Source organism: Alligator mississippiensis, chromosome 1, assembly GCF_030867095.1.
Source record: "Alligator mississippiensis isolate rAllMis1 chromosome 1, rAllMis1, whole genome shotgun sequence".
NCBI classification, from domain to species: Eukaryota; Metazoa; Chordata; order Crocodylia; family Alligatoridae; genus Alligator; species Alligator mississippiensis.
The window spans coordinates 361224924-361297012 of NC_081824.1; the positions used below are offsets into that span (position 1 = coordinate 361224924).

Genomic DNA, 72089 nt, shown 5'->3' on the forward strand with positions numbered 1-72089 from the left:
CTGTACAGGCATGCTAGGGGCCAATGGCAACAATTGGGGCTAGTTTCAATAAGATGCTTGAAAGACCCTTTCAAAAATAAATAATATACCTGCCTCAAACCCCATCTAAAATCTCATTCTCCCCATCACAAGTTTTAGGAACCTAAATGCAAAATATTTTTCCAGTTGGTTATTTCTCACTTGTAAGGACACAAAACATTCCCCAGCATATAAAAAAAGAATAGTTTTCCTAACAAAATTGTTGAAGCCAGATAGAGGAGCATAACAAACCCCTCAGCCTAAATCCTTCCAATGCTATGCATCTCCAGATTCTGGTTAACACACAATCTGCAAGCATGTAATGCCCACAAATCCAAATAGGCCTAATGGTAGTTCAACAGTTACCAGAATCACCTCTATTTCAATCAAGTCCCATCTATAGCTGCACATTGATTATTAATTACAGAAAAAAACTACAGTTGGCTTTTCAAAATCTCCTGTCCTTCTATCCATTGCTCTAATATGAAATTTACCATTATGTTAATTTTCACAAGCTTCATAAGGGATACGGAACGGGGAAAGGCAATGGGATACAGACAAAATAAAAGCATCTTGGTCCAACCACCTAGTAACCACTTACTCTGCCTTGTCAAGCTTTTATACAAAGCTACAAAAAAATACAGAATTTCAAAGTGGAAGATCTCGAAAGAATTCAGTAAATCCGCATTTTATTTGGATTCCTCACCTAGTTTCTCTATCAGGTCACTTTCCCCACGCTATATCTTTCACAATTTTTCCTTCCTTTCATTAATCTATTTCCATGTATATTACCAAAAATAGAACAGAAACCCTAATAGAAAATAACAATATAGAGAAATGCTGTAAGCCATGAAAGTTTACATAAGTTAAACCTATTAGATATACCTTCATTTCCAACTGAGGTGTTAACACTTTGAAGTCCGCAGGATGGGTACTGAAAATATGATGGCCTTGGATAATATGTTGGTTGTTTAGTTAGTCTTAATCTGATCAGGAACATATTTTATTTGTGATTTTGTTAACAAAAATCAGGTACCACATGGTCTTTTGAGAGACAAGACTTTGGCCTATGATTAGGACTTCTTTGCAAGTGTAGACCCAGAATTCAGAGACAGTTACAATTTCCTTACTGATTACCCCTTTTGTAAACCAAGTCAAGTCAAGATACCGTGATCCCCCTTAGCAGGTAAAGCATTACTACCACTCAAGTCAGATAAAGAAGCGAGAGACAGGTCTATAACCCAGCCTTTTGATTACAACCCAAAGCATTAAGCAAAACACTTGTCTCTATGCCTACCTAGCTACTTAGCAACAGCACAATACAGATTCTCACCTATACCAGGGGAAGATAGTAAGGTGGAGGAAGTTGGCATGCAAGCTGGTAGCGGTTTGTCTTGACTTTGTAAAGGTCTTCAGGAAGATTCCCCATTTACACGCAATATTTATTTATGGGCTATTTAAATAAATATCCTGATTGGTGTTACTCCAATTTCTTTGTTTTACTGAAACTTTGGGAACTGGACTTAACCAGCTTTCCTGTGGACTTGGAAGATGCCAATTAGCTAGGGTCTGTGTCCTTGAGCAAGTCCAGTTCTGGGAGGGATGACTTCTTATCGCTTTTCCTCACCATCTAGGAATGCTACTTGCCATGTTTTGTTTCTTTTGCTCTGCTGAATAGACCAATTATAATGTACAACTGGTTAACAAAACCAAACATCAGTTGCTACTTCTAACAATTTCTAGCTGCTGTAACACACTTTTCCAAAAAGCAGTTATTCATTGTAGGCCTAGTCTAATATTAAAGGCTTGATAAACAGATTCTCATTCTACGTTCCCAGGCTATTGCTTGTGATTTAAATGTAAGCCTACAGATTGTTGGTTAGATACCAGCTCAAGTCCATGTCATTCATAACTCAGGCTTTTGCTAGGTCCGTAGTCTGCACTAGTCAGCATGGTCTGTCTTGTCAGTCACTGACCAGGTCTACAGCCTACAATTGAACAAATCACAAATAAAATACAATATATTTTATGTTATTGTGTCTTAATAGTTGAATCCCTTAACAGTAAGGAACAGAACCAAACAAAGCAGCTATAAAAGACAGGGGGCACATCTACCCTAGACATATATTGGGGAACTACCTAATTAGCTCTTCAGTAAACATCTCAGTAGCTACACCCCCCTCCTATTAGGCCACAGTAAACTAAGTGAGACTCTGCCACAGATTAGTACTTGTAAATATAAGTACTATCCTGCGGCAGAGTTTTTTTAAAGCATAGCGATGCATATACAGACACTGATGAAGCTAGCTGAGGCATGAGGGTGCTTCAGAGCTAGCCCCACACTGGAACACTCTTGTGCCCCAGCCAGCCCCTTCACAGCACGCTGAGCTGGGTTGGAGAAGCCCCAGGCTGACAGGCTCACCCCGCTGAACCCCCTGCCAACCAAGGCTGCTCTGACCCAGCTCAACATGCTGTGGTCTTGGGCGTATATTCAAACAGGGCACCTGGGAGCAATAAACTCTGATGCAATATGGGCTGGAGTTTATTGCTTTAAATTAATTGCTTTACAGAGTGCCCAGGTTGTATTAAGGAGCTAAAGGGCTAATACAGAACACTTTCATTATACCAGTCAGTGTCAGCAAATATAGAGGGACTCTTTTCAAGACCCAATTAATTATGCATTATTCGGTCATCATGAGTTGCTCAAAATGAAGCATCTTCCAGGAAAAATATATCTGTGATAATTAAATTATCATCAAGCTAAAGATCAGTGCATTTAAGAGAGAGTTAAATTAGTTCGAGTTAAATGAGTGTATTTAAGAGGGCAGGCAAGGTTCTTTAAGCACAGCAAGTCTCTGCTTTAAGCAGGTGTGATATATTTTGTTAGACTGAGTAGTTAGAAAAAAGTTCTTAGCAAGCTGTCAGGCGCAATCACCCTTCTTCAGGCATAAATTTAAGAGCCTGTATTTAATGTAAGAAATGTATTTAAATCAGCCTGATGAAGGGTTTTTAAACCCGAAAGCTTGCTTAAATTTTTTTTTCCAACTATTTAAGTTGGTTTAATAAAATATATCAGATTCACCCAAAGAACCTTGTCTGCCTATGTATTTAAGAGAGAATTTGGGCACTATGCTTACTTTCAGATTTTTGTAGGCATACTTTGCTATTTTTAAAATGCTTATTTCTGTCATCCGTACTGCCTGAAAGACTCAAAGGCTCAGGGAATAGAAAAGCAGGGAAGCTGGCTATGTACAACATGACAAAAAAAGCGTGTGTGTGTGATCCTGACATTACTCATAGGAGTTAATGAGTCAAACCTTTTTTAAAGCCTTCTTAAGCCGCCAGTCAAGTTTTTAGCTGCAATACACAGCAACTCTCTGCTTCTGGCTCCAGCACTTCGCCCGTGGCCACCCCCCAAACGCTTGTTGGGCTGGGGCGGAGCTGATTGCAATGATTTCTTGTCCCCGGACTACATTTCCCAGCATGACCGCTCGGCCTGGGAAGTGAGACTTCATTATTCATTCGGAAGAAGTTTTGTTGGACCAATGAGCCAATCCCCTTCCTTTTCAAACCCGGCTGAAGCTTCACATAGGGTTAACAAGAAGATGCTCCTCCAGCTTCAGGGGTAAAGGCAAACAAGGCGAGACAGCCCCAGAGACAAAGAAATCGGGAGGCGGCAGCAGTGAACTAAGGGAAGTGGCTGCTTCCTTGTGACCCGGTGAAGGGGAAAGTGGAAACATTCAGGCCAGCTGAGGAGCAAACAAGGCAGCGCTCAGCCCAGCCAGATGTGGATCTGAGCAGATGTTACTGCAGCCGTAACTGAAGCACCCTTTGGTTGTTCTCTTACAGCTTTCCTCCTCCTCAGCTGCATCCGTTTTCTTTCTTCTCGTTTGGGTTTTTCCTTCCGAAGAAATCTTGTCAATGTTCAGCATTTGGCTGCTTCGTGGCTTACTTCTTGGAGCAATTCCGGTGCGGAGTGTGTGGGGTGGAGGAAGCCAGCTGAGCCCGGAGAGCAGCTTGATCTGGGGACCCGGGCTGAGAGCAGATGTTGTCCTCCCCGCTCGCTATTTTTATATTCAGGCTGTGGACACTGCGGGGCGGAGGTAAGCATTGCAGCTTCTGCTCAGAGATTCTTTGTTGTGGGTATGGGCAGAGATCTGATCGCGGAAAAGGGCACAGTCTTTACTGCCCAGAGCTGAACACAGATATGGTGCCAATTGCTACAACATCTTAAAGTCTCCTAAGCAATTCAAATTCAAATGACTGTGCCTGGGTATTCCCCAGGCACCATTCTCACAAACAGTTAAGCAGATGTTGCTGTTTTACTCCCAAGGTGTGTGCTTTATAGCACAGACACAAGTTACAGAAGATGCTCTGTTTTGAAACATCATCTGACCCCCATGCAGTGAGGGTTCAGATTTTCCCTTGATTGGCCACTTCTGAAGTGGTAATTTTTGAAGTGATGTGCAATGCCATAGCGGGGGCGGGGGGGAGGTGATCACCCCAGGCGCCAAAGCAAAGGGGCACCAACAGGCGCTGCTCAGCTGGAGTGGGGCACAGGAGGGAGCCAGGAGTGGCTCGCTTGGGGGCAGTGCAGGGATGGGAGAAGGGCGGCTCCTGCTGCTGCGTGCATTGGGGGGTATTTGCCCCCCCAGATCTGTGCATGGAGCAAAGGCGGGCTGCCACTGCAGGCTTTGCCCTGGGTGCCAAACTTCATTGCTACGGCACTGCAGCTGTGCCCTTGTGTTTGGTCATGGCTAGAGGCTGTTTTCTGTGGCCAGATTGGGTGAAAATTGTCACTTCTGTCTGCACCCTTAATGTTTGGAAGATCTGGGTCACATCTACTGGATTCCTGTGACAGAAATAAGTTTTCCTACTTTTTCCCTGTTAGCACACACATCTATGCTAAATGCCATTGGTATTTGTGCATTGCCAGAAGAATTAGCCCTATCCTTTGCTGATACCCATGTCTGCAGATCTTGTATTCCTTGCCATTTAATTAAGAAAACTGCCTAATTTGTATTTCTTGCAGAAATGGAAATTATTGGTGTCAAGGCTCCAAATCATACCTTTTTATTTCATGCATCTCTTTATTCAGTCAATGTCATTGTTATATGTGTATCAAATGTTCTTGTCATTAAATTAATTGCAGCAGTCCAGGATGCCTGACCATAACAAGGAATCAGTGTTTATGCATGACACAGGAAAGCAAAATATCTTGTAAAGATACAGGAGAGAATTTATTGCAGGAATAAGGGGGTTTACCAATTAACTTCTGTGAAGCTGTTCTCCTTCCACCCTCATTCAAATAGGTCCATAGATTTTATTATTTTTTTTATGTTCCTTTCTTCCACTTTAAGAGAGAAACTTACAGTTAAAAAAAACTACAGTTGGCTTTTCAAAATCTCCTGTCCTTCGATCCATTGCTCTAATATGAAATTTACCATTATGTCAATTTTTCACAAGCTTCATAAGGGATACGGAATGGGGAAAGGCAATGGGATACAGACAAAATAGAAGCATCTTGGTCCAACCACCTAGTAACCACTTACTCTGCCTTGTCAAGCTTTTATACAAAGGTAGTTGGTCAGTTTAATTTGTGATATGACTTCTTGCTTTACCTGCTTCTTTCACTGCCACACAAACCAGCATTCCCCCATACAGTTGAAGGCATGCAATCTGAGAAACCATTTGCAAAAAAAAAAAATATAAGAGATTAAATGTATAAAAGAGAAGGGGTGAAGCACTGGACCAGGTTACCTAGAGAGGTAGTGGAATCTCCATCCTTGGAGGTTTTTAAGGCCCATCTTGACAAAGCCCTGGCTGGCCCTGATTTGACCAGGGGGTTGGACTACATGACCTCATGAGGTCCCTTCCAACCCTAATTCTCTATGATTCTATGATTATGTAAAATGTTAAATAACCCTAATTTGTTCATAAAATCTAAAGCTTAATTCTGAGTTCAAATCAATTAACTGGATCATGACAGGAAAACCCAGCAGAGAAGTCCACTATCTTCCATTTGTGGAGTTTTCAGCACAATATTCCATCAAGATGCGGGGCAGTTCATTACCTTTTCCCTCAGGGTAAGATTTTCAGAGACAACAATGAAAGCTGTGCTTAATTCTTGCATATTGGTAGAAGTTAGACTTCTGTATGCCACTTATTCATTTGAAAAAAATCTCCCTCAGTCTTTTCAACCTATCAGTTCTTCAGGACCTGAGGAGATCAGTGCCATTTGTAGAGACTCTGTATGCCTTGGTATCGCCTCCTAGATTTTCTCTTAACTTCCATGGCAGCACAGTTTCTCAAAGATTTATGCTATTACTTTGTATCATTGTTACATTTCAACACATTTCCCTTTCTTGAATAAGATTCTACAGACCTTCTTACATAAGTCAAATAAGTGAGGAAGCCAAATAAAGTAATTCTATTGGGTTTAACCTTTTCCTATATAGGGATTCCCCCAAGGTCACAGGGGGCGTGTCTACACATTCATTAATGTGCATTGAATTTAGTACCTCCATTGTGAGGTACTAGTAAAAGGCGCTTTAACATATTTTAATGTATACAGGTTTCCCTCGCTTTATGCTGTACATGTGTTCCTAGAAAATGGCACACAACTCGAATTTGCATAAAGGGAACCCACTTTACAGTGTAACAAATAGAGATACGTTCAAAGACCTCAACTGTACTGACCCCATACCCACTTCTACCACTTCTACAAGACAATTTTGGTACTTGCCAACAGCAGACAGTACACACAAGCACAGGGTTTGATGAATTTTACCATAATGGGGATGGCAACTACAGAAACATATCACAGACAATGAGTGAGGAGCACAGATCCACCCAGGAAATGATATTTTGGTGTGTGTCACTCCCACAATGCACCACACAAAGCAGCTGACTGTAGACTTCCACCACACCGATTGCATAAGAGTGAATTTACCTTGCATATAACAAACTTTTGGTATAAAAAGGGTCATCGCATAAGAGCAAGTTCACACATACAGAACCCACATAAAGCAAGGGAAACCTGTATTAGCGAAAGTGCAGTTTTTTGTGATGCCTTAATGTGCATTAAAATAGGCTAATGCGCATTAAAGCACATGTGTAGACACGCCCAGAGTGAATAAAGTCACCTTGTCATGGACAGCAGGTGCCTCCTGGCCAGCTCCGCATACTGTGAAGTTCTTCATTCCTCAGAGCAACTATGGGAAAGGTGATACAACTGCAGAACTGTCTTATAGGCTCCCAACATAGTATAAATATGCTATTATCTGGAATTCTATCCAAACAAATGGAGTAGGTGTTTAATACCTGGTAGTGCCTAGTGATGTGGTAAAACAGTTCCTTGTATTACTAATTCTCCAAATCATTCAAGTTTAGGCTAAATTTTTCCATGCTTAGTGTCTGCCCATGGAAAATTTCTTTTTAAGGTCTGAGAAAAATCCTTTAAGCAGTTTTAGATTGCATTTCTACTCAGAAATTTGCACTTGAGATTTTCAGTTTTTTTCTATATGAACAGATTATTTTCAAAGAACCATGAAACGGACCCATAAAACCAAGAATCAGACCATATGTTGTTCTCTCAATAAGATCTAGAAAATAAAGCACATGTGAACCAAGTTGTAAAGATAAGAAAGTGTTAAGGGGGGCATGTGAAAGTTGTCTATACATTTTGAGTGCCACTTATCTGGAGCTCTCACTATCACTATTACTCGTATCAGCTAAAGTGTCACTGGCGGAGTAAGTCTAGAAGCAGTGAGAAGGGTTATCATATTTAATTTTTAGAGGCTGTTCTCTGAGCAAATGAGCTAGAAGCTAAAGCTCCCTGCTCCTGAGTCCTTTATTACTTGTGTGCTCCTCAGTGCAAGTTATTGGGACAAGAACTGGGGAGGAATAAGTGGCCAGCATTGTTGCTTCCTTGCCTTAATCAACAGCACAGTCCACCCCCCTGGTTATGGCCAGAGTGAAAGGTAGAAATAGTCCAAGATAGCAATAAAGAGATTAAAGGAGGGTGAAAACTGAGGAGATTGGACCATTGCAGGAAGAGGGCCAATGCAGAAATAGAGTATGGGAAAGAAGGAACCAGGAGATAGGAAGAGAGAGAAGGGTAAAGAAAAGAGAAGCGGGAGAGAACTTACAAAGCTCACAATATACACACCTATATCTGGAAAAATGTGAATGAACAGCTTATCACCAATTAGGCTGTACAGTACTTTAGCTTTGAAACAGTTGATATATAGGGCAGGGTGTCTCAATAATATCCTTCTCAGTGGTCTGTTAAAGACAATGTTGTCAGAATTTGCAGTGGTGCTGATACCTCACAGTCAGAGCCAGACTTTCCAAATTGCTTGTTCCTATTTAGGCACCAAATTTTCAGCAGAGTTCAGCACTGAGAGCTGGAGTCTCTTGGAATTCTGTCCATTGTTGTCACAGTGGACCTTGTTGGTTGCTCAGCAGTTATGAAAATCTAGTGCATATTTAGGTGCCTAAATTGGAAATTAAGTCTTCAGAAAACACTGCACCAAGCATTTGGAAATCTGTCCCCGTAGATCCAATTTGACCCTCAGTGAAGTCACTGGGTAACTTTCTACTGACTTCAAATAGAATCGGATCAGATCCAAAGAAAACTGCTGTGTGTTTGCTTCTTAATGCTGTTTGTATTTGTTTTCTGGGTAGGTTCACTTCGTCTCCGGGTGAAAATGCATTTCAGGTGAAGATCACTGCTCCTGATGAACAGTTCACTCGAGTAGGAGTGCAGGTATTAGACAGAAAAGATGGTTCCTTCATTGTGAGGTACAGAATGTATGCAAGCTACAAAAACATCAGGATAGAAGTTAAAACCAAAGATAACCATGTTGCAAAGTCCCCATATATTTTAAAAGGTAAGGAGAAAGATTAACTTGATGGTTCCTAACTTCATTAAACTCAAGGCACTGTTCGGAAAATGCCAGCTCTTAGTTTTCATTCCTTTTATTACTACAGAGAAATAATAGAACAATTCTTTTCTTGCAAAGAACTTAGAAAGACCACAAAACGTCAGCATATTTTTAACATTATGGATTCCTATTTGAAATCTCTAGGTTTATCTTGTGAATCGTGTTTGCACACTTACATTGCTTACAGTGCTAATATTGTGTGGCACCCCATGGCAGCCTTGAATGGATCTCAAGGCACCTTGGTTGAGAATCACTGGATGAAATAATACAATAATATTTTATATAATCTCCCTTTTTTATCCAAACAATATTCTTAAATGCTTTGTAGTAACAGGACACAACCTTGGAGGAGCTCAGTGTTTCTCAGGAGGTACTGGGCAGCCTCAATTGTCACTATAGCAAATGGACAGTTAAGAAGCTCAGCATCTGCAAGGATAGGACCTTAAATACTACAAGACAGCAACCAATTTTCTGAATATATTACAGAATGGAATGCTGTAAAACTAAGACATGGCAAATACTTCCATACATTTGTTTAAAATGCAGCTATTAGCTGTTTGCAAACTCTGCACTGGGGCCTAGTTGTAGGCTGGTATAGATGTGTGGAACTCAACTAGAGTCAGTAATGGCCATTTATACCAGCTGAGGTCCGGGGGTATTGTTGTTAAAAGACTGACTTATCAGGACATGGCAACTTACCACCTGCTTTACTTCTATGGTATTATTTATATAAATAAATAAGCTATACTTCCTGACCCTTTCCTCTGACCTTCCAGGTTATCTTTTTGATGAGGCTAGTTTTCTTTTTAGGGTGTTCAGAACACATCACAGATATTTCCAGAAACAAATAATATATAAGAATGTAATACACAGTAGAGCAGTGATGTCCAACCCACAATACATGTGGCATAGGCAGTCAGTATGCGTTGCACGCAAGCCCCAGACACTGAGTTAAAGAGGGTACTGGCAATAAGAATCGGGGCAGCACTCAGGAAGGGTAAGGGGATCAGAATGGCACTTGGAAGGGAGTGGGGGTTAGGGGTAGCTCTAGAGCTAGCTTCAGGGATTTGGCCTTGCAGGAGTGGCAGAGGACAGTATGGCTAAGTTCAGTGTTGCCACCAAGTGGCAAAAGGATTGGGTGGGCCTGGATCACAATGGTGGTTGATTATCAGAGTGGTAGCATCTCATACTTGGGACTTAACTTGTGGCATGCTTGCAAAAATGGTTGGCCACCACTGCAATAGAGAATTCAGCTTTACCACACCCTGGGGAGGTGAGGAAGTACTAGCCAGGAAACAGAGGCACAGACAGACTAAATAACTTACTCAAAATCACAAGCCTGTGGTAGAACCAGGACTAGAGCCCAGATTTCCCAAGTTCTAGTGGAATTCCTTAACTACAAGAGCATCTCCTTCACCTGGGAAAAAGGTGATAAGCCTAAGAGAGAATTAAGATGATGTATAGTATTTGCATCTTATTTTAGGTCCTTAACATACATTACAGTATGATGACAACATCAGAAAGTCTAATTGAATTTGTTGTTTTGGCCACACGGAGTAATTAATTGGCATAGCTCTTCTGGAATAACTATTCTATTGCAGCTATTCCAGAAAAAAATCTTTGTGTGGACAGTTGATTCAAAATGAGAAAAAATACTCTGATATTATTTGGAGTAATATATTATTATTCCAATATCAAAATGGGGTGCAGAAGCAAGTTCCCCGATTGCCAGTTCAGCTTGCTGTTGTTGTTGCTATTCCAGTCAATTTTTCCTGTGTAGACAAGGCCTAAGAGAATCTAAATTGATACACTAAGAGGGAGCCAAGTATGCTTTATTCCACAATTAACTGATTCCTGTCTAACTTTGAATAATAATATTGAGGGTAAGTAACTTCTAAATTAAATGTCATGCTTGTACTAATAATTTATTGTGTATATAACAGGACCTGTTTACCATGAGAACTGTGACTGCCCTCAAGAAGATAGCAAAGTATGGGTGGAAGAGATGAGCTGCTCTCATACTATTCCACAGATACAGAAGGACCTAGCTAATTTTCCCACTGTTGATCCAGATAAGATTGCAAAGGAAATTCCAGAAAGGTTTGGACAAAGACAGAGTTTGTGTCATTATACTATAAAAGATAATAAGGTACAGTATGTGATTTAGCTGAAATACCACTGGGGAATCTACTAGTGTGTCAAACATTTAAGTTACTTACCACTTTAGAAAAGATTCTTGTCACCCATTCTTGAAGGAGGTATCACTCTACTGCTGTTTGCTTCATTGTTTCTAAAATAATAGTTGTCTATTTAGTGATCTTTTTCATTTACAGAGCTCAAAAAATGCTAAGCCATTCTTTGTAAAGTATTTTCCCTCCATGTTATGAATGTAGCAGTTGAAGCACAGTGGGGAAAAAAATAATTTTCCCACAGTGTTGCAGCAAATCAGTATCAGAGTGGGATGCTTAACCAGGTCTCCTGATTCCAAGTTCAGTTTCTTGCTTCTTGAAGAGTCACAGAGGTCTGAATCATTCTCAGTTCTCACTAACGAAAGCCTACTGACTGTTGTAGTTTAATTTGGGAAGGTAATACAGTAGAACCATACTTGAAAGCAGTGCGTTTCTGTTTACACGAGACTGTTACAAAAAGTGACTTGCAAAGGGTGGAAAACTATGTACATATTATTTTCCCATAGTGAATAATTAAGGAGCTAGGGCTAGGACATTCTAAAGCTTGCTGAATAGATTTAAAATTAAACCATAAAATCTCCCTGATTGTTATTTTACAAAAAATATCAATTTTTAAATGTCATTTTTAAATAAAACACTAATGCAGTAAACTGTAAATTATTTTTAGGTCTATATAAAGACATATGGAGAGCATGTAGGCTTCAGGATTTTCATGGATGCCATACTACTATCTTTGACTAGAAAAGTGAGTATACATTAATATGTTATAGATCAAATAAGGTAGTCTTTAAACAAAATTTACCATGAAAACTTCTGTATATTTGTTGACCTTTTTCCCCTTTAAAAGACTATTATTATATTATTTATTAATAAGTGATAAGGAGAAGAATTGTTCCTGGCTGAAGCTGGGATATTCTGATGTGCTCTTTGATTAGTTTTAGACTCTAAATTAAAAAAACATTAATTTCATAGTGTATACTTACGGGAAATTCCCTTATGGGAATTTATTTAAAAAAGAAAATTCTATGCACCTTCCAAACCATCCAATAGAATTTAATTATAATCATACTTGTAGATTTTCTAGATTAGCTTAAAAATAGGGAATTTATTGAATTCTTGTATTACATTCTCTACACCGAGCAAAGTGGCCAGAGTGGAGGAGAGAAGTGAAAGAGCCAGAGAAGAAGTAACCCCAATGTGACGTGCCCCAGCCCCAGACAAAACCAGGGCGTACCCTTGAGACCATTCCTGGGGTGCCCTTTCCCCCACAAACCCCTCTCTGCTTTCTGCTGCTTGACCAAACCAGCTGAGGTGTGCCAGGAGCCAACTCCTTGGTCTGTAGTGCCTCAGCCATACCTGTCTCACTTAGTCTTGCCAGACCTTAGTGGATTTTGCCAGGTAGAAGGATCATACACTTGTCCGGTCATGCACTCAATAAAAATAGATCCCCCTTTCCATCAAATGGGATAGCCTGTATGGTCAGATACTCTGAAAACAAGTAGTAGGAGCATTGCCAGCAGATCAAGGGAAGTAATTACTCCCCTCTATTCTGCATTGATGAGGCCCCATCTGGAATACTGTGTCCAGTTTTGCCCCCCCACCACACTATAGAAAAGGTGTGTACAAGCTGAAGAGAGTCCAGCAGAGAGCAACAAAAATGGTTCCGGGGCTGAGGCACGTGGCTCATGAGGAAAGGCTGAGGGAACTGGGTTTAGAGAAGAGAAGACTGAGGGGGGATATGATAGCATCCTTTATCTACCTGAAGGTGGGTTCCATAAAGGATGGAGCTAGACTGTACTCAGTGGTGGCAGATGACAGAACAAAGAGCAATGGTCTCAAGTTACAGCAAGGGAAGTTTAGATTGGATATTAGGAAAAACTTTCTCACTAGGAGGCTGGTGAAGCACTGGAACGGGTTACCTAGAGAGGTGGTGGAATCTCCATCCTTTGAGGTTTTTAAGGCCCATCTTGACAAATCCCTGACTGGGATGATCTAGTTGGGACTGGTTCTGCTTTGAGCAGGGAGTTGGACTGGATGACCTCCTGATGTTCCTTCCAACCCTAATTTTCTATGATTCTATGATCACTGACATGAAGTGGTTTGTAAATAGATAACAAAAAGGATTTGTTATAAAGAACAAAAACAAGCATAAGGAATCATCCATATATTGAAACAAATGCAGAGATAAGAATAAACAAACAAAAGAAAATATCAGAACAGTAACCTTAAATCCATGGATAGAGTCCCTAGCCAACTTCAAGAGGTTAAAAAGCAGACCCTGCTTCTGACACCTCTCTCAGGGCTTCATGCAAGTTCTCCCACTAGCTTGTTTTTCTCAGCCTTCTCCTCTCAGGCTGAGAGATTCCAGTTTCCCCTGTACCTGGAGGCACTAAAGACAAAGCCATGCTCAGAGCCAGGCTTAAGTACAGTTCCCCTTCTGACTATTCACAACATATGCCACCAATTCTGAGGGGGTTCACACTATGCTGGTTACTTCCTGCTCTTCAAAAGTGCACATTTTGCCAGATACAAGATTCTCGTAGTGTTAATAAGAACTTACTAAAATCAGGAGGATATGTGCATCCTTTCAGATATGGAGATTTGCTAATCCAGTATACCGTCTCTTTCCCAATAGTTGGACAAGACAGCTGTCAAACTTAATTTAAAATGTAACTTTAAGGGAGCCAGTAAACAACTGAAGTCAAATGCTAATTCTCAGTGGGCGACATGAGACATTTACTATCGAGCTACCCAATTAGCTTTGCAGTAAAGTCTCAGCATCTGTTAGGCTGCAGGAAATTAATTAATTCTGCTGTAGGTTAGCACTTGTAAACACAAGTACTATCCTATATCAGCATTCTTTAATGCTCAGCAATGCACGTGTAGGCACTGATGGGATTAGCTGGGGCACATGGGTGCTTCAGTTTGGGGGCTGCCTGGTGGATAGAGCACCCTCGTGCTCCAGACAGCCCCTCTGCAGCATGCTGAGCTGAGTCAGAGCAGCCCTGGGCTGGCAGACTGAGCCCCCCAGGCTTTCTGCCAGACAGGGCTGCTCTGACCCAGCTCAGCATGTTGCAGTCCTGGGCGCACATGTAAACATGGCTCCCAGGAGCAATAGACTCTGGCGCGATGTGCGCCAGAGTTTATTATGTCACATTAATTTTATGTGTAGATATCTCCAATGATTACGTCTCTAAGTGTGAATAGGTGAGGGCCACTTAAGTTAATCACTGCCTTGCTAAAAAAGCCTTGGGTATAATATATGTATATATCAAAATTACATTTTTATCGAATACTACACTACAATACATACAGATATGAAAATGACAAAACTGAACCCAACTTCACTCTGGCTACAAATAGGGACTAAACACCAGAGGAATAAGTCTCATTTAGGAGACTATCCATGCATGCCACACCGTGAACTCCAAAGGCAACTTTGTTTTGCGATGACGGCTTGACAAATAAGGTAGTTATAGAATTCATTGATTAAATTCTCTACACTGAACAAAGTGGGCAGAGTGGAGTAGAGAAGTAAAAGGGAAGAAGTCCCCTCAATCCAAAAATTAAAGAGCACCACCATAGGCTGTCCTTTAAGGACTCTGTGAAAAGTCCTGGCACACAAGCTGTGACTGAGGGTAGGAGGGATGTGCCAGAAACAGGCCTGCAGCACAAAGGAAGGTGAATATTTTAAGCACCACTACTACTACAAACCAGAAGAGCACAAACGTGGCTGTGAGTTCCTTGCTATATTCCTTTGAGGTACACTACACCCTTGCATCATGGATTTTTTTTTTTTTAGCTTACTTCCTGTGGAAACAAATTAAAATTCTAGGGAATACCATTTGTTTCATTCTTATTCAGTTCTGTAGGACTTAACTGTTTGGTAAGATGATTAAAGAACAAGGAATCTATTGTGTTAGAGAAAGGGATCGTAGCTTCCTGATCTGAAAATGTAACCATTGTTTAAAATGTGGTATATTGTGGCTTGCTTATTACAGTTACAACCAGTAGATGGCACTGCGTTCTTAAAGATTTATTTCTGAAGATTAAGACCCTGCCCAGCTCCTTTGAAGAGAGAGGGCATTCATTAAAAGACAGCATTTTTATGAATATAAACTGAAAATAAGAACTTGTGTTCTGTATGCATCTCTAGCCAGAACTTCCATGCCTTTCTAACCTGTTCTTGTCGAGGAATATGCTGACAAAGGTTTTCTTGTGTCATTAGTTTAGAAAAATAGATTTCACTCTCCTTCAACTGTATAAAAGGGTGTAGAGACGCTGCTTGGTATTTGGCAAAAGATTAGTTTCTATCTCTGTCTATGAACATAAGCTGAGTCAGAAACCTTGTGTAAACTGCTTGAACTATGTAGGAAGCTAGCTGTGCTGGAATGTGGTTAAGCAACACTGAAATTAATTGCCTTGTTGTTCTGGACAAACAAAGAAAGCAGAAGAAAAGTTTTCATAAATATCCTCTATGGAGAGGCAAGCAGTGCACTTATAACTGAATTATTGCATTTATACACAGAATTGAATTAGAAGTAGTTTGGTGTGGTTTATTAACATGCAGAGATAATGTTTATAATTTTCCTCAGAAGGTTGGTTATGTTTTGTGATGCTGAAGAAAGACTAATGCTTAACTTTGGTCAAAATTAACATCCTGGTAAAGAAATGGAATACACAGAACCTTATATTTAATGGGAATAATACACTTGCTCATTATGACGGAAGCAGAAGATTAGTAGTGTCTTTAAGTGATAAGATTTTGTAAAAAGGATGTTAAATAAGACACTGTTGTTCATATGCAAATTTGAATGTTTTTTGTAAGGAAGTTGATTGGATTAGGGAAAGACTTAAAATTATGAACAAAGAAAGAAGTTGCTTTGTTAAATCTAAAAACAGGATAAGTATTTTGTGATTCCTTTTTTTTGTGTTGCTAGTTTATTTTCTAACATGAGGAGAACAATTCAGAGATTTAAAACACATGTTTTTATACAGTATTTCTAAACTGTAACAATCTATTGCCGTTGCTTCTGAATATAAATACAGGCAGTCCTTGACTTACAACTTTTCGAGTTACGTTTCTTACATACAACATTTATAAATTGACACCCTGTTTTAATTTCATGATATCAGTTTCGACTTTACAACGCTTGATCTGATGTGACACCATGCCAGCGAACAAGTTCGCTGTGTCGCTCATCTCCCTGGAGAACATCTGTCCAAACTTCCTTGGACACTTTCTTTAAGAAAGCAGACAAGACTCCAGAAAAACCGGCATCTAGGACTCCTGAGAATACTCCAGCCAAGAACCCTTCAAAAAGTCCAACCAAGAGCCTTTCAAAAAGTCCAGTAAAGTCACCTCAAAGAAGTCTTTCCAAATCAATATGATTGCTATTTACCATATAAATACATTAATGTATCTATATTACTCAACTATAATTGATGGAGTACAAAATTCTGAGGTATTTTTGGTGAAAATAGGGTATCGGGCCTTGGTTCAGGAACCAATCCCCCATTTATAACATTGTTTCTTATGAGAAAATTGGTTCCAAGTTGCAACATTTCGACTTAAGATGCAGTTTTCAGGAACCAGTTGTGTCATAAGTCCGAGGACTACCTGTATACCAGCCCAAAACTTAATATATTCCCTGATATCTCTTAGTGTGGCTGATTTTAAATCTCAGATGCCATATTAAGAAAGCCAAAGAATATTTCTGTATATTAACAGACAAGATATAATATTAACATTCTATTTGTCTTTGCTTAGGTGACTATGCCAGATGTAGAGTTTTTTGTCAATTTAGGGGATTGGCCTTTGGAGAAGAAAAAAACTACACAGAACCTTCATCCTATCTTCTCCTGGTGTGGATCTACTGAATCAAAAGACATTGTGATGCCAACCTATGATCTGACAGACTCCGTTTTAGAAACTATGGGCAGGTAAAAAATCTTTTGTAACTTTCACAAAATGTTAAGTGTGGGTAAATGATCTTCCAAAGTATATAGTGTCAACATTTTAATAACTGTATCTTGTGTTTATTCAGATTAATTGTTGTGATAACACTAACACACCAATTTCAGACCTGACAAAATATACATAATGTATGAGTGTATCTGTTTTATAAATATTACATAATTGTCACGTTCCTTTCATTTCTCTTTCTGTTTGAGAAACCAAAAGGAAACTAAATATAGTCAAATAAATAAAACCATTACCCTTCCTACCACCCAGCTTCATAACCAGGAGGATAATTTTCAACTTCTTTTTTCCCTGTTACTTCTTGTTTCTTCACATTTTAATTTTGGCCAAGTGTTATTACTTTTTCTTCTTCTATAACTTATCTAAGATACATTCAATCCTTTTAAAATCCATATAACCAAAACTCACATAGTGGCCCTCATCAACTACCACCTTAGTTTCTGTAACATTCTTTCCTGGGGCCTCACTAATAGCTAGGGATGGATCCAGGGAGCTGCGGTGGTACAGTCACACCTCCCCCCCACCTTCAATTCCTGCTTCAGGTGTAGGGAAGAATGTCCAGCTCTTCATCAGGAGGGAGGGAAGAACTCTGAGCAAGTTGGAGACTGTCTTCAACTTGGTTCTGGTCAGACCTATTAGGTAGTGGCCAGTAGAGTTGCGGGGTCAGAACACAGGCATCACACCCTGGGCAGAGCAGGTGGGCGTGGGAAAAAATATTGTGTCAGCTGTCAGAGAGCAGCAGCAGCAATGGTGGCATTATCTGCCACATTTCAGCTGCTGCTGCTGCACCACAGGTGTTAGCTCCAGCTGGGGGATGAGCTTCTCCTGCCCTGGTTGTGGTAGCTGCCAGGGCATGAACTCTTCAGGAGCTGTCAGTTTCGGGACAAGGGCTCATGCCCCGATTGTGTCCACCCCAGGATTCGCTGCTGCCTATTCTCTAAACATAGCAGCCAGAGCCCACAACCATGCTGCAGCAGCAGCAGCTGGAGTGGAGCACCCAAGGCATGGTCTGTAACACTGCTGCTGCTGATCTCTGGCCATCAGAATAATATTTCCCCTCGTGTCTCAAGGTATGGAAGGAAGCCTACAAGATCCAGGTGGAGAAGCAAGGTCACACAGGGCTAGGGACATGCAGGGCCTCACTAATTTCCCACTTTAGGGTAGAGAAGGGTCTGCTCCCTGTTCCCTCACCCACTGCCCCCACTCCTAGGGGGTACCCTGGAGCTGTAAGGAGCAACCCCCTCCCCCCTGCCCTTGTTGGACCTCCCCCAACTCTATCAGCAAAAAATTCTAGATCTGCCCATGCTAATAACTGTATTGCTACCTCCAACGATGCAAAAACAGATTATTGTATCATTTTCCATGTCCATCACTTTGAATCCATTTGCATCATTCACCTGCTCAGTACTTCACTGCATTCAGTTTGAGCTTCTTGCACTTACCATTAAAACTCTACATAGCACAATTTCCTTTTTATATTCTCCAATCTCTTACCATAGTGCTTCTCCCCACCCCACTGCCTTTTCACTCTTCAAGGATAACTGCTTCTCCATCATTATCCAGCTTCATCCACAACCACCTCCATGTCCTCTTCCATCCTCTCCTTGCCACCTAGGTTATCAGATCTGTGTAGTGACCTTTCCTCCTCCAAATTTTTCCTCAAGACCTGGCCCTGCCACAATGCCAGGAGTTATCAACCTATTGGCACTGGTTAGGCCTTATCTATAGTATTGTGTATAGTTTGGGGCTCCCTAGTTGAAGAAGCACGTGGAGAACTTGTAGGTGGTCCAGACACAAGCAATAAAAGTGATAAAAGCACTGGAAGGCAAGACATATAAGGAAAGGTTGGGAGAACTAGGTATGTTTAGCTTAGAGAAAAGAAAATTAAGGGGAGACATTATAGTAAAGTCAAATATGTAAAAGATTGCCCTAAAGAAGAGAAAGAAGAACTGTATTCCCTCATTGTAGATGGCAGGACACAAAACACTAGCTTTGCATTGCAGCAAAGCAGATTAGGTGATATCTCAGGAAAAATTCCCTTACTGTCAGAACAGTATGCCAGGGAACAGATGGCCCTGGGAAGTTATGGTATCCCCTTCACTGGAGGTCTTCAAGAGAAGACTAATCAGAAATTATTTAGGAATAGGATTTCTATATTCTTTCAGGGGGTTGGGACCTCCAGGTTCCCTTCCAGTTCTATTCTTTCCAGTCTGTTTAAACTATTTTGAATAACTTTACTGAAACAAGTAAAAACACTGTGAGTGCATCTACACGAGCTATTAATATGGCTCAAAAAACTTTGGCATATTTCGCACTGGAATCAAATGCTCCCGGGCACAGCATCTTCACAGGCACCCAGGACCGCAGCAGTTTGAGCCAAAGCAGTTTGAGCTGGCAGTAGGCGTGGGGGTTATCTCCAGGCTCTGGGCGGTGGTGTTGGGCAGTGGAGGGGCTGGCTGGTGCACTGCCAAAACTGGAGCTGTGTGGCTGCCATCTTGGGGCTGCTCTGCCCCTGCCCAAACTACTACCGTCCACACATGCGGTTCTGCACAGTAAATAACTCCACTGTAAGATAGTACTGTCCCAGACATTACTATCTTACGGCAGTTAATTAATTTACTGTGTCCTAATACCAGCACACGTGTAGACTGTGAGGTTTTACTGTGGAGCTAGTCAACTCCACAGTAAAGCACACGTGTAGATGGACACTGCATGTAGCAACTGTGAGGTAGAAGCAGCCCCAGAATTGTTTTTTAAAAACTGATGCATAAAAACTACAAAATACCTCCTTTTGAAATGTTCGTCTTCTCCAGAGTTAGCTTGGATATGATGTCTGTCCAGGCCAACACTGGGCCACCTTGGGAAGAGAAGAACAGCACAGCATTTTGGAGAGGACGTGACAGCCGAAAAGAGAGGCTTGAACTTGTAAAGCTCAGTAGAAGATACCCAGATATCATAGATGCTGCTCTTACAAATTTTTTCTTTTTTAAGCATGATGAAAGACTCTATGGTCCCATTGTGAAGCACATTTCATTTTTTGATTTTTTTAAGGTAAGACATCAACTATTATTTATACTTTTTGGTAGATTTAATGTCCCTGTTTGAAGGTTTTTTCCTCAAAATATCTCTGCATATATAACATATGCAATAAAGCATATTCATTTTAAAACACAAACCAAACTTGATGATAAAGAATTATACTTTCATTGATTCCTGTACAGTCCTTTTAGGTTTAGAATGATTACACTTTGCTTATTAGATTTGGTGATTTTTTTAGTAACATCCTGACCAATCTAATCTTCCTAAATTCTTTTTTATTATTTATCTATCTCGTCTAGTGATCATATCCCATCCCTTCATAGTATTACTTAAGTAATGTGACCAATCTGATAAAAGCAATGGTACATATTTGTTTACGCAGTTGAAGAATTGGGAGCTGAATTTAAGCAAGGGTTATATAGCATAGAGGATACGTCCATGTACCGTCTGCAACGTAATGAATTTCACGCTAAATTCTAATATTATAAAAGCCTGAGTTTGTCTGTCTGTCCATAACACTTTATTCGCACTCTGATTGGTTGTCTGAAACAACCAATCAGTGCTCTAAAAGCATTCCAAATAGGAGGCGTCCCCCCATCCCTGCTCCCTGGCAGGGTACTGGCCAAGGGGGACAGAGGAGACAGCAGGGCAAGCTTCCCCCCTACCCCACTGCTCCTGGGAGGTGGCAGTGCAAGGTGCTGGCAGCACAGCACTGGCCTTGCCCCCCCACTTTGGCCTTTCTGCCATTGCTGGGCCCTGACAGAAGCCAGAGGGGGAGGGAAGCGAGAAGGGGAGGGAGGGCACACTGGCAGTGCCCCACCGCCACTGGGCCCTGAAAACAGCTGGGAGGGAGGGAGCGGAGCGGGGATGTGGGGAGGGGGTTTCATGCAGCTAGACGCACAGTGGTGGCAGCACTAGGTGGTGGTTGCAGCCACTGTGTGCAAGCTTTCCACGCCCCCCCCCCCCCATCCCACCCCACACCTGGCGCTGTGGGGTGGAGCAGTGGGGGGACGCACAGAGACAGATTGGTGGGGAGACGCAAGGGGTTGGAGGTAGGCGGTGGCAGCACGAGCCGGCGGGTGACAGCACTCCATCCCCTCCTGCTCCCCCTCCCCCATCATTCTTGACAGGCGGTTAGCTAATAATAAAAATAAAATCTTACAATACAGTGCTTATCCAACACGTTCTGCTTATCTCAAAGTCAGCTAGCTAGTATCATTTAATGTAACAGTAACAACAATAATCACCTATTCAAATTATCTGGGTCATATGTTTATTAATAGTGTATTACTTACTTTTTCAGTATAAGTACCAAATTAATATTGATGGCACAGTGGCTGCATACAGATTGCCTTACCTACTAGCAGGAAACAGTGTGGTGCTAAAACAAGACTCCATCTACTATGAACATTTTTATAACGAGCTGCAGCCATGGAAACATTACATTCCATTCAAAAGTGACCTGAGTGATCTACTGGAGAAACTACAGTGGGCAAAAGATCATGATGAGGAGGTATGCACATATTTAAATATTTAACAATGTTTCACAATATAAGTAAATAACCTAATTACATCTGTAGGTCTTCAGTGTCACATACTGTGTAGATGGACAAGTTAGATATATTTAGATTGTACGGTCCACTTCAGTCCTTGCTTTGAAAATTGATTTGATCTTATGAGAAAGTTTTATTCACAACATAAAAAATTAAAGTTATTCTGGAGAAGTCAGATTTCTTTCTCCTTGCCATATTATCAGTAATAAGTGTTTGTTATACTATGAGCAACTCATCACAATGATACCTAGACACTTACTAACAAAATTGGAAGATTAATTATATAAACCTATGCACTGTAAATTGCATTTCAGAATTACCGTTGACCTCTCCAGAAATATTCCTATTTTGGGATTTTTTTTCTTTGATAGGTAAAGAATATTGCAGAATCTGGACAAGAATTTGCAAGAAATAATCTCATGGGAGATCACATATTCTGCTATTATTTCAAACTTTTCCAGGTTAGTTTATCTTTAAACTACTAAAAGAAAATTATGGGTGTGACAGGGCACAAATACTGGAATTGGCCACTCTAGTGAAGTTGCAAAGCAAACCAGAGCAATCAAGAATCTTAAGTAAATTACAGATAGAGCATGCAAGTTATGGCCTATAAGATCCCTTAAAACTAGATTGGCAGTTTAACAGAGGCATTTCAGTTCCCATAAATCTCAGTCTAATCTGAAATCTCAGCCCATATTCTCTACTGCAGTACTCAGCAGTGATCAAAGAGTTCAGAATCACACATGCCCCCTCCAAACCACAGCTGAAAATGTCTCTATATTAGCACTGAGATATTGACACATCCGGTGAGGCACCAAATAGTGTTCTTGTTTGTAGCTAAGTATCTCTATAATCTGTGACATGGTAGGAGGTTTTGAGAAATTGTTCGGCCATAGAGATACCACATGACTATTAATTTGAGTTGTGCATGCATCACAGTTGAATTCATAGGATAAGAATCCCTTTTCTTGAATTAGGCATATGCTAATTTACAAGTGAGTGAGCCAAAAATCAGAGATGGCATGGAGAAGGTGCAGCAGCCTGATGATGACCTCTTTCCATGTTCTTGTCACAGAAGGAAGGTACAGTATGTGCATGTCAAAGATCTGATCCTGCAGGGTGCTGAATGTTTTCAGTATTGTAGCTTGGCTACCATGTATCCAAGAATGGAACATGTACTGGGTCAAAGAGAGAGAGCAAGGAGTATGACATCACTCTAGATTCTAGTCCATCTTCCTAACACTAATTACTTTTTCAGATGACCATTTCATGTAAAAAACTAAAAGGGAATGTCTAGATAAGCACTCATGTGTGATATGTGGTGCTGCAGACACATCTGCAGCACTACACGTGCTGCACTTGCAGGCATTCCCCACACTGCTAATTTGCAGTGTGCGGGGTGGGGAAGAGTTTGACACTGGGAGATCCCAGTGACAGAAAAACCTGCAGTGGAAAAAAGCAGATTTGTGCACGTGGTGGCAGCGTGTACCGTCTGAATCAGGATCCTGACCAGCCGGAGCCATGCTGGCCCCAGCCTCCCTTACCCCACCTCTACTACTTCAGAGTCAGGGCAGCCAGGATCTGGAACCAGCTTCAAAGGGAAGTGGTGCTGGCTCCTACCTTAGGGGTATTTGAAAGAAGGCTTGATAACTACCTAGCTGGGGTCATATGAGCTTAAACTTACCAGGGGTCATATAAGCCCAGTATTCATTCCTGCCCAGGGCAGGGAGTCAGACTTGATGATCTGCTCAGGTCCCTTCCGACCCTACATTTATGAACCTGGGGCAACATACTGTGTACCAGAGCACACGTACACGGGCATTCCTTGGGGACAAGTAGCAGCAGTATATATTGTGCCACTGCTGTTTGTCCCTGGGGAACTTCCCGTGCCTGCACATCTGGAGCTAGCTAAACGGTCCTTTAAGTAGGGACCAGAACTCATTCCTCTCACCCTCTCTGAACAAGTGAATCTTGCTTTATTGTGTACACAATGGCACAACTTCAAATGAAAGGGTAGAGAGGGCTCCCATCCATGTTGGTCTACAGCTTGGTGTCTAGGGTACTCTCCTAGGACGTGGGCTTCTACCCTTTCAGGATGAGAATACAATTGAACCCAGGTCTCTCATTTTCTGCACTGATGCTTAAACACCGTTCTATTGTATAGAAGGTGGGCACAATTTCACTGTCTTTTTACTGCATCTATAAAGGAAAGAGGCCATGATGCTGAATTTTGTGACAAGCCTGAATCTGTTGGTGTCTCAAGCAGGCTCTGAATATGCTTATTCTGCATCACGCACGTCAGGGAAGATGGTGTGGTGAGGGAGGGCACTAGTTTGAGTACCCTGAATGGGCTTAAGAATGAGAGAACTACTAATCTACTCACTCTGGCAGGAACATACAGCAGCACAACATGAGAACTTTATTGGCAAAATTGTGGCATCTATAGATATTTAGTTAGGCAATGAGAGTCACACGACTGGACCTAAGTATCTAAAAGGTAAGGCTTTAGCTTTATGTAGAACTGGGCGCAAGGTACCTGCACTTATCAACATACATTGGCCCATTAAAAACATAAAGAAGCTGCAACGATTATTTTAATTGCTGTGTTGACACTGCCCAGGGAGGGCCTTGTGTGGTTTTTTTTTTTTTTTCAGTCACTGTACAGAGAAAGGATTAATGAATTAGAGCAAGAGATGAAAGACAATCTCAAACATTGAAACTACAGTCATTAATATTTTTCCTTCTTAATTACAGGCCAAAGATGAGCTCTAACACGAAGAAATTATATTATTTGTGGAACATTTATTTACCCTCAGAATTCCTTCTTTAAAAAAAAAAAAGGAAAATGTTAATTACAATTTCAGAGGACAATACAAAACTTATTGTGCAATAGTCCACATTAGAAATACCTGTTTTCTTTTGTATCAAGCAATGTTAATAGAATTTGGGTTTTAAACATTTTTACAATTTTTTTTTAATAAAATCACTTTTATTTCAAAACACCTTGTTTTCACTGTCCTAATAACTGATCCTGAACAGTGGTTGGAAGGAGACACCAATCAAGCTGCTTTAACATGTGTGAATTTAAAAGTCTAATGCCAAATTCTTCTTGAAGTTTCTATTTAGTAAGAAATGACCAGATACAAGTTAATTTCAAACCATCCTTCCAACATGGTTATAGGGGACTCTCTTTCAAACATACACAGCTCACATCTTCTTCCCTTAGAAAGCCAGTTTTCTAAAAGATAATATCCTTTCTATGTATCTTTGAAAAGTCCCACCGAATTTAATCCATACAAAAATAATGGATAGTTAAAATACTATAGAAAAATAATCATTTTTGTTTACTTGATAAAGTTTATCCCTAGATGATGCTTGACAGGTGTAAAACAACATATTGTTTTCTGACATAATGATATTCTTAAATCAGTCAATTTTCACCCTCCACACACTTTATCCTCAATGGAAGTACTGTATACAAAGCATCATGAGGTCAGTGTCGATTATGATAGATTTAAAATTCTTCAAGTTCTAAAAATGTGTCCATATGGTTCTCAACCAAAATGAAGGTTTGTATTAGTTTCAGTTCAGGTTCCATACTGCTAAGAATGACAGTTGTATTTTATATGAAATATTATGAATGCTGTTAGCCTGGCACTCATGAACAATCCTACAACCACAAAGTATAGAGAAAAATATGGTCTGGTTGGAAATACTTGACTTTCAATAAGTCTATCTAACTGGTATTTAAAATAAAGTAAAAATAACTTGTTGATACTAGAAGCCTTTTAAACCAGTACTGATAATGCCGTGTTGGCTGCAGTCTAGTTTTACAATGCCAACTCTTACCAAGTATACTGCTTAGCTGGCTTAATATCGTAAACATAGTTAAATCACTGTTCTCTTTCCATACCAAATTTACTGTAGTGGTTTAGCAAAAAAACCCCCAAAATTAAACTCTTCTACATGGATGACAATACCATTTGTGCTGGATTCGCAGCAGCCCTAAAGCCTTATTGGACATTACACTTTTGCAGAAACATGAAAACAATGGAAAATATTCAGCTTTTGCTTTTTTTAAGCCTTGGCACTGTCAGTGACTAGGAAATGTTACTATTTCTGATAGTAAACCTGTCAGGGACCGGGCTGGTATGTTCCTTATTATCACTTTATTATGGTTAAATAAATAGTGCATGTCTGGTCTAGTCTAAGACCAAATGTATCCTAGAAATTTTGCCAATATAAAGTAAACTGAAGAGGAAAGAGAAGGAGGGGAATTTGTTGTGGTATCTGCATACCATCTGACATCTTATAGTAGATGCACAAAACTATCTGAAAGGTCTAACCAGCCAATAAAAATATAGCAGAAGTCAACAGAATTCAGCAGGAATGAAGTGAGTCGAGTCCAAAGCCATACTCTAACTGCAGTGCATTTAAAACTACTTTCCTTTTTATTTCTTTTAAATGCACTATGCACTGCAAAAAATTATGTATAGTACCAGCTCTAGAAATCCATAAAACCAGTATCATGTATTCCTCTGAAAAAAATCAGTGCTAAATACACACTCTAGTTCAAATTTTAACATCCAAAGGATTTATGATTTCTAATCTCTACCCCCCCCAAATTTTAAAGAGGTCTTATAATTTATTAGAAGTAAGGTCTGAATCTTAATTCAGTGGTTTGAGCTATTTTAGCAGAAACAAGCATTATTTTTAGTGGAAAAAAACGTTTTTCCTGGCCAAAGTAGGTGGTTAATCAAATTTAACATCATTACTTTTGTAAAATCACTTTCACATGGAAACTAAACATGTCACCCAATTCTCTACTAGTTTCCATACTGTGTTAGTAGGTTTATACTAAAATGGTGCAAAATACTATAAAACCAAAATGGTAGTATTTTATATCAGTTTTGCACAGGTGTAAATACCTGCATGAGGCAGAAGTCAAGGGAGAAACAGACCTGTAAGACCAGCCAAACTGGAAATTATTTTTCTCTAAGTTATAAATGCATAAGAAATGAGATTTAATACTCAAATTAACTATTATCTGAAATACACCCAATACAATTCTTTGGTTCCAACAGAAATTCAGTTAATTTTTCAGCAAATTTAAACTATGCAATACAAAAAAGTTTATTAGCTTGGTCAAACAGATCAGCAAATAGAAACACAGAAAAAAAGTTTTATTACTGAGCATTTTGCATGTGAGACCTTTCAAAAACGTCCTCCTTGGTAACCTTCCACTGATTTTTTTTTTCCATTCTTAAAAAAAATACTGAGCATGACAGTTACTGAATCAAACAGGACTCATTAAGTAATCACTTGTATTTGTCTGTGTTGGCCAGCTAAACAAGCCTTTACTAATCAATTATATTTTAGGGAAGGCTAATATAACAGATGTTATTTAATTGCTGGAAATTATTTTCATTCCTGCTCAATGATTTCTTGAATCCAAGAAAAAATCTCCGTGTTTATTTCCATCATGACATCATCTGCTGTTCGTCCTTTCACAGACATGCCGTGGTTTGCTTTGTCAACCCAATGGATTTTTTTAGGTACTTTTATTTTGCTTGCCACACCTTCCAACAATTTCTACAAAAGTCAAGAGGAAAAAAGATACAATTATAAGCTTGAAATTAGATCAGATTAGTTATCCTTTTGTCTCTCCTGCATATAACGGGCAGCAGTTCAAAAATCAAATGAAATTCTTCATATATTAAATAGGATTAACAAACAAGAAAATACTATATTCAACAGTGAAACCTCCTCAGAGTAATAAACTCAATTTTAGTTATTCTCCTGAAGTGAAGTATAGTTGAGATTAAGAAGACAGCTCTCTGAAACACCCTCTCAAAAACTTAACGAAAAAGAATTTATTCTTACTGTCAATAAATCAAACCACCAGCAACAAACTGGAGGAACGTGAAATATAAGAATATTTCTTTTGAGATTAGCTCCTTCTCTAAGTCTCTGTTGGACTTGCTCAATAAACAGATTTCTCAAATAAAGGATGGATGGATTTCTCAAGTTAAGAGCAAACTCCAAGCAGTTGCTTGCTAATATAATAGCCATTATATTAGCTGTAACCTCTATTTAAAATTTTAAGATCTCTCAAAAATAATTTCCTGAGCTGGACTGTTATATGCACACAGTTCTAAGTCCTAGCAAATTTTGTAAGGAGAGTACCCAACAACATATACCCCAAATCTGATTTGCTTGCATCTACTCTGTGGGAAAATGGAAAGAAGATAACTTCCAGACACTTAGCAGATAAACTGTACTTGTAACAGTATTAACACTTGGATATTTTGTTGAGTTTGGGATGCGCAATTTTTCCTCATCAGAAAACAGTAAAGTTACTACTTTGCAAAGGTACTTTGGTGGAAATAGTTTTATTTGTTCTGAAAAACATCCTGTATATATCCATCATAGCATATTGTTCACTTTGCATAATCTAAAACTTCAAGGGAGTTTTGGAACAATCAGATATATCCTCTTGGGTCTTTTTCCCCCATGTATAATAGTTTTCTCATGCAATCTGGCCCACTCCTAAAAGGCCAAAAACATGTTTAAAAGCACTTTTATAAAAGACTCAAGGATGAACTAGCAATATCCAATATCCTAGCAATGTCCAATTTCCTGGATTGTCCCAGGCATGGTGGCAGAATGGTTAAGCTGTCTTGCTATATATCCTGAAGCAAACATTCAAGCCTCATTCTGGACCTGTGCCTTTCCCCCAGTCAACCCTGCTACAAAAAAGGAAGAAAAGGCAGCTGGATGTGGATACTTGCTAGATATATTACACCCTAGCTTGCTAGAGAGTACAAAAATTGGTGTGCCCTAATCACCTAAGTCTGATTGCCCTAGGAAAAAGCAAATATGACTGACTGACTTCAATTTTCTGCCCAGAGCCTTCTCTGGTACGTCAGTGCACGGAGAAAACTTACTAACGACAGTCACAAGTTTAGATGAAGAATATCTCCCTCTCCCCTTTTCTGCCCCCTTATGGAATATGTACTGGAACTCACTCTTTCACACATCTCATCTTCTGATCCCGAGACAAACAGCACAGGGCATCTGATAAAAAATAAATCTTCATCCCGAAGTTTGGACTGAAGCTTTGGTCGATGCAGTGGATACGACAAACATATTAAACCTTGAATGAATTCATCATTGCTGTCATCCTGGCTAATCTGACGTACAACAGAGGCAGCAGCTCGTGAACCCATGGACCTACCTTCCTCCCATTTAAAAATAAAGAAAAACAATCATACCACTTTTATGTTCACACTGGAAATAAACTGTCCACTACATTAGCTAATTAATCGCAAAATATGTAATATACTAACATTATGCACATTTTGCAAAATGCCGGTAAAGGTTACTATGATACTTAAGTACTGTTTTAGACAACTTAACTGTGCCCATGTAACATTACACTATTACTAAAGAAACCATTAAAACCAATGAAGTACTAATCAGAACATATGAAAATCATAACTGTATATCTGATTTCACTTCCCTCTTTCATATCCATCCCTCTATTTTGTGTTGTATCAAACTATGGATCAAAACATAATTACAAAATTCTTAGGGTCTGCAGATTCATGGCCTTTTGCGTCAATCCAGATGACTTCTAAATTCTTCCTAGCCCTCAGGAACAGAATAATTATACAATTTATATCTTTAAGCCATTGCTGTGGCTTTTTACCTCCAAGGAAGACACCAGAAAGTGTATATTCTCCACATGACTTTAAATATTCCTAAATAAATAAGACAACGTTTAGTATTTGTTTAAAAAACAGCATTTTAAGATACTTAAAGTGTTGTATATGGAGAGTCTGATTGAAATGCCTTAAAGCACTGAAAACTACTCTAGCAGCACTCTTTAAATTAACTTTGAATGCATTATTGATATTTTTATTTCCCTTACAAGAAAATTGGGTAAGATAGATATTGTGTTCTTATAAAGTACTTAAATGCAAAGTTCCATAGAACAAGCTTACGTTAACATTGGCAAGATCTAACTTCAGTAAAATGGTGCATATATCATTAGATATATAATTAATTGTGATATCAGTGTGTAAAATCTGGTGGCTGGATTGTGCTTTTTACTCGGCTAAGTAAATCTCCCTTTCTAGGCATACCTGAAGCCTGAATTTGAAGATCTGATGAAGAATATGGACTCTGATGCAGAAAATGGCCATCTCCCATCTACTGGTTAGAGTGGATGACTAGACCAGGGGGCAGGAATGGGAGATAAGCTGTGCATTTTCAAGAGCTGCACTCCCTCCTATATATCCCAGAGCAAGGGAAGAATTGCAGCCCTTTAAACATGTCTTCCTTAAGACTCAATCTAGTCCTTAAGTTACTATTGAAGGATGTTGATTTTAACATAAACTGATAACACAAGAATACCTTAATGAAGGGGTGGTCAAAATACAGTCTGTGGGCTGGATTTGGCCGTCCAAGTTATCATATCCAGCCCATGGGTGGGCAGCCACCACCTTATGGGATCTGGCCCACAGGTGGCTGGCGGCTCCAGCTGCCACGTGGTGCTGAGTAAGCACCTGGGACAGCTTCTGCTACATGCAGCACGTGGGTAGGACTGCTTTTGTCCAGTGCTAATAAGGCAGCAACAGCTGTGGACCTGGGCAGATGCCTCAATCCCCATCTGGAACCTGCTGGGCATCTACAGTTGATGCTGGCACCTACCCACGACTGCTTCCACAGCATTGGGCTGGTAGTGGCATAAGCTGCAGATGGAGTTGGCAGGTTCTGGGTGGGGACTGAGATCTGCTACAGCTCTGGGCAGTGGTTGGGAGTGGGGAGAGAGGGAGAAAGATGGAGAATCAGTATATGCTACAGTTCTGGGGAGGGAGAGGAAGAGGGAAAAGATTGGGGCATGCTACAACTCTGCGGAGGGGGAGTGAAGGGGGAGAGAGAGAGGGAGGATCAGGGCATGCTACATATGGGGAGGGGGAGAAAGAGAGGACTGGGGTATGCTACAGCTCTGGGGAGAGAGGGAGAGAGAGAGAGACATGGCCCTTGACAGGACACCAAAACTCATGTGGCCCAGAGGACACCAAAGCTGATTAAGTGGCCCTCCAGCCAAAATAACTGCGTACTGTGCCTTAATACCTGGCAGTAACACAAAAAATATATATATATACAATGAGTATATTGTGGTGTGTAAATGGATTTTGATAAAATTAAATTGAAGTAGCTTCTAACATGGTTGTCTGAGTTTTCCAGATTTTAAAACAGAATCTAGTAATTTCTTACCACAACTCTTTTATATGCTTTAGTCCGATAGGTAATGTTAAGCCCTTTACAGGTAAATCGCAGGCACAAGACTCCATGAGAAGCAAGGTAGGTTACCAAAGAAACTAAATGAGGGAAATTCATGTCTCCTCCAGCTCCATGGGTAAGAATCACACCGTGTGTTGATATCCTCTCTGGGACAGAAAATATGGCATCTAAATATTTATTTCCAAAAGGTATTTTCACTTTAACCTAGAAATAAAAATAGTAAAAATAAAGATAGAACTATTTCCAATCTGTACATTCTGAATGTCAATGCTATAGATAGAGTAATTCATTTATCACACCACTTTTTACTCTGACAAGAAGGAATGAAAGTGGTCTTGTGATTAACAGGCTAGTGATCTGGTTTCTTCTATTTCTGTCTCAAAGACTTTCTTGGGCAAGTCACCTAATCACTCTATGCCCTAGTTGCCCCATGTGTAACTGAAGATAATTAAGCTTCCCTAACTTTGAGCATGTTTTGAGGTTTACAAAATTTGAAATATAATTTATATAAAAATACTAAATTCCACTGTTTTCAGGCAATGATAGCTGCCTTGATTCCCTCAACAGTTTTTGTCATTTTTTATAATCACTATTTTTTATTCCTAGAAAATATAAAACATTTCACTCCCCTCTTGCTGCCTTAGACAACATACCCAAATGACAAAGGAAACTGAAGAGGACCCTGGTCTTCTGACAGATTTGCAAAGGCATCACCTTTGTTTGCACAGAGCCCTAAACAAGTCAGTATGGCTCTATGCAGATAACAAGGGTCCATCCATGCTCATCCAGCTGCAGAATCAATATTCCCTTTTATTCGGGGGGGGGGGGGGGGAGTATAACTGATTATGTGCAGTGTGGTCATGAAAACAGAATATAATCAACCTAAATCCATCCATTAAAATAGCTTTTTCTGCACTTCATATAAGTAAAAATTTCCAGAAATACAAGCTGCTTGCAGACGTAAAAAAAAAAACCCAGCAAAAAAAGCGTGCTTACTTTAAACTCAGTGCACCCCTACCCCAAGCCCAGCGCAAGGCCAGAAGATGCAGTGCGCTGGGCACTTTAGTAGGGCTCTTTTGATGCTTGTATCTAACAGCTGATCGAATCAATTTTAGCTAAAAGCAACAAAAAGTCCTGCTGAAGTGCCTGATCTATACAGATGCTGCAGAGCTGGGTCGAAGCAATGCATCACTTCTTTCAGGAAAGCATGTATGTGCATGTGTTTAAGCCATGTATCTTATATTCTGGTGTCTTTAGCAAATATTTAAAAAAATGAAAATATGAAGAAGGAAGAAAAAACCCACCAACTTTCAAATTACACAGCAGTAACTGACTATAGGAGGAAAAAATGGCAAATGTAATCCATAAATATCATTCCTCAAATAATATCTCCCTTCTTGAAAGCCCAGGTATAAATTTAATTCTTGCAGCTTCCCCTGAAAATTTAAGCTATTTTGATCCAGGGACACAAAGGAAGTTAGGGAATTCCAAAGCTGACCTTGCTCTGTCTTTTCATAAGGCTGAGTTTTATGATGCGCCATGTATAAAATATTCTGCAAATTATTTAACAAGCTAATTTTACATTAGTAAATAATTTGCATAACACCGTAGACTTACAAGCTTCTATGTAATGTATTACTCTACTCCATGATCATCAGTGGCAGTAAGGTACAGAGCTGAACAATACTTGGCAGCTCAAACTAGTAGATGTTCATTCATGGGTGTTAAGATAAACTAAATGGGAAAGTGGATGTTGGGACTGCAGGATGAACAAGGAACTGGGAATTAGGGCTGTGCAAAATTTCACCGGCAGTTTTGTTTCAACGCTGTTTTGACTTGTTTTGAGGTTGAAACAGCAAAATCAAAACGATACAGAGAGCTTCAAAACAGCCTCAAAACGAAACGAGGCAAGTCGACATGTTTCAAATTTTTCAAAACGTTTTGAGTTTCGAAGCTCAAGCTGGGCTTGCCTGCAGGGAAACAGAAACTAAAGTAAGGAGAGGGAGGGGAAAGAGGGGGGAAGGAGCACTCTCATTATTGACGGTGTAGCTGGCCAGTGACTGTCATCCTTTCCTGAGGTCCCTTCCAATCCCAGTGCTCTGGGGGAGGGATGGAAAAACTACATAAAAAGCAGCATTGTTTGAACTGCCCTGCTTTCTGCCTTGGTGTCAGTTGAGTGAGGGTTCACCTTAACACACACACACAGAGTATCACCCACCCATGTCATGAGTTTTGCCTGTCAGCAGCTAGAGGTACAGGGCCCCAGAACACAGACTCCCCCTGCACCTGTCTCTTTGAGAGCCAGCAGGCTTCGTGGCTGCGGCAGGGCCTAGCAGGCCTGCAGTTTTCACCCCCCTGTGCCCCAAAACAGACACAGTCTCACAAGCACCCATGTCATGAGTTTTGCCTGTCAGCAACCAGAGGTGCAGGGCCCAAGAACCCAGAAGCCCCTGCACCTATCTCCTTGAAAGCTGGCAGGCTTTGTGGCCTCAGCAGGGGCTATCATGCCTGCACTTTTCACCCTGCTGCACCATAACATACACACAGTCACCCCTCCAGTTTCCCTGAAACCCCTGCACCTATCTCCTTGAAACTTGGCAGGCTTCATGACCTCAGGAGCTACCATTCCTGCAAGTTTCGTCCAAATCAGGCCAGAAATGACAGTTATAGGCTGTTTCGAGCTTCCCCATTATAGCTTATGTGTAACAGTTTAGCTGTTACGTTGAAACAGCTAAACTGTTTCGATTAAACGAAACGGAACAGCAGTTTCAAATTGAAATGAAGTTTGAAACAAAACGCTGTTCCATCAAAACGCAAGTCGAAACAGAATGGTGCCATTTCGCACAGCCCTACTGGGAATTAGAGGTGTGTTGCAGGTGTTATGGCTGGTCAAGCTGAATGTTTCCTGTTGGAAGCCTGGCTAGTACTAGACCCCTTACCCTATGCTATTCCTCTTACAGATGCCAGTTACTCTCAACCACTCATTCACAGCTGTAATCAAACAGTTAAGAAAAAACAGGCCTGTCTTTCTATTCATCAAGCGTTAGTGATGGTTCCAGCGACCAAAACACACACTTGAAGACTAATGCCTATAGTCCACAGCACAGCTGGTAGGTTGGAATATATAATTTGGCAGCTAAATGCATGAGAGCAACATCAGATTCATGACACCTGTCAGCCCTATTTTTTCACATGTCAAGGGAACTTCACTTCCACTGCTTTCACAGACCCCAACTATAGCTTGACATGGGTCTGTCAAGTAGGAAGGTACCAAGACATTCACGGTTTAAAGTCAAAACTAGCCATTAACCCACAACAGCCAATGAAGATCAAGGCAATGGAACTCACTGTGAAACACAAATGTCATGAGCCACACTGGGATAAAGACTACTGAACCAATCTATAAAATGGGTACTTAAAGTGATCACAGTGTCTAAGCAACTCACAAGCTTTGTTATGAGTTTAGATTCTTCCTGAGAAGGAGGAATACCATTATCCCTACTGGGATGTAGGGCTATAGAACAGACTACATAAAAGCCTACGCTGGAGCAGATTTGAGCCCAGGTCTGTCTGAAAACCTTGATTAATGAACACTGGAGCAATCTGTTGTGTCTTTTTAGGTGACAAAGCATGAATGGTGATAGTGAAGCATGGGAAAAAACCTGCAATTTTTTGTCTACATGAAAAAAAAAAGCCAGTTGTCCAAAAACTGCAATAATACAAAGCAGTGGTGTGTGAGGTTTCAAACACAAAAGGAGACAAAAAAAGATGACTCTCTCAGATTTTTCTCTTTCTTTCTGGGAAACATTTCTTTTGCTCAGCATTTTTTGTAATAAAACCTGACCTTTCAGTTGCATTGTATCTGGCAGCGTCCTTTACAGGCTTGAAAATCTTAAACAGTGAAAACTGAACTTCAGCACTCTTGGCAGTCAGACTGAACTGAGTCCTAGGGTTCAACGGTCAGCAGGTCCTAGCCCCCTATCATTTACTATTAAGCAGAAGGCAGGGTAGTGATGCATCTCATAGACTGACTCAGTCAATGTAATTTTTCAACAACTGGCTTTCTTCTTTTTTTTAATGTAACCAAGAAGTTGCAGGTTTTTCCCAAGCTCACTGCCAGCATTCATACTTTGTCACCTAAAAAGATGCAACAGGATGGGCTGGTGCTTAAAGCAGCAGGTGTTAATCAAGGTTTCCAGAGACCTAGGCTCTAGTCTTTACTCCAACATAAACTTCCTAACAGGCCCATGGGAGGGCAAGGGTTGGAGGGGCAGGCTGCACAGGGACACATAGTAAGCAGCAAGAGGGACAGGTTTGGGGTTGGGCACAGGCACAGGAGGAGGAAGGGGCAGGAAGGGAAAGGGAAGGGGTCCAGTTCCTTTCCCTCTGCTACTGTTTCCTGTCACAGCAGTGGCGGGGGGTTAGGGGGTGGGGTGACAAATTTAAGACAGCCTTCTAATTAGGTTCCATACGTGGAAAATTAGGACATTTATAATTTTCCACACACCAAATTTAATTCTGGGGTAGGGTGTCTTAAATTCAAAGTCAACTTGGATTCGGGTATATACAGCAGTCTGTCCACATGCCAGTTCTCAAGGGGGCGGGGCATGGACGACTAAGCCGCTTCACAGGAAGAACCTGAACTCCTTCCCAAGGCTGTGAGTGGCATTGGTGCCACAATCCTTCTACCGCTTTCATTAGCCCTGGGGTGTCAAACACATGGCCTGGGGGCTGGATCCAGCTGAAGGAGCCCTGCCTGGCCTAGCTGCTTACCAACAGGATGCTGCAACCTGTGGGCACAGGGTGGCATTGGGGTGGCAGTGGTGGGACACCTGGCTGTGATAATGACCTGTGGGCAGCGGCAGGGGGAAGCAGAAGATCGCTTGGTGGCAGTGACGGGACACGGGGTGGTGACAGTTCCTCCACTCCGCTGTGCCAGGGAGAGCGAGAGGCAGAGTCACCTACCACCATCCCCGCCTCCTTGTGCCTTGGGATGGATCCAGCCCGGCAAGGAGCCCCCTGGCCAGAGACACAAGGCAAGCTAAGCTCGACACCCCTGAATCAGTCCACGAGGTGCACCTCCTCCCTGCCACCCGTATGCCTAAGATCCAAGGGGGTCTCAACTGCCTCAAGGTGCAGCCCTCCCCCTAGGCTCCTCAGCACCACCCCCAGCGGGCGGGGCCTGCACTGAAGTCGTCACGTGACCAGCGGTCGGTGGGCCGTTGGGGAGCCGCCGCCCCTCCTCCCTGCGCGCTGAGGGGCCCCGCAGGGCAGGGATGAGGGCACCCACCTCCCCGTAACCGCCCATCGCCGGCGGACACTCGGGCGAGGCGGAGCCTGCGACCACCCCAGGCGAGGAGGAGGGACTAGGGCCCCTCGCTCACGCGGCCAGATCCAGATCAGAGAGCCCTCCACTGCAACAGGTCACTACCGCCCCAGGGCGCATGCGCAGAGTTGGCCCACGCCCCCGAGCAACCGGCGCTGCGTGATCGTTGAGCCCGCCCTTTTCCTAGACTTCGCGCGGGCGTCGCGGTTGGCGGCTTTTTCGGGGCGAGGTCAGCACAGAGGGGAGTGAGTGTTGGGGTGCAGCTGCGCGAGGAGACTTAGAACTGAGGAGACTGCGCCAGAAGGCATCGCCGTTATCCGGGAGCTCGAGGCCGCGCTCGCGCCAGCCCAGCCGCCCCCTGCCATGCAGGGGGAAAAGAAGGGAGGAGGGCGCTAGCTGAGAGGCAGGGATGGGGTGGGGAAGGCATGAGAATTACACTCTTCGCATTGTCGGGAATACCCTTCACAACCTGAGGAAGAAGGTTGTCTTGAGTTCATCCTGAGTATCTAGTGAGGCAGACAGGGTTCTTTGGATAAATCTGATCTCTTCTATTAGACCAATGCGAATAGTTAGGAAAATTCTGCTTAGCATCCGGCCGGGTATAAACCCCTGTGCTAGGCAGAGGAAGCATCTGCAGTTGGTGTGTGTTCTTCCCGGATGGATACAAGCTATCTCCCTCAGAAATCCTGGCCTGCTATTTTTAAGGCATTGAGCAGTGGTCTGTATCGCTGCCATAATTGCCCCATATAATGACCTGTGCAATGACCCAAAGATGATGCTTTATCCACTTGTTATCCCAGGCTCGTGAACAGCAATTCAAAATGGATTTGCCGGGAAGGCTTCATCATCAGGGCTTTTGGGATAGAATGAAACTTAGGAAATGGCTTGCGCAACTCGCCCAGTCAAAATGGCCCCACGCCATCCAGAAAATCATTCTTAGAGATGCTGAGCTTGGTGACTTGCACTTGGATGTAGATGCGGATGTGCGTGAATCAGGTACGCTGTGGTGTCCAAATAGAGAAATATAGGCTTAGTTAAGAGCTATGCTCAAAGAGGGGTGTAAAGCCTAGGGTTGTATTACACAAATTAGCATCAGGCAACGAACTGGATCAACATAGTTCATCTGCTCTGTTTGCAAACACTATGTGGTGATACTTACAAATGCGCAGTGCTGTCATTACAGCGTTTTTTGGTTTGTGTATTGCTAGGACATCCATCTTATAAAATAACGTTAAACCATTGGTATGTTTGTGACATGCCCAGTATAAAATTCTTGACACAGAAAAATACAAAAATCTTATTAAAATAGTTCTCAAGAGTGGATTTAATTGAGAAACTCCTGAATTGTGCCCCTCTGGATAAATAAGCAGTGAGAAATAATTGTCCTACCAGAAACATGGACTGGAGCTCTACCAGGAAGGCTGAAATGGGACTATTGGGGGGTTACAAGATACAAACTGCCTGTACACAAAAGACATTTTTGAAGCAAATTACATTCAAATAATCACATTGGTTCTCTGTCTCATCCCTCCACAGCTTAAGTTGTGAAGCATGCATTCATTTTAATTTCCATTTTCTCTTAACTTTAATTTCAATTTGATATACTCTTGGAAAGGCTTTATTAACTATGTGGTCTGGGCCTAGCAGGACTGTCACAGGCCAGCTGGGCACTGTTAGTGTATCAATTTAGTTGCAGGCTGACTGGGTGCTGCAACTTTATCAGCCACTGGGCTGTTTGGTTTGAGATCAAGGAGGCAGAGTTGGGAGTGAAGCAAAGGCAAATTTATTATAGCTTACACCAGGCTTGTCCAACATATGGCCTGTGAGACGCCATATGGCCCACCAAGCCATTTTATCTGGCCCGTGGCAGCGCAGAGTGCAAAGTCACTAGCGTGGAGCCGCAGCGGCGGTGGGGCCGCAGCGAGGCGGGCAGGGCCAGCCCGCGGGTCCCAGCCAGCAGCGAGGGGAGGGGAGCTGCTTACCCCCGCGGGGCCCAGGGGAGCGACCCTGCGCAGGAGGCCAAGCAGCGGCCTCTGGCGGTGCCGGCCCATGCCTGCCTCCTCACCCGCCTGCTTCAAGCTAGCCCCGCTGCCCTGCCCCACAGCAAGGCAGCGCCTGCTCCCCCGGCCAGTGTCCCCCCAGGCGCTGCAGCTCTCTGGGCCTGGCTGCCTCGCTGCGGCTCAGGACGAGCCTGCACCGGTCAGTCCCGAGTGGCACGAGGCTCCGCTGCCACTTCTGCTGGCCAGTGCAGACCTGGCCGGCCTCCTGCCATCCCCAGCAGAACATGGGAAGCCGGCTTCAGCTTCATGCTGCTTTTCCTGGCCGGTGCCGACCCGGTTCTGCCCAGGCAGGTCCTGCAGCACCATGTCAACCTGGGCACGGCACTGGCAGGCCAGGTGGGCCCCAAGTTAACCCCGGCCTGGCCCCGTGGCTTCTCCAGCACCAGGTCAACCCAGTTGTAGCCAAGCGGCTCCTGCAGCACCATATCAACCTGGGCATGCATGCCATGTCAACCAGCACCATGTCAACCCCTGCAACTTCATTGGTGTCAGAGGTCATGTGACATCACTTCCTGATATGATACCACTTCCTGTGACGTCTTTGAATATGGCTCGCCAACCCACTGAGTGATAAAAAGTTCATGATCTGGCCCCACATTCAAAAAGGTTGGACACCCCTGGCTTACACACACAACAGTTAACAGAAAGATAAATGCGATAAGCAGATAATGCAGTATTAAAGAGCTAGTGGTAAATAATAATAACAAAATGATACTCCCCCTCTATGCAACATTGGTCAGGCCACAATTGGAGTACTGCATCCAGTTCTGGGCACCGTACTTTAAGAAGGATGTGGCCTGTCCTTGAGAGGGTTCAGAGGAGGGCCACCCGCTTGGTTGGAGGGTAGCAGGACAGGCTCTATGAGGAGAGACTGAGGAACTTGAATGGAGCAAACAGAGGCTGAGGGGAGATTTGGTGGCTGTCTACAAACTGGTTAGGGGAGATCAGCAGCAAATAGGAAGGGCCCTGTTCCCCCCAGCACCACCTGGGGTGATGAGGAACAATGGCCAGAAGCTACTGGAGAATAGGTTCAGGTTAGCGATTAGGAGGCACTATTTCACTGTTAGGGTGGGAAGTGGTCCTTGCTCCTACCTTGGGTAAATTAAAAAAGAAGTTGAATGAACACCTGTCTGGGGTCATGTGATCCCAGCATGTGCTCCTGCCAGTGGGGGGGGGTAGGGGGAGGTCAGACTAGATGATCTGTTCAGGTCCCTTCTGACCCCAAACTACTATGAAACTATGAAAATAACAACAGATAGATGAATCTATTCTGTCACAGGCCAGCTGGGCACTATGAGGTTACCAGCCACTGGGCTGTTCAAAACAACAGATAGACAGATATGGGTTGGCAACTTATCGATAGTCCCTTGATGCCAGGTGCGCGCCAAGTGATTCCAGCGAAGTCAGGCATCCCCAATCGACGCTGTTGGAGGGATTACTAGGGAAGGTCCCTTGATCAGGATATGATCCTCACTCACACCAGGAGTCTGGGCTTGGAATAGCAATGACCACTCTGTTCCCTCCTTCCTGCTGGTCACCTGACGCACGCGCTTTTTATACCTAGTCTTATGCTAATCTGTTGGCTTTAGAGCCACACACAATCTTGCCCTATAGCTGTTATCCTGTGGAACTGAAAGGTGTTAAAAATGATCATAAAAGGTTACTACCCAGACTCAGGTTTATCCAATAAGCAAATTACAATGCAGCGTTTTTAGATTTGAAATTAACATTACTAAACCCAACCCTTTTAGATTTTTCTGAATATTCTTTCTTGAGATGTGCTTTCTTGGAATGTGTTGGGTGTGCCAGGTGGTTGGATCCAGTTTTTATCATCAAGGCTGAACCCTGAGCAAAAACCATTAGGTCAGCTAATCTTGCAGCTACAGCTTTGCCTTTGGGGCCCAGTCAGTTCCACAAGCAGTTAGTTTTAACGTTTTGGTTAAACAGACAAGTTACATTTGCGGGTTACAAACTTACAAGCTTTATATTAGGTAAAAATTCCAAATGCCTCCAAGAAGCACATATTTATTGCTTATTAATCTCTTTGGTTCTGGCCGCCACACAGGGCCTGTGCCAAAGCATGTGGTTTTTTGAAAAGTGCTTTGTACATGACTGTCCCCAACATTCCAATCTACAAGATGTTTAAAGTGTTCATAGTGCTTGTCCATGTTCTTTTGGGAAGTTTCTAGTGCTTGTGCTGCTTGTAGGTGGCTTTCTTGTGCTGCTTTCAGCATAATCTGAAACCACTCATCAGTAATAATACAAGGCTCAATCTTTTTAGGTACATGAGTATGTATCCAACATTGCTCTGGTGTCCTCATATCCCTTCAGGCATTGTCTTATGTGGTGAGAGGCTATGGGATGCTGCTGTGCTATGCAAAGCCATAAATACCAGGGCAATTCCTCTTTATCCATTTTTATGGCATTGGTTCCCAGGGTGGTGGCAACTTGTAATTGCATTTGTGGTACTGTGTCCAGTAATCTTTGGATCCACAGCTCTGTTACCACTCTCGGTTACCAGTCTCCAGGCATGTCACAGTTGACCCACCAGTTAACAGGGGGGTTTCTCCCTGTCATTGCCAGGTGTGGTGTTACTCTGTGGCTCAGTGTGGTTCCTCTCAGAGCCATAAGAATCAGTGGCAGCTTTTCATCCCAGTTGATACCATGATGATTAACAATTTTCCTCAGTGCTGTTTTTATGGTGTGTTTTCTTCTCTCCACCAGACCTGAACTTTTGAGGATGTCCTGGAATATGTAACCTTTGTTTGATATTAAATGCTTTATGGGTTACATTTCCAGTGAAGTGGGGGACCCTGGTCACTATCAATGTAGCATGTCATTCCCCAATGTGCAAATACTTGATTTACCAACACTTGCAGTGGTGAGCTCTGTATAGTTCATCATAGGGATCACTTCCACCCACTTAGTAAAACTTTCGATGATAACTAAACGATATTTATTGCCCTTTGGAGGTCTAGGCAATGGCTCAATAAAATCTATTTGCAACCTTGACCAAGATTCTTCATTAAGTGTGTTCATTTCTCAGAGAAGTCCACCATCCTTTCAATGGTCTGATCTATACCAAGGTGTCCTTGCTCACGAGCCAGAACTATGTGGTCAGTGCAAACCATTTCTGGCACCACCCAAACCAGTGGCTCCTCTCCTTGCCTGGCAAGGTTGCCATATACACTAATCCCAAAAAGGGTTTTTTGGACCAATTTCTTTAAACTCAAATACTGACACTGAAGCGCAGTTAAATAGGGAGTGTCAGGAGTTCTTGGTATTACTTTCAACACAGGGCAAAGTTTGTCTGTGTCAGGCAGTACCCATGCAGGTCCCACTCTGGCCCTTTCTTTGGCCACTAGATCAGTTGTGTTATTTTAGGGGCTTTCAGGTGTCACTGCCTTTTGATAGGCCTTCACCTTGCTGACAATGACTAGTGTTTTCCTTCCTTTGGCCAGATGACAAGCATACTACAACAAATTTAAAAGCTTTACAGGCTTACCATCCAGTGTTAGGTAGCCACACATCTTCCACAGGGGAGGCCAGTCCAACAAGGCTCTTATTACCCATTTTGAATCGCTATACAAAACACAGGAATAGTCACAAGGGGTGCTTTCCAACGCTGCTGCAACTGCTACCACCTCTGCTGCCTGCACAGAGTGAGGATGACATTTCCCCTGGACTACCTGTTTGACATTCCTGGTTCGTCCTACAACAATAGTTGCCAATCCAGTATACTGGACACCTTCAACATAAATACTGCCACCATCCATGTACCAAACAAAATCCACATCTGTGAGGACCTGCTCTGAAAATCTAGCTCAACCTGTAAAGAGAGATTCTTGTGGTTCTTGAATAATAGCAAGAAGAGGATGTTCATGTTGGTTTCCTTCAACGATTAGTGAATAAGATGCTACTGGCATACTGCTAACTAGTTCAGTTTTCACATTTCTATTTCATAACAAGATTGTCCATTTAGTTAACCATAGGGAGGATATCCTAGTGTCCTTGATTCTTCCAGTGAGTACAAATTTAGTAGGATTATGTACTGTTCTTAAAATCACGGGAGACATCCCTACTAAATAATTCGTGATTTAATGCTCTTGCAAGCCCCAAGATTTCATGTTCACAGGGGCTAAAAGCTTAACCAACAGTGGAAAATACACAGCTACCATATGCCATTGGCTTCTTTCCCATTCCATGGTCCTGATATAGAATGGCACCAATGCTCTTATTAGTTGTAGCCAGCTCTAAAATGAAAGGCTGATCTACTGTTGGGTAAGTGAGTGCAAGGGCTTGCATTACTGCTGTCTTTAAATCACTGAAGAACATTGTAAACTGCTTTTCTCCCCAGTTCCATGAGAGGATTCCTTTCTCTAATAAATAATACAATGGAGCAGCTTTGTTTGCAAAGTCCTCTATGAAATCATGCAAAAATCCAATTACAATAACCTGTGTGTGTTTATGTCAGTGGGAACAGGTATTTTGCTCATCAATTCAAGTCTTTGCAGATCTGGGCTTTTTCCATTTGGATTTAAGTCCAGTCCTAAATATTTGACATGATCGCTTACCAAGTGTGCCTGTACCGGCTCTACCTTAAAACTGGCTTGATCAATGATTCTGGGGATCCTCTTGGTTTAGTCTGAATATTTTTTTGAAACTCTGTAGTGATTATTATATTGTCTGCATCAGAAATCACATCGTTAACATTGGCCACGTCTACACGAGATGTTGCCTGCGCAGTAACCTGATACTACTGCACAGTGGCATTGCAGGGCAAAAATCATATTAGGCTTCTGTGTAATAGCATCACAAAAAAGAGGTTCATCAGTGCTATTGTGCAGTAACTTGAGTTACTGCGCACTCATTTAGTACGTGTATAAACAAGTACTAAATGAGTGCACAGTAATGACTGCACAGTCAGCATCTTGTGTAGATGCTGCCATAATTCTCTGAAATTGCTTCCAATTTTGGGGGACAAGGCAATGACAGGAAGAAGGACTATTATGGAACCCTTGAGATAACTGAGAAAATGTATACTGTGATGAAGAGAGGGAAGAGCATCTTCTCAGATAGACTTGTTAACCTAGGACTTTAAACTAAGTTCACCAAGGGATGGAGATCAATGCCGTGAGGTAAGTGGTGAGGTGTGTGACCTGGAGGAAGTGCAAGCAGGAGCGGGCAATGGGTGGTGTTCCCATTCTTCCTGAGAAATCAGGAAAATTGACTAGTTACCTCAGGTGTCTATACATGAATGCATGGAGTCTGAGAAACGAGGAAGAATTGGAAGCCCTTGTGCAGTCACAGAACTATGACATGAGTGGAATAACAGAGACTTGGTGGGATAGTTCGCATGACTGGAGCACTGTCATGGATGGGTGTAAACTGTTCAGGAAAGACAGGCAGAGGAAAAAAGGAGGAGTTGCACTTTATGTTAAAGAGCCATATGATTACTCAGAGCTCCAGTATGAAACTGGAGATAGGCCAGTCAAAAATCTCTGAGTTAGAGTCAGAGAAGAGAGCAACAAGAGTGATGTCGTGGTGGGTGTCTGCTGTAGACCACCAGACCAGTAGGAGGTGGTGGATGAGGCTTTCTTCAAACAACTAGCGGAAGTTTCCCCATCACAGGCCCTGGTTCCCATGGGGGACTTCAGTTGCCCTGACATTGGCTGGGAGAGCAATACAGCAGTGCGCAGGCAACCCAGAAAGTTTTTGGAGAGTCCTGGGGACAACTTATGGGTGAAAGTGCTGGGGCAGCCAACTAGGAGCTATGCTGTTCTTGACCTGCTCACAAATTGAAGAATTGGTGGAGAATGTACTAGTAGATGGCAACATGGGCAGCAGCAACCACAAGATGATTGAGTTCAGGATCCCAAGGAAAGGAAGGATGGAGAGCAGTAGAGTAAGGACTGTGGACTTCAGAAAAGCAGACTTTGACTTGCTCAGGGAACTCATGGGCAGGATCCCCTGGGAAGCCAGTCTGAGGGGGAGAAGAGTTCAGGAGAGCTGGCTGTAATTTAAAGAAGCCTTACTGAGAGTGCAGGAACAAACCATCCAAATGCGCAGGAAGACTAGCAAGTGCGGTAGAAGAACAGCTTGGCTTAGCAGGGAACTCTTCAGTAAACAAAATCACAAAAGGGAAGTTATAAGAAGTGGAAACTTGGACAAACAACTATGGAGGAGTATAAGAGTATTGCTTGGGCATGCAGGGGTGAACTCAGGAGGAGTTGCAGCTAGCAAGGGATGTGAAAGGTAACAAGAAGGGTTTCTAAAAGCAAGTCAGTAACAACAGGAAGATCAGATAAAGTGTGGGTCCCTTACCGAATGGGGAAGGCAACCTAAAGACAGATGATGCAGAAAAAGCTGAAGTGCTCAATGCCTTTTTCACCTCAGTCTTCACAGGCTCCTAGACTATTGCACCTGGCAGCACAGTCTGGGGAGGAGGTAAGCAGCCAACAGTGGTGAAAGAACTGGTTAGGCACAGCGGTTCCCAGTCTGTGGTATGCAGACAACCTGTCAGTGGTATGTAATAGATTATTATAATTACTTTGTATGACAAAAAATTGCTGGTGGTACTTAAGGTTGTATGGTTTTAAATTGGTGGTGCACAATCTGTCAGAGTTTGGGAACCACTGGGTTAGAGACTATCTAGAAAAGCTGGACATATACAAGTCCATAGGGCTGAACAGGATGCACCTGAGGGTGCTGAGGGAATTGGTTGATGTGATTACAGAGCCACTGGCCATCATCTTTGAAAACTCATGGCAATTGGGAAAGATCCCAGATGATTGGAAAAGGGCAAACAGTGCCCATCTTAAAGAAAGGGAAAAAGGAGGATCCAGGGAACTATAGACTGGTCAGCCTTACCTCAGTCCCTGGAAAAGTCATGGAGCAGATCTTCAAGGTATCCATTTCTAAGCACTTGGAGGACAAGAAGGTGATTAGGAATAGTCAGCATGGATTCACCAGTGGCAAGCCATACCTGGTCAACCTGATTGCCTTCAATGAAGAAATGACTGGTTCTGTGGATGAGGGGAGACCAGTAGATGTGGTATACCTTGGTTTTAGCAAGTCTTTTGATATGGCCTCCCACGACATTCCCACAGGCAAATTAAGGAAGTACAGGCTGGATGAATGGACTGTAAAGTGGATAGAAAACTGGCTGAAGCATTGGGCTCAGAGAGTAATACTTAATGGCTTGATGTCTAGTTGGCAGCTAGTATCAAGTGGAGTGCCCCAGGGGTTTGTCCTGGGGCCGGTTTTGTTCAATATCTTCATCAATGACCTGGAAGATGGCATAGAGTGCACCTTCAGCAAGTTTGTAGATGACACCAAGTTAAGGGGAGTAGTGGATACCCTGGAAAGTAGGGCTAGGATTCAGAGTGACCTAGACAAATTGGAAGATTGGGCCAAAAGAAATCTTATGCAGTTCAAGAAGGACAAGTGCAAGGTCCTGCACTTAGGACAGAACAATCCCAGGCACCAGTACAGGCTGGAGGATGATTGGCTGGGCAGCAGCCCTGTAGAAAAGGACCTGGGAGTTACAGTGGAAAATAAGCTGAATATGATCTGGCAGTGTGTCCTTGTTGCCAAAAAGACTAAAAGCATAGATGTGTTGCTAGCAGGTCAAGGGAAGTGATTATTCCCCACTATTCAGTACTGCTGAGGCCACATCTGGAGTACTGTGTTCAGTGTTGGACCTCCCACTACAGAAAGGATGTGGACAAATTGGAGAGTCCAGCAGATGGCAACAAAAATGGTTCTGGGTCTGGAGCACAAGATTTGAGGGGAGGCTGAGGGAACTGGACTTATTTAGGCTAGAGAAGAGAAGACTGAAAGGGGATTTAATAGCAGCCTTCAATTACCTGAAGCGGGGGTTGAAGAGGATGCCTGGGCAATTATTTCGGGCAGAGGGCCGCTTACCCCGTTTTGGCAAGCTGTCGAGGGCTGCATGGGTAGCCCTGCCTGTTGACAGGTGCCTCACCTCCTCATCACCATCTTGGGACCACCGTCCCAGGGCCAGCAGTGGTGGGGCCCAAAGCAAGGCTCAGGCTGGCAAGGGTCTGTGGAGCCAGGCTAGAGCACAGGCAGCCCCACATGGGCTGTGAGTGGCTGCTGCACGGGGCGCCAGTGGGCCACTTTTCCCCATGTTCAGCACCAGCTTGTAACCTGCCGCCACTGCCAGCCTGGGCCCTGCACCAGCTCCAGGCTTGCCTGTCAGAGTTGCGCTGTGGCGGCAGCAACACCAAAGCTTGTATGCTGGGCAGCACAGAGGCAGTGGTGGCAGCCACACCACAGCCTACTGTGGCGCAGGCAGCAGCAGCAAACACCTCCCAGCACGGCAAGCCGGGGGGGGGCTGCTTTCCTCCACACTGAGCAGCTGCTGCCACACAGCCCCGACAGGCAAGCCCAGAGTCGGCACAGGGCCCAGGCTGGCAGCGGCAGCGGCAGCGGCAGCAGGTTAATATTAAGTTAATAATAATGAAACAGAATGATAATTAAATTATTAATTAGACAATTTTACTCAACTTTACATATGCAATACATGTTACAATTATGGAATTTATAATAATTATAATATTTAATTATGTAAAGTATGTAAAAATTTAACACATAAAGTAGATTACACATTTGACATGTCACAAGTGCCCCCTGCTCTAATTTAGTAGTAAGAGGTCAGAAGGATAGAATTGTTATGTGGTGCCCTCTAGCAAGTTTTAGACATGTAACATGCAAAATAGTTACAGGAATGATCGTGTTACATTGCAGGAAACAAAATGAAACAAAGAATAGATTGATCTAAAGAAACCCACAAATGTGTACAAGTGCCCTCAGTGGCTCCTTATTAGTGACATATCTACAATCTAAATTTGGGAACTTCCTGCATATATACAACCCCGATCCTCTATTATGGCTTATAAACATGGTTTTCCATTCCAGATACCTATGTTGAAATATAGCAGCAGAAATAGAGTTTTCTTGTTTTGGTATTAAGAAATTTGTGTGTCAGAATTACATTCTTCTTGACTTTAGTGGGGAAAAAATTAAAAGTTAACGAGTGGAAAGAAGGAAGAATTAATTTTCCTCTTAGAGTCCTTTATTTTCTTCTGAGGTTAGTAAATATCTGTCAAACTACCATTATCCTCATTTAAATTAAAAGATTGAAATAGATCAAAATAGCTTTCTAATGTCCCCTCTTCCTTTGTGTTAATTACTTTTGTAACTTTCCCATACTAAATTGTTCTATCGCTGGGTCCCATGCCAGATTTTCCTGATATGATACACCAACCCTACTTAATTTTTGGTCTAGTTTCCTTATAGGGAAGCTGTTGTACCTGGTTCACCCAGCATACCAATCACAGCACTCACTTTTCCTACTGCATAATTGTGATGCTAACACTTATCCGCCAGCAATTTCTCCCTTTCCAAGTACCACAAGTGAGTAGGCTCTACTGGCTTCTCCCATTCCTCCCTGAGGATCTGCATAAGGCCCCTGGGGTTATGGCCATACACCAGTTGGAACAGGAAGAATCGTGTTAACTCTTGCAGGGTGTCCCGTAATGAGAAAAGTAACAAAGTCAAGACCAGGTCTCATTCATGGGGGGGCATTCAATGTACATCTCTGAATAAGCCATTTTAAAGTCCCATTCAGGTGCTCAGCTAACTCATTAGTTTGCGGGTGGAATACGGAAGTTTTAAGGTGGGTGATCCCCAATGTATTGCGCAGTGCCCTCATGACCCTGCACATAAAATTGGTCCCTTGATTAGTCAAAATTTCCTATGGGATGCCCACTCATGCAATCCATTTCAGTAACTCCTCTGCAACCCTTGGGGCCGTGATTGACGGAAGTGGAATAGTCTCAGGGAATTGTGTGGCATAATCAATATGTACCAAAATGTATTGATACCCTGAGCTGGTTTTAGGTAGCAGTCCTACAATATCCAGGGCCACCTGGGAAAAAGGGATCTCTATTATGGGTGTAGGTTGCAGAGGGGCTGTCAGAGGCTTGTGGTCCTGGGTCTTTTGACAGTCAGGACATGTGGACCCCCATTGCTCCACATCCTCCTGCTGGCAGGGCCAGAAGAAATTTTGGGCGATCCTTGCCTTAGTCATTGTACCCCTCCCCATGTGTCCCCCCAGTGGGGTTGCATGGGCTAGTTGCCAAACCACCCTCCTAAATATTTTGGGTACCACCAACTGTACTGTTCTGTCTCCTGACCCTCAACTCTCCCGGATATCATAAAGGAGTCCTTTTCTTACCTCATACTGGGTATCCTTACTTGACAGACCTTCCCCAGGATCTTCCTCTGCAAGGTGTTATAGTTCCAGGTCATCATGTTGCTCCTGCTGGAACTGAGTGGGACTGGCTACTCACTCTACACTGATGCTCTTGTTGGTCTTTGCTGGGTCTTCCAACAGCACATCTCTGTGCCATCCCTCGCCCTGATGCCATTTCCTCCACTTTTCTTCAGCGAACCTAACTCTATCCAGGATGGTATATATTGGTGCCCACTCCCTCCCGATGATCGTCTCACAAAAGAGTGTTGGCGCCAAGCCCACCTTCCACTCCTGGTATTCCATAACTCAGAGAGGTACGTAGCAGCCTTTGAAATGCATCTACCCCCCAGCATACATGTCATTGTGATTGGTTATGCCCAATGGACATGGTCCATAGGGGCCAGGTCAGCTCTCAAGAGAGACTGCAAACACCCCATGTCTAGGGGGGCCTCTCCCCAATCCAGGCTGCGATGACCGGGTGTTCCTACCCTTCAGCTGGGGTCTTGTCCATGAAACTACAATCCATTGGTTCCCTGTGGTCATCCTCCCGGGGTTTCTCTCTAAATGAGGGTGCTGGCGTAGATGACTTACTTAAGGTATTCATGCCTTGTGGGCATTCCTTGGCCATATGCCCCACTCGACCACAGTGGTAACACACTACTGCACAGGATATCACCCTTGGAGGACCCTGTTTCTGGTCTTCCTCCTGTGGGCCACTCTGAGTAAGGGGCCTAAAGCCTCGACCACGTCCTCTGTCCCCTTCTGACACTGCAAACGCCTCCACAATCCAAAGTGCTTCATCGCAACTGTGGGGCTGGTGTTGGTGTACCCATCACTGTGTGTCCTCCTCTAAGTCCCACATGAATTTTTCTAACAATATCTGATCCAAGACTCGCTCTGAACACCAATCTATGGTTTTCTGGTGTTATCTCAAGATGGTATAATATTGCTGCTTTGACAGTCTCATAATTACATGCATACTCTCTAGACAGTGACTGGTAGGCAGCCTGAGCTTTATCAGTACCAGTGCTCCCAATTGGTGGGCCCACTGGGAGTGGTCAAGGCCCACCTGTAAGGCTGTTTGCTCAAAAGACTCAATGTACACCTCTGGATCATCCTCTTTCATCATTCGTGGCATTTTAAACAGGGAGAGGAGTTCTTTTGGAGCCATTCCTGCTGAAAGGCTCCTTGCCATTGTTGCAGGTCTAAAACCTGCCAGATCCCTACTTATAAGGCACTCTGTTCAATTTTATTGCTTAGTTCCGGGAAGGCCTAGACTCTTGCCAAGAGCCTTAGCACAACTCAATTTGCCCACTACACTCCCATCTGGCAGACATTTTCTGTACTTTCAGTGGTAGGGCATTGACAATGTCTTTGTCTCTCTACTTTACCTGCAGCAAGGTAGGGTATTCTTGGTGTTTGGGGCAGTGTACTTGGTAGTTATATGACAGGGTTGTTTCTGTAGTTTTAAGAAATAGTTAGACAAACCCTCCTGTAGGTTATGTAGGGATAATCCTACCTTGAGCAGGGGGTTGAACTAAATAACCTCCTGAGGCCTCTTCCAGCCCTACTTTTCTATCATTCTGTTACTCCTACCAGCACATTTGGGAATAGCTCAGTCAATGAAAAGTTATTTAAATTAGTATTAGAGGTTTACCTAAGACTTGAAGCAACATATGAAAGATTCTTGCCTTGAGGTTCTTAAATTCTGGGGGTTTGAGCCTTCCAGGTACTAAGTGAGCTTTATTCTCATTGAAGATTATAAGAATGCCACATGCTTAGCATTCCAGTGAGTGGATATAGCAGCTGCTGCATTCTAATTGTTGTGTGTGAACAAGCTGCATACAAATGTAGAACCCAGGGCCTGCTCCCATCCAGAACAGCATCCACCTTTATAAGCCACCCATTCTCTATCTTGCTCTCTTTCCTGAGCCCCACAGATCTCCCTTCCTAGGCTGCCTAGAGCACCAGCTGCAGCAAGAGAACTAACCCTGATAGTCCTCAGTGGGCATGTCTACACAAGATGTTTACTGAGCAGTTGACTAATTAACTGCACAGTAAACATCTCAGCATCTACACATGCACCCCCTATTAGAGCGCACAAAACTAATAAACTCAGCAGCCGGGTACTTGTAAATACAAGTACTACCCTGCTGCGGAATTGTTGGCTACAAAGAACCAACCCACGGGATCATAATAAATTCTAGTTTATTGGATGGGATGTGAAGTTACCAATAAAATCATAAATGCAAACTTTGTTTTATGGGTGGTACTGGTTACCTTAGCACATACACACAGACATACACTCACTCATTCAAACCCATGTAGTATAGTGTGTAGGGGCTACTGTAGTGATTGTGAGAGCACTGGTGTTAGTGTATCTACCTATCCGAGGCCCTGGAGTCTGCTGTTGATGGTCAGCTTCCTTCAAGGTGATGTCTTCTCTAGAAGGGGGCCGCCTGCTTGTCCTTCTGTCTCAGTAGGTCAGGTGCTGGATGAGAGGGCACCACTGAGGGTCACGCTTCACTGCCTTTTATCCATTTCTGGCAGACTTGTGAGATCCCCCAACATCATCTTGGTTACCCAATCCAGAGGTTGCTGTCCCACATGGGTCTTAAGTAGTACCTGACAGCTGTTAGTCACAGGGGTCGCTGCCTGCTGGTACCTGAAGTTTCGGGAGTCTACCCTTGACTTATTGACTTAATGCCTGTATTGTCATGGGTTGTGGGAATAGTCCATAGCGTGAGTGCTCAGGTCCAGGAATCAGTTCTTTAGCTTGATTAGTTTAAAATGGGGTCCCTTTGGCTAAGCTGTTGTCTACTGATGATATCATTCACTCAACAGATTTTATCACTTTACAATTACAATTTCAATGCAGTTTTAACAATGGTCCAGGGTGTAACTTTATTCTACAGAGAGTACATTCCTTAAGAGTTTAAAAGTATAACATATAAAATACAAAATGCCACAGTAAAGATGAGGCAGATTAAATATGAAAGTGCACTATGAGAAATACATAACAATGCAATGCGAGGTAGTGAAGATCAAAGGCTACTGGGGACAGTAAGTAAGTTAGGTTAGCATAGGATATATTTACAGACTTTGCAGTGGGTATTTTAGTTCGTTTTCTTTAGTGATACTGAGCTTAATTGATATGTAGATGTAGTTTCTAAGTTTCTCCTACAAAATGCCACTTCAGCTTTTTGGCTTGCTCTGAGTCTTGCCACATCCATACAATGAGAGTGCTAGGTCTCTGCCAATACTGAGAAGGAAAAGAAATGCCCCAAACAGGGGGAGGGGAGGCTGCAGGCAAGAAGGGGCTTCTCTTATATCTGTGTCCAGAAGGGAAATGTGCAAAGGGGGCTTTCTGCTACAGAGCTTTTCATGCACAGCAACACACATGCTTCAGTGCAGAACTAGCTGGCAGGCAGTCCCCAGGCTGAAGCACCCTAAGACTTTAGAAGCCTCTCTAAACACATGGAGCCCGGTCTGAGCTGCCTGGGCTGCTCTGACCAGCCTCCACATGCTGCACATGAATAAACTCCAGAGCAAAATGCTCCAGAGATTTTTGCTCCCGGTGCATGTTTAAATGACATGCCCAGCAGCTCTGGAGTTTATTTGTACACGTTAATCACACATGTAGATGCGCCCAGTTAATGCTTAGTAGCTGTGTGTATACCTACATGTCTACATGAGACATTTACTGAGCAGTTGACTAATTAACTGCATGGTAAACATCTGGCATCTACACATACACCCCTATTATGACACACAAAACTAATAAACTCAACACAAGTAAACGAGTCTATGAATCTATGAATCACACACTGTGTGCAAGTGCCAGAAATGCAAGGGAAAAAATGGCCATTTGGACATATAGGCCACATCCAGACAAGCATGGATGTGTGGTATGTGGCTCTGCAGACCAACCTGTGGTGCCACACACCACACATGTAGGCATTTCTTGTGCTGCTAACGAACACCAAAAACAGTGGGGTGGTGCACTTGGCAGCAGCAGGCACCACCCAAAACAAGCCTGGCTGACCAGAGCCACACCCTGGCTCCTGGCTAGGTTCTGAGCTACAGGAACACTGTGGCTGCAGCAACCGGAGGACTCTAGGACTCCAAGTAAGGCTGCTGGGGCCAGCACAGTTGCTGGCCCCAGCCTGTCTTATCCCACCCAGGGTAACCCAATGCATGCCAGAGGTCGTGTGGCATGGGCATTCCCTGGGGACAACTAGTGGCGGCACAGGGTGTGCCGCTGCTACTTGTCACTGGGGAAACAAATGTCCATGCTCATGTGAACATGGCCATAAAGTGAAACAGAATTCTGCTGTGAGTGGCAGTGTTTATCAACTACATATGTGTGAAGTTTTTTTAAATTTCTTGGATTATTAATAGAGCTATATTTCATCTTTTTAATTAGGTCAGGTGACAGATGTGCTATCATAATATTTGATGTCAGATAGTGATTTCTGGATGCTTTAAATTCTTTAGTCCCTTAATTGGGAATGTTGTATTCCCTCTGTGATATTTGATGAGATACCCCTACTTTATTTTAAAGCAGCAGCTGCTTTAGTTCATCAGTAGATTGCACTGGGGGATTGCAGCATATAACTTAATAGCTATTCTCTCTCGGGTTTCCAGTGAACTAGTCAGGATAAGAGCCAAAGAATAACATTCTCTACACCTTGTGCTGCAAGACAAGAACTGTTTAGTCATGTCCACTAAATCATCATAAAATACAACAGTCATGGGCGACTGGTGCCTCTTGAGTCGGGGGGGGGTTCCCTGGTGGCCGATTGCGCTGACCAGGGAGGGGGGTCCCCCCATGGCCAATCTCACTCACGAAAAAGCAGCCGTGCTGCTTCCAGAAGTCCCGCGGCCACTTCCGGAAATGGCACGGCTGCTTTTGCTGGAGGTCCCGCTCCCTAGCCAGTGCTCACGGGGGGGGCACCGGCACTCCCACCTGCCCATCTCCTGAGCGAAGAGCGCGGCCTGACAGGGGGTGCACTGGCACTCTCAGGTGGTGCACATGCACCCCCTACATATCACCACTGACAACAGTGAATGTCATATACTGGTATATTTCTAATGCTGAAATATCACCAGATGTGCACAGATTGTATAGTGTTTGTCTTCAAACGATTGGGAAAGTAAGAAACAGCATTGCCACTGATTAGAGGAGTAAAGAACAACATTACTTTTTTTGTACCAACTATTTAATGTGCTAAGAAGATACGAGAACCTTTAACATTTAACTCTGGGTCCAAAAAAGTGATACCATCCAGTCTTATGGTTATTCATACAAGTATTAGTAACTTATCTGCAATGATTATTACTTGTGTTTCTGATTGGAAAATGCTAACTAATCTTTACTTAGGTTAAGTATTGGTTTAATTAATTACAAAATGCAGGCAAATGCCTCACTTGTGCTCTTAAATTTAATTTAGTATTCATGAAAATCAGAAAATGAAATATTTTATCCATAAAACAGGTACAGGATGGACAATTATAATGTCGCCCTCACCACACTCTCCAGACTGCTTTAGTATTCATCCACAGGTGACTAAGGGATATTCATGTCAATTTTATTTTGTTCTCTGTCATCTACACCTGTTGGGCCTGGACTTAATTAGTGCCTACTTTCTCAATCAGCGGCTGTCTTATTAGTCCAGTCTCCAATGGACTAATAAGACATGGGGTGGTTTTTGGCCCCAGTCCTGACTAACAAGTTAACCAGAGCATATCTAATCACTGCCCAATTAAAGCGGTGATTAATTTGACTTTAATAAGGACACTCATACAGGTCTATAAATGAAACAAATTCCACAGTTTATTCAATAGTAAACAATTAAATAAACAATAAACCCCAATCACTAAGTTCAGTTCACAAACACTAACAATTCTTTTGTGCTATCTATCTAAATCTATATACATATTCTTATAACCTACTTCTTATCTAACAACATAAACTCTACATGTAGGATGAACTTTATTGTAGAGAAGGGAGAACTTTATTTAACTGGGCTCCAGTCAGTTGGACGTTGTCTGCACCTTGGGCAGCTGCTTTGAGTCTTCACCGGCCACGCCGGGAAGGAAACCCCTAGGACCAAAGAAAGGAGGGGGAATTGAATGGGTGATACTTACCAGCCAGTGTAGAGGCCTGCTACCTTATGTGCTATGCACACCAGGAGGGAAGAGATCTGGGGAGCCTTTCTACTCACGTGGAAGACAGAGCATCTCTCAGAGTGAAGACCACTGGAATCCCACAGCAAGTAGGACCGATGCAGTGAACCTCCATGATCCATACTGTCAGGTGGTCACTCAGTCTCCCTCTCTCTCTCTCACACAGCCTTCCCACCAGCAAGCACCCATGCTTTCATCCTGAACCAAATGCTCCTCCCTCACTATCCCTCAGACATCCACACACCAGGCAACCCCAGACACACATGCTGTCAATCAAAGATCCTTTTATAGAGGTTGTGTGCCCCATCCTCAAAGACTCCGCACACGACCCATAAAAGTTTGCATGGCATCTCATTCTAAGGCCTCTGCAGGTGATTTACCTCATCTTTACCATGGGTGGGTAAGACAGAGGTAACTGTGTTTTCTTCCAGGTTGGCTGATCTCCTCCGGTGGGCTTTAAACTAGGCACGTCCGGGGAGGGGGAGGAAGAGGAACAAAGGAGCCACAGAACACCAAACCAAGAGCCACCCACAATAACAGCTCAGCCAAGTCAGGCGATGAGCACAAGAAATACCCAGGTAAGAGACAGGTTCCTGGATGATCTGGGGATTGTGGGGGGAGGCACATACACTCTCAGGAGGCCTTAAATGCCTCTACACTAATGCTTGCAATATGGGGAACAAGCAGGAGGAACTTGCCCTCCTGCTAGCTAACACAAACCCAGACATAGTGGGGCTCACTGAAATTTGGTGGGATCCAACTCACGACTGGGTGGTAAACATCAAGGGCTATAGGCTGTATAGGCGGGATAGAAGAGGGAGGAAAAATGGGGATGTGGCGCTCTACGTTAAAGAGCAATACACATCCTCTGCAAACAGCACTGGGTCTGAGGTAGGGCAGACGGAGGTGCTCTGGGTCAGAATACAAGGGGGTCGGGGGGAAAGGGGCCTAACGGTGGGGGTCTACTATAGGCCACCTAACCAAGGAGAAGAGCTGGACCAGGAATTCTCAGGTCAGCTCATGGAAGCAGTTAATTCAAGGGACGTGGTCATCATGGGTAACCCAAACTACCCAGACATCTGCTGGGAAGAGCAGTCAGCCAGGTCTGACTGCTCATGTAGGTTCCTAGCTGAGTTACAGGACCTCCACCTAACCCAGGAGGTGCACAGTCCCACCAGGAGAAATGCCTTGTTAGACCTGGTCCTGGCCACAGGCGACGACCTGGTGAGGGGACTGCGGGTGCTCAACCACCTGGGTGATAGCGACCATCGCCTACTGGAATTTACCATCCAGCACAGGGTGACAAAGGCCTCCAGCAAGGCAGCAGTCCTGGACTTCAGGAGGGCAGATTTCAGTGAGGTAAGGAGACTAGTCGGGGAGGCACTAAGGTTCCGGAGGGGAGGGGAGTTGGCAGTCCAAGAAGAGTGGTTGTTATTTAAGGAGATAATCCTCCAAGCCCAAAGCGTGACAATCCCCATGCAGATTAAAGGGGGCAAGAGTGCTCAAAAGCCCCCATAGCTCGCTAAAAGCATCCACGAATGCCTCAAAGCCAAAAAGGAGGCATACACCCAATGGAAGGGAGGGGCCATCACCAAGGAGGATTATACCTCCTTGGCTCGAGATTGTAGGGGGACTATTAGGAAGGCTACGGCAAAGTTGGAACTGGGACTAACGACCTGGATCAAAGATAACAAGAAGTCCTTTTTTAAATACATAGGGGGTAAAAAGAAGGTACCAAATAATGTGGGGCCTCTGCAGGACATGCATGGTAATCTGGTGGTAGCACCAGATTACAAAGCTAATCGTTTTAACAAATTCTTTGCTTCCATTTTTGTGAGCAGGGACAGGGACACTCCCCACACTGGGATTCCAGACGGACCCAGGGGAGGCGCAGCCAGGCCCAGGGTCAGTGAGGACCTAGTCTGGGAACTTCTGGAGGGATTAGATGTGTTCAAATCAGCAGATCCTGACGATCTCCACCCCAGAGTGCTTAGGGAACTGGCAGAGGTCATTGCAGGACCCCTGGCATAGATTTACGAGCACTCATGGTGCTCTGGTGAAGTGCCTGACGACTAGAAAAGGGCCAATGTGGTCCCCATTTTCAAAAAAGGGAGGAAAGAGGATCCAGGCAACTATAGACCCGTTAGTCTTACCTCAGTCCTGGGGAAGCTCTTTGAGAAAATTATCCAGGAGCACATCTGTGATGGGCCTGCAGGGGAGTTTATGCTTAGGGGCAATCAACATGGGTTCATTAGAGGCAGGTCCTGTCAGACCAACCTGATGGCCTTCTATGACCAAGTCACAAAAGCCTTGGACGCAGGTGTCGTGGTGGACATAGTCTTCCTGGACTTTAGGAAGGCCTTTGACACTGCCTTTCACCCCATCCTCATTAAAAAATTAGGTGTCTGTGATGTCAATGACTACACAGTCAGATGGGTTGCAAATTGGCTGAAGGGCCGCACCAGTGGTGGTAGATGGGTCATTTTCAACCTAGAGAGATGTGGGCAGTGGGGTTCCCCAGGGCTCGGTCCTCAGGCCCGCACTGTTCAATATCTTCATCGGCGATTTGGACGAGGGGGTGAAAAGCACCTTGTTCAAGTTCGCAGATGACACTAAGATGTGGGGATAAGTGAGCACGCTAGAAGTGACAGGTCTCGACAGGTTACAGAGGTGGGCAGATGAGAATAGGATGGCTTTCAATACGAACAAGTGCAAGGTGTTGCACCTGGGGAGGAAGAACCAGCAGCATACCTATAGGCTGGGGAATTCCCTTGTCATCAGCACAGAGGCAGAAAAGGATCTTGGAGTCATTATAGACTCCAAGATGAACATGGGCTGCCAATGTGGGAACATGGTCTGCCAATGTGGGAACATGGTCCAGGAAGGCTAACCGCACTTTGTCATGCATCCATAGATGCATCACGAGCAGGTCCAAGGAGGTGATCTTCCCCCTCTATTGGTCAGGCCGCAGTTGGAGTACTGCGTCCAGTTCTGGGCACCGCACTTCAGGAGAGATGTGGACAGCATGGAGAGGGTCCAGAGGAGGGCCACTTGGATGATCAGGAGGCAGCAAGGCAGGCTCTTTGAGGAGAGGCTACGGGACCTAGACCTGTTCAGCCTCCACAAAAGAAGGCTGAGAGGGGATCTGGTGGCTGCCTATAAACTTGCCAAGGGGGACCAGCAGCAATGGGAGAGTACCTGTTCCCCCAAGCACTACCACGGGTAACAAGGAACAACGGCCATAAGCTGACTGAGAGTAGATTCATGCTAGACATCAGGAGGCGCTACTTCACTGTCAGGGCGGCTAGGAGCTGGAACAAACTTCCAAGGGAAATGGTGCTTACCCCTACCCTGGAGGTCTTCAAAAGGAGGCTAGACAGCCACCTAGCTGGGGTCATTTGACCCCAGCATCCTTTCCTGCTCATGGCAGGGGGTCAGACTAGATGATCTGCTTAGGTCCCTTTTGACCCTACCAACTATGAGACTATGAAACTGGTTGACCTACTTATAGCCATCCATAAGATTATACATCCTTGGCATGACCACAGACCCCATTTTCTCTCTCAGCACACCAAAACCTATTATTAGTATTATTGTTGTTATTATTGTTACTAATGAAAAGAACTGTTATTATTGTTATATGCATGGCACACAACTTTCTCAGCTTTGTGCAAAATTCCAAATGAAGGAAGTCCCCATGTAAAAGTATTAAGTAGCTAGAAAAATATTAAATGTTTAAGGTATGACATGGATGTATGTCTATGCTTGGAACCTGAAATCACCAGTTAGTTGCACATATGGCAATCTTCACAATGTAACAAGTTCTGGTTGTGGCGGGCCAGTAGGGGGGCTCCTGCATTGAGCCGCCCACCCCCCTGCACCCGACCACCTTCTAGGCTCCGAGTGCCTCCCTTAGGGTGCCTCACGTCTGGCCGACCCCTTCCCTGGAGCACACCCGCTAGCCTGGGGTTCCCGCTGCCACCATCCAAGGCTCTGGACTCAATTCTGGCTCTGCGCACCTTGGAGAACACAGGCCTGATCGTCCAATAGGTACTAGACCTAATATAAGCGCTTGGGGCACTTCCCCAAGTCAGGGGCTATTTAGGAAAGTCTCCCTTAGTCCACAGACCTAAGGGGCCTCCTCGGCATAATTTAGACCCAACCCTCAATAAGTCTCCCACACCGGTCACAAAGGAAAACTTTATTGATTACAGGGGGTAGGGCGGAAACAGGGTAAAAGGTAGAGCAGTATCATAGAAATATTACAGGAATCTCAAAGGAATCCTATAGAGCAAACCAGCATGGCTGAGGTAGCCATTTAAACACGCATCTGAGTTACTGAAGCTAAATATTTAATCGGATCTTGAGTAGCTTACTCACTCGCATCATCCAGAGGTGGTTGGAGTTTCCTCTGGAGGCAGGGCACTCTTGGAGCATGCGGTGATGAGGAGAGAGCCAGTTTCAGATTCACCTGGATGACCACATGGCTAATGGCTGCCTTCTTCCTGGCCTGGGCCCTTAAATAACCTCTCTGACCTCAGCAGCCCGGTCCAATCGAAGCTGCCAATACTGGCCACAAGCCGACCAATCTACAAAGCATCCCTGGCTACCTGGGCCCGTGCGCAGGGCCGGGCCTTTCCCCCCTGCCCAGGTGACCAGAGCCTCGCCTCCCAGGCACCAGGCTTTTGTCATGCAGACAAGGAGTGAGATCCCCGCCCTGAGGGATTCAACACCAGCCTTTCAGGCTGGTGGAGACAGATCTCTGGAGAGGGGCACCGACGGTGGCATTTCTGCCACACTGGTCACTAATGATCTGAGCAAGAGTCAAATTAGCGACCTCAAGGTGAAAGGCACTTATTCCATTTACAGTCTATTTCCTTCTATCTCACTCTCCACTCTTTTAAAATACCATGAATTTCAACTGGTTTAATTGATTCTAAACACTAAATACACTTATTGAAGCTATCTGGCTCTCTGTTTTCTGCCTCTTTTCAATCATGAATAATGGATACTCACTGATACAGATCTTTAATGTTTTGCCAGGCAGCTCTAGAGATGATCCTTTCTTAGAAAGTCGTTTGGATAGGTTGTGGTCAGTCATCCTTATGGTATCATTTGCTTCACCTCAGACAAAACGGGCCAAATTCTCATATGATATACATTAGCATTGCAGGAAGTTAAGCTATGTTAGCACCAACTGTAGATCTGGACCAATATTTGATTTTTTTTCCTGTGACACTAAATTACCTTGGTTGCCCATAATTATGCAGTTTTAAAAGTCCTGAACTAGGCTCTGGATTGCTATCCATGTTATGGTTCAACTGTGAGGATCCATCTCTAATAGTCTACTTGCTGACTATCCCAATCCATCTTTTCTCAGAAGATGCACAGCTTAAAAAAATAACTTGTATGCTATAAAGCTTATTAGAAATTCACTTAAACTACTTGGGGAGAAAAATAAGAGAAAAAGACATCATTTAGTGAGATTTGGAAACTCATGCTACTGTCTTAATCCACATATAGTGAATTACTTTACATATGTATCATTAACCAAATTAAAACCTTTACTAACTTTCCTTTATATTTCCAATATTTCAAATAGGTGAAATTTAAAATAGGCTGCTCCTTTAACTTTTAGAAAAGCACTCCATCACAGCAACCAGGAAGGAGATCCCTTTCTTGTCATGTGTGTGTGAATGCATCTTAAATGAAATACAAAAATAACATAAACATGTCTCCTTTCAAACTGAGGCTGCAAGTTGGACTCAACATTTTTTCCCTTTCTAGCCACACAGTGAAGATATTACTTCCATCTCTCTCCTAAATATTAGGACATTATTTTATTGTCAGGCTGTAAATCCCTTTTTATTAACTGAAGCAAATGATTTTATAATCCACACTTGCTCTTTTTGAGACTACAAACAGCAAAACATTCTCAGCAAGACTCCTTAGGGATCTGTTAGTGTGCAAGAGCTTTCATCCAGACAGAGAAAGAAAAAAGCCATGGAAAAATTGTATCCATGTCATGTTGCTCTTCTGAACTGTGAACAGGATAAAATTCACCTCAGATTGTGTAACATTGGGATAATCCTTGAATAGTGGCAATGCTGCTTTCTTTCTCCTTCTCTCAGATAACAAAAGTCATTATGTTATTCCTAGTACATAAACCTAGGGAATGATTATATGCAACGATGAAATGATTATGAGATATTATCTCCTTTTATCTCTGATTATAAAGGATTCTATCTCCTCAAGTGGAATATAAAATTAGATATCTATACTTTTATAATTTATTGCTAATTAGGTTATATACCTGTATATCTTTTTACTCTTGATTCCTACATAGTTTCTTGATTATCTACTGTCTAGTGTGTTTGTTGTGTGTTTATTGAAGACATGTTTATTAGACCCATCCTCACAAGTACTTTATCCTTGTTACTAAAATATTCAGTGACACAATAAGTATCTATCAAATAGGTAACCACTATATAGGTGCCAAACCTGGCATACTCTTATACATATATATTAGACAAGCAAGGAATCAGATTTATAAATTGCTGCAAATTTGTTACTACATTTAATAAGTGTGTGTGTGTGTGTGTGTGTGTGTGTAGGTATACACACACACACACACACATATAATGTCAGTACTGTTGTACGATCAGTTCCTGGTAAGATACTAAGCACTGTCAAAACGCTGTGAAACTAAAGTGTGCTCAATATCTTGCATGGTAAAGGTATGAATTATATTAGCCAAACTTAAACTGTAAATATTAAGGGTTAGTTAAAAAATGTAGTAATAAAATTTAAGTCTGGTTTGTTTTGTTAGTGTGCAGTATACTCAGAAAATCAGCATTAGGGAAATGTTTACCTTTTGGGCAATCAGCAAGCCAAAATTCATGCTTGCATGTGGCTCAAGCTAAGAAGAGATTCACAGGTTCACAGAAGTTTACAGCTGAGAGGGACCTTGTGAGCTCATTGAGTCTAGCCCCTCTGTTCTGGGGAGGAAAGACTGAGTTGCCACGAAATCCCCCTGAAGTCTTCTCTTTCTGGGCTGAACAGTCCCATATCTGTTAACATAGGTGGCATGTAGAGGGGGCATGTGCCCCTCTAAGATTGATTGACGCTGCTGCAAGCATCTGCAGGCAGTCACCGCTCACCGCCCCCCCCGCCCTCGCTGCCAACACCTCCATGGCCCCCAGCAGGCAGTCCCCACTCGGCCTGCCCTCACCACCGATGTCACCGCAGCCACCTTTGAGCAGTCCCTGCTTGGCCCACCCTTGCCGCCAACTTCACCATGGCTGCCTGCAGGTGGTGCTCACTCACCGTCACCACCTCCCCACTGCTGACATCCCCGCCAGCACCTGCAGGCAGTCGCAGCCTCAGGAGGCAAAAGTCATTCATGTCTATTAATAATAAAATCAGGTATCTTCGATGATATTTTTATTTTTATAAAAATGTATGAAGACCTGCTTTCTTGAATACAGGTGAAGTAAAATCACCATGAGACACTTTCTTTGTTTACATCCTTCAGTGTTTCAACAGGCACCTTGACTCTAAAAAAACCCCTCTTTAGGTTTTTCTTAGTGTCATACACCAGTGTTCAATCAGACAGTGCTGAGGTTTCTACCTTTATTTCAGTAGGTTGTTCCTTCACCTGGGCAGTTTTTCATTCATCCACGCACTTTCTTCTTCCTAAACAATACCTAGCCAAAGTGCTTCCAACCCAGATTATTTAAATGTCTGAATTGCTTTGCATTTGTAGAAATGTACTTAACTGTCTGTTTCAGCTTTCTCAAATGAAAGATTAAAGGTACCAACCAGCAACAAGATTTGACTCAACCTACAACTCTACATTGTTTACAGAATTTAAAAAAAAATGTGAAATAAAAATGATTAGCATGATAAAGAAACTTGAATAAGAAATGTTCTTTATTTTCTTAATTAAGAAATCTAATTTAATAGGCTTGAGATCTGAACATGCCAGCCCCATTTCTGTTTTCATGCTAGGGTAAACCAAGAGCAATTTTATTGAAATTAAGGGCTCTACTGTAAAAGTACACTGACAGAGGGGCATGGGAGGGCAGCCATTTCCAAAATTCTTTGTGGGTTGGGATTTTTGGAAGGGATAGACTAAGCAGATGAGCTCAGAGGTGAAGAGCAGGTGCAGCACAGGTGCTTCATCATTTCTAACTGGGATGGAAGCTGAGAACTTCAGCCATTAAAATTTTATGCTCTGATATTCAGCATGTATATATATTCTTATTTCATAACATTCTTCTTATTTGTACCCCTATGCCATATAATTGCTCCCTCTTTTTGGTGTTTGCATCTTTGAGACAGTTGTAAACTGCAGTTATATCTTAGCATAATAATTTGGCCAAGATATTTAGGAGATTCTTCTTTTAAAAAAAAAAATCATAATAAATTAGCTTTCCATTCTGCTTTAGATAGTAAGGCAAGTGTAGGTCTCTTGTTTTTTACCCATATTTCTAATCTCTTATTGCTATCCTCCCCTTTCTTGTTTTCACAACATTTATCAATTTAATATCATCTGCAGATATAAACACTTGTCATTCATCCCATCTCTCAGGTTAATGAGGATGTTAAATAAAACTGCCTGACAGCAGCTCATGTAATATCCCATTAAACACTGATCATGTCATTTCTTTTCTGACCTGATTGCTATGTAAAGTAAACTAGCAGCAGGTATTCTGATTTCCATTTAAAGTTCTGGTATATGCATGTGTCACAAAATCTGCCTTCATTTACAAGAGTCAGTTTAGTGCCAAGTGGAAAGTCTTCCATGAGATGCTGCATGAACAGCAAATTATCAGAATCCACATGACAGCCTATAGCCCCAGACGTGCCTGGCACTCTTTTCCATCAGTATTTATAAATCAATAGCTTATGACAAGTATAAGTTCATCATAAAAATGAAGCACAGGACCTTGCAAGCACTTCAAAACTGCTTCAAATTCAATTAAAAAAAAATTATTTATAAGGGACCAAACAACCCCATTTTTAAGCTGTGACTTTTCTTGCCTATGCAGGTTTTTTCCCTAGATCAGCTGATTAATCTTATGAGCAACCCCCAAGGACTTACCCTGTGTTTCAGAACTATAGTCGTATGTCCACAGGCCTGTGGAGTCATTTAGTTATCTAAAAAGGGACAAAACATTGCTCTTCACTGTTCTCGGCAAATGCTAAGGATAGTAACATTACACTCATACACAGAAGTTGAGAGAGGGACTTGCTCTTTGCCAACAGTGGCAAATTAGACTAAGAATTTCTGGGCAATGACATCAGGCATACAGTCCCTGGAAGAGTTAAAAGTCAAGTTAGTGATAAATTCAGAGGGAGAAGGGACCTGGCAAACTGTGTCACATGTATGCAATTGGCATTGGTCTCATGCTGTGAGCTTTTAATCCACTATTTTAAGAATGATGGACAAGGACAACACTGAAGGAAAGGCTGAGAAGAGGAGCCTTTCCCAACGAGCTGAAACACCTTTCCCAAGCAGCTGAGAAGAGCTCTTCTATATTGATAGTTATTTTTATTGTTTGTTTGCTGCACTTGCACCTTTACTTTTTATGAATTTCAAAAGGGATTATCATTTTATTATGAATCTTCATTTTAAAAGCCACTCAATTGAAAGGATCCTGGATTGTAAACTCAAAGGGCATGTCCACATATGCAAGCATGTGCACTTGCAGCAGCTCAAATAGAAGTGGTGCAAATTTGAGCTGGTGTTTTTTGCCTCACTGCACGTGCCCAGACATGCGCTTTGTTGTGGAGCAAATTGTGCCACTTGGGGCAAAATAACCTGCCTGGCTCCTCCTGGATCTGCAGCCAGGGGAGAGAGAGCCTGAGGCAAGCACAGTTTTTGGCCCCAGCAGTATAAAAACCTGCCCTGGCCAGCAGCTCAGGGCTACTTGCCCTCAGGATCTTCTGAGGCCCAGCCACTTGGTATCTGAGAACACTACCCCCTTGTGTCAGCTAGGGTTTGCAGGAGGGGGTGGGAAGGGGGATGGGGGGGATGTGAGTCAGTGTGTGGGTAGGTGTAGAGGGACTGTGCGTGTGGGGGCTGCTGGGGGGGGGCTTGGGTGGGGTCCCCTGCATGAATGCCACATGCTCACGGTGGCTGGGGGGGCACAGTGGTGCTGGAGTTGGTAAGCGGGGAACTCCCGCAGACACCGCTGGCAGGGTGGGGTGGCAAGCACTGACCAGGGATCATCAACCACCTGTAGATGCTGCCGGCAGCATCAGGGCAATCGCTGACTACCTGCAAACACCAGCGGAGGGAGGGAAGAGGGTGGCAAGCAGCAGAGATGAGCAGGAGAACAAGCAGGAGGCTAGAAAAAATAGGAGAACGAGCAGGAGGCTCGTTCCCTCTGGCCCCTGCCAAACGGAGGTTGTTCCTTATGCCTCTCCGTGCATTTCCCCCACTTCTCCCGTTCATCTCCCCAGCTCCCCACTTGCTCTTCCAACCTCCCCCATGCACTGGCAGTAGCAGAGAATGAGCAGGAGACTGGAGAGAGCAGGGGAAGTCTTCAGCTTATCTCCAGGGGCTTGTCTCCAGCCTCCGGCTCCTTCCCCTGCTTGTCTAGCCTCGGGAGGCTGGAGACGAGCAGGAGAACCAGCAGGAGGCTGGAAACAAGCAGGAGGACTAGCAGGAGGCTGGAGACAGCCCCTAGAGACATTCACCTGTTGTCTCCAGCCTCCTGCTTGTTCTCCTGCTTTCTCCAGCCTCCTGCTCCTTCTCTGCTACTGCTGGTAAGTGTGGGCAGGCTGGGGGAGTGAGCGGGGAGCCAGGGGAATGAACGGGGAGCCGGGGGAACGAACGGGGCCTGTCCCACATGGGCAGGCAGCGTGCTTCAGCACCAGGGAAAGGGCCAATCACAGAGATGCTCTGGCAGGCTACCAAAATGTCTCTGTGGAGGACCGAGCCTCCAGTTGCCTCAGGGCATGGTCCAGGACTATATCCTGACCCATTTTTTTCCCCAGGGGTATTGTTTGACCCCTGGATATCCAGGGGTCTAATTTTGCCCCCATATTGCAAATTTGCAGCACGGGGAAGGTTTTTTTGTTCCCGCCCAAAGGGGTTGTTTTGTTCCCGCTCAAAGGGGCTTGAGACGCTGCAAGAGGCACGTGCGCACTCATCTGGACTCGCCCAGAGTGTTCTACCCATACAGGAAGAGATCAAAACTATAGAAAAAGATGGATACAGCAGCACTTGTTTCTATGACAAACCATATTTAGCCTAGAGTTCTGGTTTAAATAATATAAGCAAAAATCAAATGCAGGGTAAAAAGAGAGTAACAGAATCTAAGCTGTATTTATGAGTTTTCATTGTCTTAGGCCAAAAATCTCTCGGGCCATATCCAAAATGGTCTTTGCAACAGGTTCCCAGTGTTACTTAAAATTGCCAATAGCTCAAATTAAGAGCGAAACCTTAAAAAGGGGATAAGGCAAAATGCCAGGTTTATTGGTTACATGAAGCAGATACATAAGCTTGGACACACCAGTCATACAAAGACATACACAAGCATACATACAAACAGACAAAACCACTCCAGTAAGATGTTATAGTTACCAGCAGATGTTACTCAATATTAGCACTGGATGGCCAGGTCCAGGCTTATTGAGGGTGACAGGAGTGGGGGAAGAACAGACATGCATGTCTGTGCTCCATGAAATTGCAGAGAGTGGATTTCCCACCTTGGCCTGTCTGCATCCCACTTTTATAGGGAATTCAAGACTTTGTTCAGCATTGGGGTGTTTCCATGCTCAGTCTTTAATTAGAGGTCATTCCAGTAAAGTTGGTTCTCTCTGCTGAAGCATTGTGTCCTTGATCTTGAAGCATTGTGTAGTTCAAATGGCAGGATACGCAAAATTCCTTCTTTGCACCTGATCACAGATGAGTTCTTCAGCCATCCATTAACTAACTTAATTAGTTTACTGTCTGGTAACTTATACATTGGCGCCTTGTTGCTTATACAATCAATTAAGTCTTCTTCTGCTTTCATGCAAATAGTTACCATTCTTTCACCATTCACCCTCTCGTACAGACACTCACGTACACAGAGCATATGAAGTTTATCTACTCATGTCAAGCAGGGAAAAGCACAAAATGGAGTTTTAGTTGTTCATACAATCATAGAGGCTGATCAATTCAGTACTATTATCACTTAAACATAAAAACTAATATGAAAAAATTCATACTACACCAGTCTAGTTTGAACAGTACTTGACACCCAAAACCTACCTTACCATCCCCTCCTAATTTGAAGGAGTACTTGAAATTTCAAGTATCATCTCTTGAAACTGACACACTCAAAAACACAAGTATGATTCATAATAAAGACTTTATGATGTGTCTAGTGAAAGGTAAGAATGAATAGGGTGGTTGATTAGTATAGCAAGACCTGGCAAAAACTAGTGGTTACAAATTAATTCAAATGGGTCTAAAATGCTGAAGTATTTTGAGTACTTTTTATCAGTTCTTAGTGTTTATCAGTAGATGTTGTGAAAGGGTATCTCAAAAGCCTGCCTAATGTCTCTACTATTTCAGCTACCTCTGGATCATTAGCTGCTAGGATTATATTAATAGAATCACAGAAATTAGAAACTGAGGAGCCAGTAAGGTCATCTAGACCACTCGTCTGCAAGTGAAGCTTTGTTGAATATATACTCCAGTTCTTTGCCCAGTTCACTTCTCTATAATTTAGGCTCCAGGGTTTCTTTCATTTACTTATAATTAGAATTCAACTACATTCCCAAAGTCTCACTATTAGGATACTTTTCCAGGTTTTTAGCCTGATAGTCAAATCCTGCAGTCCTTAGGAAAAACCTCCATTAAATTTATGTTTGCTCAAGTATGAACCACAAGACTTGAGCCCTAAGGCTAAGTAAAGACAGTCAAAAAGCCTGAGGCTGAATCAGCTCGATCTTCACTGGTTATTCTAAGCTGGATAAATTGAACAAATAAGCAAGTTAAACAAGCATTCGTTGTTGATTCTGGAAATACAGCCACATACCTGCATTGACTCATGCTGGAAGATGGGGGGTGCTACAGCATGCCTCTCTGATTGGCTGGAGCAGATAGTTTGGGCTAAACCTAATCTGCCCACCCCACAAGATGGGGTTTGTGAGTGAGGTATAAAGCACCCTGGGATGCTGGGATACTGGAAGTTAACTTGAATCTGGAAGGGATCTGGAACAGAAGTTCAATAAACCAATTTAACCTAAATCAATGAAGTCTGATACTACATCCATCTAAATTAATCTTAAACTGATTTTGGCTATTTTCAAGGTGGTTTATGTGCATTGAACTTCTGTTGTGTTCCAGATTTAAACCAGTTTCAAATCACTTATATTGGTTTGTGTGTAATTTCTGTCCCTAGTCTAAGTGTTTCTATGAAACTAGAGAAAGAACCCAGCTCACTCTTAAAAGCAGTTGTCTTATAGTTTCCTTTTCTACAATACGCTCTGAATCCTTCTACTTGATTTCCTCAACCAAGGATAGCAGATACTTCTACAGATTTTCTTTCTGGGCTAGGGACAGACATTCAAAAAGCCTGAGCCTGAATTGATTCAATCTTTGCAGGTTAGTCTAACCTGTCTACGTTGAACCAGTTTACAACCATACAGACATTCCCTCTGGACTGAAGAAATACAGGCACATGCCTGCCGTGGCTCAGGCTAGAAGCTGGGAGGTGCTAAAGCAACCTTTCTTTCCCTTTCACAGTGCTGAGCTGAGGGGAGGCATGGCCAGGCCCTGGCAGGATGCGGTGATTAGGAAGGAGTGTAAACCCCTACCCTGCCTGCAGTCCCAGGCTTTTCTCCACTTGTTGCTCAAGGGGTGGGAGTATTGCCAGCCCCCAGTTAGCACTCTGAAGCAAAGGTGGGGTGTAGTGCATGCATCTGTTGATTATACTGAGCTTTTCAAACTCCCTCTCCCTGCTTCTTCATACTATAATCTGACAGGGCTGCAAACCAGCAGGGGGCTGATAAAACTACAGTGTTTATCAGCCCAACAACAAAACAAAATCCTCTCATTAGTTCAAGTTCTTCTTAAACAGCTTTTTCGAAGGAAAGAACAGAGGGACATTACCAGCTGACCTGTTGATTAGCTCCAAAAAGCCCCAAATACACACTGCTTTGTCTGCCTGTTCCAGTGAAATTGGAAACACACACACAGACACCTCTCAGAATTACCTAGCATACCTGTGGCAATGTGGGGTTCCCTGACTAGCCACAGTGCTAGTTTACCCACTTGCCTTTGGACACACCACTCAGACTCACCTGCCATGCCTTGTTGTTAATTAATTAGGATATTAATTAAGGCGGGAGGCTGCCCATTCTTGCCCTGATGCCAGGAGGTGCTATCTGTGGCTCCGTTCCTCCCTTACACCGCAGCCCAAGCCTCACAGATGACATCCAGATGACACAGTGCTCGCAGCCTACAGCCGGACCAAGCTTAGGCCTCATTGTCAGGCTTTAGTCACACATGCATTCATACCTCCCTCCTCTCACACTACACCCCATCTCACAGGGTCACTTTCACACATTGACAACTCATACTACCTTGCTACCTCCCTTAGGCCATAGGCTTTACCTAGTTCATACCTTGGGTGGCAAACATACTGAATTTGGGACTCTCCCGTGACCCCCACCAGGGTAGTAGCCAGCCAGTTACCTGACTGGGTCTAAGCTTGCCCTGGCCCCTTCCAGGGGCAACTCTATACATTCCAACATACCAGGCTCCCAGCCCTCTGGTTTTTCCCCCCTCACTGGGGCTCCTCATCTTCACCCCCTCACTGGGGCCACCCCCACACTGGGGCCACTGGGCTTCCCTCCCCAGTGGGCTCAGGTGGCTGTAGCCATGCCTGGCCCCAACTACCTTTTCTCAGGGTCTTGCATCCCCCAGGGCTCAGGTGGCTGCAGACATGCCTGGCCCCACTACCTCCAATGTTACATAACCCACCCGAAGATGAGGACTAGGTTTAAGGTGCCCCTACCCACCTTTCACCAGGGTTATAACTGGTCTGGCATTTCCCGGGGGCTCCCGCACCACTGAGAGCCCCACCAGGCCACCCACTCCCAGCAGGGTGCAGTTTTAGGTCATGCCCAGAACCAGGAGCCTCCTAGCCAAATCCTTCAGCTCTTGCCCTTACCTCCAGGATGTTGCATAGAGCCTTGCAGCCAGGCAATGTTACTGTCTGGCCTGCCAGCAGTGAACTGCCCTGTTTATATAGGTGGCCAGAGATCTAAAATGGTCACCGCAATCAAGCACCTGCTGGCTGCTTGGCTCTGCTCTTAAAGTGGCAGGCACCAACAGTGCCCTGCCACAATACCACATACCAAGGGTCTGTGGGGCTGGGGTCCATGATGTGGGAGATGGGAGGCAGGGAAGGGAGAATCCCTGCTTGAGCAGTGAGGAAAGCCAGGCAGACCTTGCTGTGCCTGCAGTCTCCTCTGGATCTCTGGCTAGGGAGGAGAGGGGCGGGGCCAACCTGTTCTCTGGAGCAGAGAGCCCAAAACAGGGCTGCAAAGCATCTGGGATGCTGGGGGACCCTGGTTTAACTTAAAACAAGGAAGGGTCTGGGAAAGACATTGCATAAACTGGTTAGACCCAAATCAGTTAAGTCTGGTACTACATTCAACCACGTTTATCTTAAACCAGTTTCAGCCATTTTGAAACCGGTTTATGTGCACTGGATGTATGTTCTGTTACAGGTTTAAACCAGTTTCTGATCACTTAAACTGGTTTATGTGTAATGTCTGTCCCTAGCCCTACAGTACAGTAGGCCTGATCTGTACTTTTGTACGTGTTAACATTATAGTATTAACCCCTAAGATGCCAAGTATCTACATACCTAAATAATGCTTGTTTTTGCTTCAGTTAGAATTAGATCATAATATTACAGCACTGATGTTGTAAACTAGCTCACTCATTACAGTTAATCTTTCCATGACTAACTCACACTGCATCACACACTACTTCCACAATTATTTTGCACTCCTTCTTTCTCTTTGAAAGTTTTCACAAGCTACTGTGTTTTAGCAGAAATTATGAGATATGTTTCTGGGGGACAAGGCACTGGCAATGCTTTTCTATGCTGCTGCACATGGCTGCAAGGATAAGTGCAAGTGAAGTAGAACCAGTAACACACCTTTCACATGAAGGTCAATGCTTTAAATTACACATGGTGTAAAGGGCCAGTGTCAACATGACATAAGTCAACTGCCCATTTCCTCCTTAGACAGAAGCATATTACTTGTATTAAATACTGTACCTTATTAGAGTTTGGGTCTTTCTCTGTTGAAAGCAAGATTTATTGCTATTAAAGGGTACATTTTAACAATGAGAAAGTTTTTCTTTGAGTTTGATTCAGCGTAAATTGAACATGCTGTGGTAGGCAATTTAGAAGTGTCATGGAAGGCATTCCTTGCAATCAAGACTTGTTATTTCCATAGAAAATATTGAGACATAATGAAGATATCTTCCCAGCTAACAGTGCTTCATTATCTCATGAGACATCAAAGGTTTATTTTTAATTAACATCCCTTCTAGTATAAAACAGACAAAATTGCCTTTAAACACTGCAAGCCTCAGTCAACTCTTACAAGTATGTACAGTTAAAACCATGATTTCTTTCCTCAACTCCAGAGCAGTTGCAGAAAATTAAGACAATCATTCCAACTACTAATTCACAGGTTCCTACCTTTTGTGAGAGGTCTGGGTGATTCGCCCAAGACAAAACTGATAGCAGCATAACTCGGGCAGGGTGAACAGGGCACTAACCCCAGGCACTAATTTTGGGGGATTTTGCCCCTCAAAATGGTGACTCACAAGAAGCCTGCATGGCAGTGTTGCCCTGTGGGGTCAGGCCAACTCTCAGGATCTCAATATTGCACTCTTAGACAGGAGGATGTGACACAATTTCACATATACAAACACACAAATCAGTTAGGTGCATACACACGCACACTACCAGCTCAGGCACATACACACCCACACCAGCCTAGGCACATGCATACCTATCACCAATTCAAGCACATACACTATACACCCCAAAAGTTGAATTGGTGATAGGTATGCATGTGGCTAGGCTGGTTTGGATGTGTATGTGCCTGAGCTGGTAGTGTGTGTGTGTATGCACCTAATTGATTTGTGCCCTATAT

General features: G+C 43.3%; 2 protein-coding genes across 3 annotated transcripts; one reads left to right on the forward strand and one right to left on the reverse strand.

Annotated features, from left to right (window-relative positions):
• The first annotated feature begins 3536 nt into the window (after positions 1-3536).
• On the forward strand, positions 3537-24730 carry POGLUT2 (protein O-glucosyltransferase 2). Its single transcript, XM_006266601.4, has 10 exons — positions 3537-4121; positions 8707-8912; positions 10910-11115; positions 11823-11900; positions 16926-17098; positions 19952-20189; positions 21481-21690; positions 22102-22191; positions 22708-22812; positions 24485-24730. The coding sequence occupies exons 1-10, from the start codon at positions 3940-3942 to the stop codon at positions 24500-24502; spliced, it is 1506 nt and encodes a 501-aa protein (XP_006266663.1). The 5' UTR covers positions 3537-3939; the 3' UTR covers positions 24503-24730.
• Positions 24731-26892: 2162 nt separating this feature from the next.
• Positions 26893-36571, reverse strand: TEX30 (testis expressed 30). Of its 2 annotated transcripts, XM_006266602.4 has the most exons (5): positions 36333-36560; positions 31016-31246; positions 29442-29493; positions 28759-28967; positions 26893-27322 (listed from the first exon to the last, which is right to left on the reverse strand). In XM_006266602.4, exons 1-5 carry the CDS (start codon positions 36348-36350, stop codon positions 27155-27157), a joined length of 678 nt encoding a protein of 225 aa, XP_006266664.1. In that variant the 5' UTR covers positions 36351-36560; the 3' UTR covers positions 26893-27154. The 2 variants fall into 2 exon arrangements, with proteins under 2 accessions (XP_006266664.1, XP_019342446.1); XM_019486901.2 differs by lacking the exon at positions 29442-29493 and having other exon boundaries at positions 28759-28971; positions 36333-36571.
• Positions 36572-72089: the final 35518 nt, after the last annotated feature.

Excerpts from the sequence above, each read along its gene's own strand:
- POGLUT2 (XM_006266601.4), top strand. The coding sequence starts at position 3,940 with ATGTTCAGCATTTGGCTGCTTCGTGGCTTACTTCTTGGAGCAATTCCG. Across the intron at positions 8,913-10,909 it reads GTCCCCATATATTTTAAAAG|GACCTGTTTACCATGAGAAC; the intron begins GTAAGGAGAAAG and ends TGTATATAACAG. Across the intron at positions 22,192-22,707 it reads ATTATTTCAAACTTTTCCAG|GCATATGCTAATTTACAAGT; the intron begins GTTAGTTTATCT and ends TTCTTGAATTAG.
- TEX30 (XM_006266602.4), bottom strand. Across the intron at positions 29,494-31,015 it reads AAGCATATAAAAGAGTTGTG|GAATATTTAAAGTCATGTGG; the intron begins GTAAGAAATTAC and ends TTATTTATTTAG. Across the intron at positions 28,968-29,441 it reads TTCTGGTGTCTTCCTTGGAG|GTAGGTCCATGGGTTCACGA; the intron begins GTAAAAAGCCAC and ends AATGGGAGGAAG.